Genomic DNA, 72,089 nt, shown 5'->3' with positions numbered 1-72,089 from the left:
TTACCCATCATCCCTCCCTCCTCCCCGCCCCCCAAAGCCACTCTATACCTCTTCTCTGCTACAGTTGAAATTCAGAAGAGGGTGGGACTGGCTTACCCTGGAGGTAACTTCATATTTGAGGAGAGGAAGAATAAATGTGAAGTAAAATAAAAAGGAGGTAGTATTAATTATCTACTACTGAATCTTAATTATGAAGCTTTGAGAGTACCCTATTAAAGCCCACTTCTAGACAATGTAACTATGCAGGAATACTACAGAAAAATCCCCAGGCAAAATAACTTGAGACTGTTATGCACAGAAATTTTTTATTAACAGACCAGAGTAGGAAAGTCCACTGCTGGGCACCTGAAAGAGAAGACAAATTAACATTAACAATATTATTTAACTTTCTTAATTTCTATATTACCATCATGTAGAACTATCAGTTTATCACAGCTGCTGTTACTATATATATAATTTTCAACCACACTGAAAAGACCCGTAGGTGCTAACTATTCAATTTGACTTTACTAGAATCCTATGCAAGTCAAATAGCTCCAACTTCAATACCCAAGTTTCTTATTTGCAATAAAGCACTGTCTTCCAGCTGTAGCTTTAGAACATCTTATGTCTCCTAATATAAGAACATCAATGTGAGGAAAGAAGCAAGTCTACCTTGAATGAAGAGGAAAGCTAGTATTTAAGGCAGAACACAATCAAGTCATAGTCCCTGCTGTTAATGTTGATGCTAAACTTGCATAAAAATGCACTTCAATCCAGCTCCACCTATGTTAAAATTATCAGTCTTGCATCTAAACAAGGGAATTTTAAGCAAAGGCTTAAAGGCACTAATTTCAGCTTTGTGTTAAACACTCAGCTGCACTGGGTCTCCCAACACAAACACTTCTCAAGGTGAGACAATGCTAGCAACAGTAGGAAATATTTAGTAAATCTCCCTAATGTAGACAAAGGGGCAGAGAAGAATACTCATACCGTCACAGGTATGTAAAATTGAAATGAACATTCACCTTCAGGTATACAACCCTTTAGAAGACATTTGCTTACATGGGCATAAGCTCCAATGAACACTATTCCTTATTAAGCTGGGGCCTAGTTTTCACTACATTACTAGCAGACAATTCTCTGCCCTCTCACAAAGTTTTGTAATGAATGAGAAAATTGAATAGTCCTTCCAAAGAGTTACTCATTGTTCATATATTTAAAGAGAATTTGTAAACAACTTCAGTAGATAGTAGTAAAGTAATTGGGATTTTCTGCAGGAAAGAAAATGCAGGGGAATGCAAACAAAGGGGAGAAAGTGTTTACAAGAGCTGTAGACCAATGGAAGGGGTCTATAGGAGTTTTAAAAAATGCTTCACTGATACCTGCAGCCCACATATAACATGGCAAGGGCGTAAGAACAAGGAAGTATGATTAAAAGGAAATGGAAGTGACAAAGCAGTTTGTATTGACCTGTAGAACTAGTATAGAAAGGCCTGAAACCGAACCCAGCTAGTGACAAGGAATGCTCTTGAGGTGGAACACCAATCAAAATCATGACAAGCACCATTTCACTGAACTTGAGCCATCTGTATATGTGAGCACAGAGGCAGCTTAACCGCAGTCCGGGGAAGAAAGGAAAAAGTAGGGCTTAAACTTCCTTCCCACACAAAGCTCCTGGAAGCTTAGGCCACAATGATGTTCCATCATGCTGGGTAAACTTAAAAGCAAAGTTCATTGATGGAAGGAGTGCAGACTGCATACTGATATAGGCTATAGAACAATGTGTGGTCTTAAAGCTGTTGGGATACAACTGAAAAAAAACAGCAATTTATTTAGACAAGAGGGAACTGCCATCCAGTTTGCAGACATCTAACAAAGGCAGTTTTGCTCAATTTTGAATGATTGAAGATTTATTTACTAGAACTTTAGAAGTGTGTTAATCACATTTGTTAAATTTCCAGGCAAGATGTTAAAAGCACTGCGCTATTAACCACCCAGAAAGTTACCCCATCAGAACCAAATAAACAAACTTCTACAAAACTTGTGATCCCTAGACTAGCATAATAGCAATACAATGATTTTATCCCAACTTCCAAGTCTTATTCAGAAGAGCTCCCAAAGATTTCAAAGAATGGTCTACTTCCCCTCTCCCCACCAGCCAATCATCTATTCCTGGGAATACTAACTGCTTACTTAGGAAACATTTAACATTTGTAATTTAGCAGGTGGAGCGAGAAACCAGCACCATGTGACTAGCCAACTACAGAACAAGCTCTTATAACACTTCTGATCCATAGAACTGAAAGCACATAGATAACCAGCAAGTGGTAAGGCCAATTTCAGAGCTCATCACAACCCCCCTGTACTGCTATGAGAAGGTAGTTTCAGAGAAGGCAGCCCATTCACCAAAAGGGAGGAAAACACTCCCCATCTCCAGTCAACCCCAAGTGACTACTGGAAAGAGCAAAACAAACCAAAAATTGGTTTGTGTCAATTGAAACATTATTTCAATTACTTTATTTGAATTGTTGACATTGGGAAGATATCTTCAGAGCCATAAACATTCACCTTTTAAAAATTAAGGCCTTCTCTCCTCCAAGGGCACATAAAAGCAGTTAGGTGTTCATAATCTCTAATGAGCAAGTAATCTGAAGGCTTGCTATTTTGTAGTGTAGTATAGTAAACTCAGTGATGTTGAGCACTTGTTTAATCTAATTTAGGTATCTGGGTTTTTAAAAAAAGGCATGAATAGGGCTCCATGTCTGTCACGGAAGTCAAGAATTCTGTGATTTTTCACCCTCTCCCCCCCAATTTAGTCAGGGATATTTACAGTATAAGTCACGGACAGGTCATCATGGGCAGTGATTTTTGTTTATTGCCCATGACCTGTCCATCACTTTTACTAAAAATGCCCATAACTAGGGCCCTACCAAATTCACAGCCATGAAAAACACATCACGGACCGTGAAATCTGGTCTTCCCCCCATGAAATTTGGTATGTTGTGTGCTTTTACCCTGTACTATACAGATTTCATGGGGGGAGACCAGTGTTTCTCAAATTCGGGGTCCTTCCAAAAGGAAGTTGTGGGGTAAGTCACAAAGTTATTTTAGGGAGGTTGCGGTATTGCCACCCTTACTTCTGCGCTGCCTTCATTGCTAGGAGGCCAAAGAACGGTGGCTAGTTGTCAGGCACCCAGCTCTGAAGGCAGCAACCCACCAGTAGCAGCACAGAAGTAAGGGTGGCAATGCCATACCATGCCATCCTTACTTCTGTACTACTGTCTTCAGAGCTGGGCAGCTGGAGGGTGAAGGCTGCTGACTAAGGGCCCAGCTCTGCAGTCAGCAGCACAGAAGTAAGGGTGTTAATACCATATCATGCCATGCTTACTTCTGCATTGCAGCTGGCAGTGGCTGCGCCTCAGAACTGGGCTCCTGGCCAGCAGCCACCACTCTCCAGCTGCCCAGCTTTGAAGGCAGCAGCAGCAGTTCAGAAATAAGGGTAACAGTACAGCAACGCCCCTCTCCCCCTACAATAACCTTGCGACCTCCCCCACAACTCCTTTTTGGGTCAGGACTCTTACAATTACAACACTGTGAAATTTCAGATTTAAATAGCTGAAATCATGAAACTTACTATTTTAAAAATCCTATGACCATGAAATTGACCAAAATGAACCATGAATTTGGTCCCTAACTATGATTAAACCGTAGCCTTACTAATGCATAATTTCTCTAACAGCATGGGAGTACATATTTCCTTTGTTCTTCTTTAAAGCAGTGCTTTGTGACACCATATTGCTAAAATGGCCCAATAAGTCTTTGTATCCAGTCTATTCTGCTCTGTCAATGCAGCACAAAACAGCCCCAGTGCATCTCTGCAGCTACCATTCAGACTTTAGTCACGCAACAGAAGAAAACTGATAAGACTAACTGCTATTCGGAACCGTGTGGGCAACAGTTAGCTGACAAGAACCAAGTCAGTTTCAGTCCACTGCTGCTTAGGAAAGCTACAAACAGCAACAGAAGGTACAACAACTGAAAAATGTGCCAGAGGACAGAGAACTCTGAAAATGAGAAAAGGGTGGGGGGGAGGATTGAAGTAGCAGAACCCTTCTTATGCTCACAGCAGGAAGGGCAAACTGAATTATGCAATCTTTTCTGCACACAATATTTTAAAATTCTGCATATTTTATTTGTCAAAATAACAATATAATCATGCCAGTTTCAATTATTTTAGTAATTTATTTCAAAATACTTGTCAGCAAGTAGGTCTGTAACAATACAGACAAAAAAAGATACAGGAAATGTTCTTTGACAAGTAATATGCCTAGTAAGGAATCTAATTACAATACAGAAATGTATTTCCAGCACCCCTCACAAGCAGCACAAAAACTTCGGGAGGGAGTCGGGGTAACCGAGGAGGTGAGGGACAGGGAAGCAATTGCTGGGAAGGAGCCTGGGAGTCCCTAATGGGCAAAAGGTGTAACGGCAGTGCCCCCTCCAGCAGAATCTATATTCTGCAGAGGAACAAAAATCTGTGGAGGACATGAGTTCTGCATGTGTGTAGTGGTCAGAATTCTCCCCCGAGCATAGGTGTCAGACTGTCACTAAAGGCTGATACGACAGAGGTCACAAGTACAGCCAAGTGGAAACTGTTTTCCCATCCCACAAAAATTATTCTGAACAATTTCCTGTTCCAAATGGGGACAAAGTCAATCTCAAATTTTCAAACCCCAAATCAAAGAAGATTCCAGTTTAGGTCAACTGAAAGTTTCAGTAATTTAGAATTTTTTTTTAAATTTCAAAACAGTCATTTTGAACCAGAAGCCGAGAATTTTTCAATTCAGACGTCAATGAAATGTTTTGACAATTTTGAAATTTTTAAAAATGAGCTGAAAACTTGTCACAACAGATCCTTTCCTACTAAACAGTTTAGTTTTGCCAAAGTGGCATGTTCCAACAAAAACATTGTCAAAGTTCCTGATGAGCTCTAGTGCCAAGTACGGTCCATGAATAGCACCATTAGAAAGCCCAACATATGTGGGTTAATAAAATGCATCGTAGCATTGTCCATGGAGCACATTGGTGGGCTGACCTTTTTCTGATCAGCCTCTAGACTATGTCAATAATCCATACGAACTTTTTGCTTTATGGTTTCCTTTTGCCTGTTTTTCTGAAATAGTCTATTACTTTGGCCAATATAGGGAACAGAGATGTCCTGTTAATATACACACTCAATTAAAAGTTTAGAAGTGTTTTTATAGTCCATACCTTCCCCTGCCATTTCTATAAGCACATCTGACTTTGCAAAGGCCAAGAGCCAAATTCGAAGAGACCACTTGTACCTAGATTAGTGCTTACAAGAACGAACTCTTGTGGCCAGATGAAGTTAATTGATGGCTAACAGCAAAAGCATGGAGCTTTCTGGGAATGACTTACTTTTGATCCTTTAATGCTAATATATACCCTCTCTTAAAATCAGGCAACTTTTCCTTCCACATCCACTGGACCACATCCTTTACTGCATACTTAATGTAAAATTAAGCAGGTGTAATTTTAAGGTACATTTTCCCTATGACATTAAGTGTCTTACCATTAGTTCATTCTCCTTATGAGCCTGTTAATCTGATCTTCCCTGTTGCCAGCATCTCCACCTTCCACAAAGTGGATAGTTTTCTTTTTCATTCCACCTCGAGGAGAAGATAACTTGAAGGGCCATAGAAAGTTGTTCACTACTTTGAAGTTCTTGCCAACAGTATAGATCTCATGGATCACATCTTCCATGCAGATGATGCCATATTTCTCTGAAATCCAGGAAACAGTAATTATACAGGACTATCAGACTAAAACCCAAGGCCTGTGACATAACTACCTACAAAACACTATCCAAAATTAAAAATTTGTCTCAAGTGTTATGTTCACTAGTAACCAATGCTATCTCAAGTCGTTTGCTTGAGATCAAGTCAAAGTCCACAAATCAGCATGCTCTGTTTTAATGTTTCAAAACAAGTTGTGTACTATATTGCCCCTCAAGGATGTTACTATTGCTAATAAGAAACAAATGATTTGCTTCCCCCTTACATATGAAAAAAGACAGCAAAACACTACAGAAAGCTTGTTTATATAATAATACTAACCAGCAATGACAGGGAAAAGAAAACCGTGATAATCTAATGGAATTTTGGTAAACATTGTTTCATAGTGGTCTTTTAAGAAAAATTAAGTTAAATCAACACTGATTACACACTTGCAACAGTTTGAGATTTAAAAAAAGATGAATTTGTTCGGCGCAAGGATTTAGTGAACAATGAAACAATGGCATTTCTGTATTTAATGCAGTCTTTAAACATCAAGAATTCAGATTTTCCAACACAGCAATTGAGTGTTTCATGTTGTGAAAACCCAATTCTTAGAATTGTAATGTAAAGAATAATAGACTTTCATACCTCAGCAAATTATAAAAGTAGAATATATACTGCTATTTTTAGTGACCCAGGTAAATAAATGAAAAGCAAACAAGAACAATTTGAATTGTGAACAGAAAAACTATTTTGCCATTAAGTCCAGATGAATGGGGAGGATGAGGTTTCACCAACATTCAGTAACATGGAATGTGGAAATTAACTTCCTGCACCACAACGTTACACTAAAATCTTAATCTGATTAGATACAAGATATTGATTACTGCATATTTAGTTAGCAAATGATTTCAAAACAGTTTAGAAATATTTCCGTATTTCCACTCAATGTCTCGCTGATATTTTCATTCTTAAAGGCTCTTGCTTGACCTATCAGTTTTTCCATTAGAAATCAATGCAAATCAAGCTGAGACAATGTTTATAGTTGAATACCCTAGTCAAATTATAAAACTTAGTTCAACTTTAATTTACCTTACATTTTTGAAAATTTTGATTTCCGATAGGAAAAGCTAATACTTTCATTCCTGCTTTGCATCAAGTTGCCAAGATAGTGATTTATTGTCATATTGAAATCTATTTTTAGTGATAGAGGTAGTGTTCAGAATTTTTAAACTCATATTTTTAGCTAAATCACAATCTTAAGCCAAAATCATTGCTAAAAAATTAAGCTGTATTTACCAAGACACCGCTGAATCAGAGAATTGTCAGTCAGAGCAATGCGCTGCCTGTTGATCTTGCCGTAACCACGCTTGTAGATCAGTTCATGCACAGATTTCAGATTGGGGTAACTGAAATACAGAAGTGAGGTAGAAGTGATTGGGATTCTCATTCAATAATGCCAAAAAATGAAGTTCTATATTAAATTATTCGAGCTTAGTATGAGGACAACGCACATACCAACAGTGTTTCCTCTAATTTTTCCAACCCATGTGCAGAAAGTATTTTGTTATGTGCACCAATATAGAGGTGATGCGTGACACATCACCTCCATATTGATGCATATATCAAAATTAATGTGGCGGGGTGGGGCCAAGGGGTTTGGAGTGTGGGAGGGGGCTCAGGGCTGGGACAGAGGGTTGGGGTGCAGTGTGTGTGTGTGGGGGGGCTCTGACTGGGGGTGCAGGCTCTAGGGTGGGGCTGAAGGGTTTGGGTGCAGTGGGGTTTCCTGAGGAGAAAGGACTCCCCTCATCTCTCTCCCCCCCAGCAGCACCTGGGCTGGGTGGGAAAGTGCCTCTCCCCCAGCCACAGCAGCTCCGGGGCGCCTGTCCCCCAGACATGGCAGGTTCAGGGCTGGGACGGGGCACTTGTCCCCTAGCTGCGGCAGGACCCGATTGGGCTGGGTCAGGGCGCCTGTCCCGCTGTTGTGGCAGGTCCGGGGTTTGGGAAGAGGTATCTCTCGCTGCTGCAGCCCTGAGCACCAGTGCAACACTCAATAGGCAGTTGTGTGGCCATGCAGCTTAGAGGGAACTTAGCATGCCAAGGGTAACAATCCAGTGCAACACAATGGATACAAAACACTTCATGTTGCACCAATGGGAATTCATGACTGAGAGTCAGACCAGGTCTTGTGTTTACTTTTTCTGCTACTTATTTCAGTGTTGAGCAATACATCCTGTATTTTACTTTTCAAATTCACTTGATAAAGTTAAATTGAAAACTTTACTTACCCCCAGGCAATGTAGGGTTCAACAATCCGCAGCATGTTAATTGAAGCCTTGTTGAGTTTTACAAATGTGCCATTGAAAATCTGACGCAGGCGAAGGAGCTGCAATACCTTACGGACCTTTGGGCTAACTCCATTGATACTGCAAAGTGCAGAAGTGATATGCTTAGATTTACATTTGTCTGTAATATTCAAATAATTTGATCTACATGGCTATGTAGCTTTGATTCAGTAATCAACTATATGCTTACCAATAATTCAAAGTAACCATTGTAGTGAACTGTATTATGTTTTACCATTTCTATTTTCATTCTCTGAAACGTTCATTCAAAGCAGATCTACTACTTTTAATCTGGAGTCTCTCTTCAACAAGCTAACAAGGGCTTAGTCTGACCTACTCTTGAGCAAAAGCAAAGCAGGAAGGTGATACTCTTGATTCACAGTTCAGTGCCCTCACCAGAAAACAACCAGGAATATAGTTCAACTTCAATGAGTTGAAGGTACACCCTTCTTTAAACAGCCATTTTCCTGGATCACTAGTTGATTTCTCTCTCCTAGTACACCTTTAAACAAGCTATTCGGAAACCCGTGGGGAGAGGTTTCTATGGTGCCTCATTAATAAGTCTGCAGACTTATTCATATTATCCAGTTTACGTTATAAAAGTAACAAATACTAATTTTTTGCAATGTTGCAGGTGTATAATAGAAGAACAAGCATGAGAACAATCTGAATTGATAGACAAACCTGCTATTTTATCATCACTCCAAGATGAAATGTAAATGAGGATAATTCACTCTCCATGCAGTTGCTACTTTGCCTCTTTTACTGACCATGCTAAAACATGGGCTTCATTCCGAATATGCTGGTGGAACTAGACTGACTGAACGAGTCCTCTGATATTACTGTCAATTCACACCTACCTGGACCTACTAGTGGAAGGCTTTTATTACAAATGATATGAACTTTTAAACACTCTATAGTGCTGCTCTATCAAATATGGGAAGGCCAATTTTACCCCACACATCTTAACAAAATGAATCTATTCCTCATGAATTTTAACCATAGTCCAAAATGGTAAATATCTTACCCTCTGATCCTGATCACAAAGGCCAGTTTTGGTTCAGCAGGTACATAGTAATTGCCAGCTTTGCGTGCCATTCGGGCCATACGAATCTCACGTCTATACATTTGCCTGTACTCCTTGTGATAGGCCTGAGCTCTTGCATAGATGAGTTTTCTTTGCGCTTTACGAAGCTGAAATTAGGGATAAAATGTCATCCAAAAGTACACTATGTTCATAAGCATATTAACCTACAACAGCTCAATAGTATCATTCCAAGTGATCAATAAGCTTTACAAAATGTGTATAATAGATAATAACACCATCCTAACATATGAAAGCAGAAAAAAATCAACTTTAACTTTAAAGTGCTGTAGCATCTCCTGTGCATATAACAATTATTTACTGTAACACTTTGGACATAGTTAAGAGAAGCAGATCAGTTTGTTTCCCTTACCTGGTATTTAGAGTAATACTAGTGACATTTTGGACCAAGTTTCTAAAGGCCTTTAACAGCTATGTCATAGTACACTAATACGCAATGTCTTACTGAAGAGGCTATCTTCCTGCCATATACCAATGAACACTAAACTCTCAACTTCAAATTCTAATACTGCCTCTAAGATTACTCTCCTAAAAATTACTGTTCTTTCTGAAGGGTAGTGTGTCTTGAGTCACTTACAGTATTCAGACTGTGTTCTATCTTGATCAATATTCCATGAATAAATTGGTAAAACACCCTGCAAAATGTCTGATTAACAAAACAGCTGTCTACATATCAGATTTAAGATCTAATAAATTCTATGTCCATCTCTATGTATTAGGATTACCTTTGCTGTATAATTAAATAATTCAAACAAGTAAGTTTATTAAAATATTTACCTTCTTTTGAATCACTAGCCTCTTCAGACGCTTGGCCTTTATATCAGCAAAAGCCTTTCGCTTTTTTAAAAGGCTTTCTGGAACAGATGGCACCTTCTTTCCTCTAAATTATAAAAAAAGACTTGAGGATCTATTTATAGATCACTTTCACATGACAAATAATGAAAGATGTATCTGCAAATTTAGTTTAACTAAGAATGATTATAAGCAGCTTCGATATACATAAATCACACATGGAAACAAAAGTGTCCTGAATCAGTTTACAATTACATTTTGCCTCCCTGTATCTTCAATTGTTTAGGGCCTTACTCAGGCCTGAACTCCTGTATAGTATTATAATATGTACTTATAGCCTCTTTCATCCACAGATAAGGAAATTTGTATTGCTGTACACAGCTAAATAGCTGCATCTCACCACAAGGTAACTACCCTTTATTGCTACTTCTAGGTATTCATAAAGCAACCACTTATGTGAATACAGTACTTACAAATTAAAAGCAACAAGCAATTTGAAAGACCATCATCCAACACTTTCCTTTTAGACACCATTTGGGAGTCTAAAAAGTTTTGATTTTTCATTCTACTTAAAAACTATCACTCTGGCTTAAAATTTAGGCAAATTCTCCCAAAAAATGGATCTTACATCTAGCTCTGAATACAAGTCGGTACAGGGACAGTCCAAGAACTACTGACAAACAGCTGCAATGGTGGCTGTAGCAATCCCTGGCTATAGCTTGAATACCAATTAAATTTGATGATACTTCATTATGAAGGAAGTCTAAGGTCATTACCACTATGGCATGCAATTCAACTTTGTTAAGTTTTGTGGGAGTTTGTCTGAAAGACCTTCTAGGAAGTCACTTGTAGTGTTAGAAGAGCAACATCACCGTTTGTAATGGATCATACATTTAGAGCTAAAGAGTGCCCTTGGATACATGGGCACAACTCCCACGCATATAAAGGCAGCACATAGCCCTAAATAATGCTTCATACAGCACATTAACACGGCAGGAAAGGAGAGGAGCGACTGCTGTTACAGGGACTCCTGCCTATGGGCCACGGCCTGGGGAGACTGTACACGCTGTTGGCCCATCCCATCATGATGGTTCCGGAACCGGGACATCTCTCCCCCAGCAACCCCAACCCCAGCCCCGCTCCCGAAGACCCTTCCTCCTCGAGCACAAGGGCCCTACGCGGGCAGGCCGCCGCCGCCGCCGCCCCCAAGAGACTCTCCATCAAGTCCCGCGCGCGCCAGGCGAGGAGAACCAACCCCCCTGCCGCCCCGGCCACACACAGGCCTGGGCGGCCTGAGGTGGGTCCATACGAGCGGCAGCGGGGAGGCAGAGCCCCGGCGGTCGGGCCCGGGGAGCCGGCGGGGGGTAGAGGCCGCCACGCCGCGGATGGAAACGGATTTTCCCGGGGAAGAAGCTGCACTTACTCTACGCCCGCCATGATCCCCACCGGAAAAGAGAGCGCGCGCATGCGCATCACACACTTAAAGAATCGGGTCCGGGAAGGGGCCAACACAAAAGCCCTGGGTATTGCTGTCTAACGCGGTGCCTGAATACAATTTAGGAATAGGGAGGTGACTACGTGAGTGCCTGACCTAATTTTAAGGGGCTCAGAGCTGGATGGGAATGTAGGGGCGCAAAGCGAAGGTTAGATGGCTTATTGAAACACACAGTAAGCTTTTACGGACCAGGAGGAAGAGGCTATAAACACTTTCCTCTTAAAACATTACTAAAGCCCCTCCAGCTTGGCTACAGCTTCAGCATGCTGAGTTGGGAGCAATCCACAGTCCCCACAGTGTTCAGGCCCAGAGGTGTAATTAAAAATTGTAAACACTATTGTTATTACATTAAATAGTTCATTTCCATACTGTGACTGATTCACTTCAGCTCCAAGAGATGTTTTATGGGGCTAAATCCTGAGCCTGAGTATTGGTATTTACTTTAATGGGATCAGGCAGGGTTATTATTTATTTTTATTATTTGCCAAATACTGACAATGTGTTCTGTACACGACACATACGTCAACACAGTTTAGGCCATGAAAGAGGTTAAAAATCTCAAAAAGTTGATAAATAAATTTGCTTATTATTATTATAATCTAACAATGTTTTGTTTATTTGTGGCCCTAACTAGTTTTAATCATGCATTAAATAGATAATCTTGTTAATTTTATTTTGGGTCTCAGACTTAATGGTGAGAAAAAGGGACTGGAAATTGGGCAAAGACCCAGTCTCGCAAACACTTATGCACGAGTTTAACTTAATTTGTGTGAATTGTCTCACGGACTTCAATGTGACTTTAAGTCTTTGCAGCATTAGGCCCTCAGCTTCTTAGGTTCCATTTCCATCGTTGCAGCCAGCTGATTCATTGTGCAATTTGAAAAGTCATTTAAGGCATCACTGCCATAAACAGATGAACTTTAATGGAACTGCATCCACTTGACTAAAATAGTCTGTTCATCTAAGTATTTTTACAATGTCCACTCACTGTGTTCTAGGGCCCCAATCTTGCAAATGCTTACATAGGGATGAAACTTTACTCCAGTTTTCTCATTGATTTCAGTGGAACTGCTTATGGTGTAGTTACACACATGCAGAGCAGTCCTATTTAGGGTGACCAGATGTCCCGATTTTATAGGGACAGTCCTGATTTTTGGGTCTTTTTCTTATATAGGTTCCTATTACTGTTCGGATTTTTCACACTGGCTGTCTGGTCTCCCTAGTCCTATTGAAAACAATGGAACTCTGTGTGTAATGAGGTACCATTCAGTGGAAGTAACGGTTAAGCAGTTTGTCCCAGAATAATCAACAGTGTTACTATCTATTATTTTAATTGATCTGTTTTGTTTGTTTTGCTAGGTGTTAGCTATTTTATTGTAAAATGTTGAATTAATAATAATACATTGGCATTTGAACAGCAGCTATGTTAGTATTATAGATGTACAAACAAATGATAATACTAATTTATACTAGTACAGCACCTTACACTCATGAATCTTATTAAAACTAGAGTAAATAACAAGAGCATTAAAAATACATGCACAAGGAAATGTTCAATTAAATTGTTATATTAGAATAACTATCGTCCTATAGCTAGAATTTGACTAACAATAATATGCTGAACTTTTTTCTCTGTCGAAAACTGCAAACTAGTTCGTACGTCTGCTCACACATCACCCTCAAACAGTGGGCTCGCCCGAGAAGCAATGTGGCCGGTGATGACTACAAGTCCCAGCATACCAAGTACCACCTTGGCCACGGCTCCAGGACGTGTTGGAAGGCTGCAGCCGTATTGCATGCTGGGACATGCAGTCCCTGAAAGTCGCCGGACTCAAGATGGCGTATTACACCCTGGGTCCTGTATGCAGAGGGAGCCGCTTTGCATTCTGGGACATGTAGTCCGTTCCAGTTCCCTCCTCTAGCTAGAGGATTTGGAGGACAGTCAGGACTTGCGTTTCTAACCCAACCGCGAGGTCCCTGCCGTGGAGCGATGCGTCCGGTGCCGCCTGACGGAAAGTGGGACCGAAAGTTCCGCTGAGTGGCGGGGGCTCGGGCACGTATCGCTGTGCGAGGCGCCGTGTGTGTCTCCGGCGGCGGCGGCGGCGGCGAGCGAGCGGCGCTGGGCTGGCCGCGGGGAGGTGGTGGTGGGGGCTGGCACCACTGGGGAGGGAGTTGTTGCTGGGTCTGGGCCCGCGGGGGCGGGGCCTGGCGTGCATGGGCGGATCCCACCGACTCCCCGCCGTGAGTGCGGTGGGGGAGGAGATGGGGTGGGGAGCGCACGGAGAGGGGCTGGCGGGGCAGCCGGGGACCTGGTGGGGCCTGGCGGTGAGGAAGGGGTGGGGCTGTGCCGGCGGGTGGGGGGTGCGGTGGAGGCGGAAATGGGCTGGGGGAAGATCTGGGAATGCAGAGTGGGCTGGGCTGGGGGAGGGCCTGGGAATGGGGTGGGGGGAGGGGACCGGTTTCCCAGCCGTGGGTATATAGCGCGCGGAGCGTGGAGATGCTCCCTTCCAACCAGTGGCGGGGTGCAGAGCGCCGGAGGAGGGAGCTAGGCAGGGGCGAAGGAAAGGGAAACCCGGCGCCTCGTTCCCCGGCTGAGCGCTGGAGGTGGCCCCTCACCCTGCGCTAGTGATCGCTTCTCCTCAGCCAGTGCCAGCGGCGGCGAGGGGGGAGCTAGCCCCGGCTGTCGGCAAACTTAGGGCGGCTCGATTGGGCGACTGAACTCGCTGGTTGGCGTTCGGCGAGGAGCTGCCGCCCTGGGGGAAGGAGATCTGGTAGCGCAGAGGGAGCTTGTTCCACTTTAAAGTCTCCCTGTCCTCAGCCCTGTAGCCAGCGCTGCAGGCACAGCGGCTCCCGAGCAGCCAGAGGAGGCAGCAAGCGCCGCGGTTCCCAGGCAGTAGCAGCCCCAGGTGCCTGCAGGCAGTGCGGAGCCTGGACAGTGCTTAGTGTTGGGGATAGTGGGTCCCTAGGCTGCTTCTCGCCTCCTTTCCTCCTCTGGCTGCCAAGGGGAAGCTTTGCGCGGCCCCTTGGTCTGTAGGCTGAGCGGACTGTGCCACGGTTGCGGGTGTCCCTTAAGTTCATTGGGCTCCGCGCGGCTTTTCTCAGGGGGCTGATCTTTGCTCTTTGGAGAGGGGCTGCGGGACCCGTTGGAGCACAGCAGGCAGGCGCCCCTGTACCAGGGCACCGGAGACGCCCCTTCCCGCGGTAGGCAGCAGGGACTGTAGCTGAGCCCTTGGGGGACAGCGCTGCAAGCATGAACATCCTGCTGGAGTTCTTCGTAGTCACTTTCAAAGTGCTCTGGGCGTTCGTGCTGGCTGCGGCCAAGTGGCTGGTGAGGCCCAAGGAGAAGAGTGTGGCGGGGCAGGTATGCCTCATCACCGGGGCAGGCAGCGGCCTGGGCCGCCTCTTCGCCCTGGAGTTTGCCCGGCGCCGAGCGCCGCTGGTGCTGTGGGACATCAACACCCAGAGCAATGAGGAGACGGCCGGCATGGTGCGCCACATCTACCGGGAGATCTCCGAGGAGGCGGCTGCCGCTGCCCGCCAAGGTAACTGCGCGGCCCGCCTCAGGCAGTGACCTGCTGTGCCCCTGCCTCTACATGCTGATGTATTTTGTGATCGTAACATTAAACATAGATCTAATACATCACGCCCCCCTTCCTTTTTCACCCCTCCCCCAGTAACTGTAGGGACTACGATAACAGCCCAGTGCCTGAGATCCGGGACAGTGTGGATCTGGGATAGCGGACTCTTACTGGGTTAGTCTTCCATGAGGAAGTGGTCCTACCTTACCTGCTAGTCTGTCTTTTGGGGAGGCAGAAGGATGGCACGAGACCTGATGGTGCTCAGCAAGGGATGAGGAGCCTAGGTGCTGGAACTAGGGGTGCTGGGTATGCTGCCACAGCCCCTGGCTTGAAGTGGTTTCCATCATATAGAGGGCTTTACAGTTTGGTTCAAGGGCTCTCAGTACCCACATTATACAAATTGTTCCAGCACCCTTGGTGAGGAGAAAGTACCCAGTTCATAATGTGTGGGCAGTATTTTGTGGCAGGAGGCATTTCTGGAGATGGCTTCTGCAGGGCTCTAGTATTGCCATGCTATTATTTTTGTGCAACTGTGTCCTAACTTCCCATAAAACTATCTTTCACCTGCTTCAGGAAGGATAGCTAAATGATGTGCTTACAAGAAAATCACCTGCATTATCACAGTGGTGGTCCTCCTGCCAAGAAAGGAAAAATGGTAGTTAGAGCTGAACATTCAGAGGGGATATTGTGATTATTTCCTGACCATGCTGCCTGATGGTGACCAGGGGAACGGTTTGTGACTTAAACCAAGTTGGATTTGGCATTGTCTTACAAACCCAGCTGTAAGCAAGGATTTCATCCCCCACCCACAATCACTCTCATCTGACCACCCAGGAAGGAGTGGGGTTTGTGTGCTTGTATCTCTTGCTAGAAAGAGAGATTCATGAGTGGAAGAGCACAGACCATTTTCATCAGTATAACATTTGATTCAGACAGCTGCAAGTAAACCTGGAGCCTCAAATTTACCTTTTTCAGGCAGGAACAGTAAATATAGGGTTTGTTTACTGTGATGATGCCAAAGTAAATAGAACTCTTAAAGTGTAATGGATGAGTGTTTACTCTCTTTCTTCTTTGTGTGACTTTTTACCTGAACGTTGAGATCTAATTGAGAATGTAACCTTTCTATTCTGGATTCCTTAGCAACTGGAGATGGTGAAGAAGAGGTGCTGCCCCACTGCAACTTGCAGGTTTATACATATACCTGTGATGTGAGCAAGAGAGAGAATGTCTACTTGACAGCTGAGCGGGTCCGCCAAGAGGTTGGAGAGGTCTCAGTCCTGGTTAACAATGCTGGTGTGGTCTCTGGGCACCATCTCCTAGAGTGTCCTGATGAGCTTATTGAAAGGACCATGATGGTTAACTGCCATGCACACTTCTGGGTAACTATACATTTGTTTATGCTTCACTTTTGTTCAGTTTATTTTGGGAAGGGTGTTCTGTCACTTTGTATGTATAAGTGCAAATTCATATACAAACTATCTACCACTCTTTTGGATTATTACCCAATAGGGTTGGAGAGTGGCAAGGGAAGAATAAATTTTTGTATCAGCCATTTCATTGTAAAATCAATGTGTTACATGACTTTCAGTATAACATTTTCTGTAGGAACAACTTCTGAATAATCTTGTCTGCTGCTTTCAATTAATACTTTTTGTAGCCTTGTACTGGCATTTTAGCAGCTTTAAGATAACACTTGATGCTATGGTATTGATTCACCGGTTTCTCAAAAGATACTTAAATATTTCTTAAAATTTAATATTATTTCTGAGATGTAGCTAAAATTGGCTATAAGGCAAATTGTAACTTTTGAAGACTTGGCAGGGAGGAGAAGAGAACCTCAAAGGAAAACCAAGCTAGAAAGTCTTTATCAGAAATCTTGCATATTTGTAATTATAACTCATTCTCCAGAGTAAACCATTAGTAGTAAAATAGAGCTACATGGATTCTTGTGTGATGTTGTTTTAGTAACTGAAGAATACTAAATGCTAAATTCTTATTGAATTTTGTTTGGTGGTTTTTTTGTTTTTTTTTGGTATTCATTTCAACGGATTTATATAAAACTAGAATGTTAAAGCAGGGTATGATACACACTGGGCCTGCATTACCTGTCAGTCTAAGTCCACAGCATTAGAATTGTCCTTTGGTCCTTCAAATAAGGTTATGAAATTTACTTCCAAAACAGTCAAAGAATTAAGCAATCTGAAATCTACTTCAGCAGATGCCTGGTAGATTATTCCTGCATGTGTAATATTAAAATCTTGTGAAATACATGGTGTACAGAAACTTCACATGCCTCTTTACTGTAACTTTTTAACATAGAAGTTAAATGCTGTTTCATAACCCTAAAGGAGCCCCTTCAAATCAGCACTGCAAAACACTTAATAGCAGAGCAATCTCTTTTTCCCAAGTATTGTAGAACTTGTCTATAAAGCGTGTTTAAACTTCAGTGCACATCAGATACTGTGTTTGGAGATTTAACTCTGAAAATATGCATTTAAAGGAAACTTGAAAAGTATCTTGTGAACTCTGACAAGAGCCAAAAACGCTGTACAGTCCACTGATAAAATGCAGTAAGTCCAACTGATGCTTACAAAAGCAAGGATGTCCACTAGCTTTAACGAGAGTTCTTGTTGTGCTTTTCAGATATGGTTTAAATACAGAATTTAGACTTCTTGGAAACTCAGTTATGACCTCACTGTACATTAAAATATGGGAGGATCCTAGATTCTCCAGCTGTTCTTCCCTCAGGCATGTAAATCAAGACACTTATTTACAGCATTGTTTCAGAGAACTTGTTTGAAGGCACACATTTTATATTTGCTGAGTTCCTAACAGCTATGGGAAAACCAAGTTAGACTTAAGCTCTTTTTGTGATATTTTTCCATTTAAAAGGAAACTTCTTCCAAACCCTGAAGCAGTCAAACTTTTTGTATTGGAATGCTTGTTTTAAATTGTATTAGCCTAAAGGCAAAAGCTACTGCAAGATCAGTGCTGGGGGTCTCCTGAACTTGGATTCACTAAAAATTTTAAGGAGCTGTCCCTCTTTGTTTAACGGAGGACTTGCTTGTATATACTCCTCTAGATCAAGAGATCAGCTTGTGTCCTACGTTTTTAGCTTTTTTTTGGTGAGGTGAGGGGATGCTTGGCAGTTTTTGGTGTTGGCAGAGCTGTTCTCCTCCCTATCCAGGTCACACAGATGGCTGGTTTTACCAAAAGTGGGTGGACCCTTTTATGTTTTTGTTTTTTAAACTAACTCATAAGGTACCATCTGAAACAGCCAGATTGGGAGGGAGGGTGTGTGTGTGTGTGTGTGTGTGTGTGTGTGTGTGTGTGTGTGTGTGTGTGTGTGTGTGTGTGTGTGTGTTAATGCTGACTTTAACTAGGACAATGTGTCTAGATGTGTGAAGTCAAACTTTTTCATGTCAGCTAAATTGTTGGTACAGCTGCAAAACTTAGTGCTCCAGAGCATTTGTGTAGACTTATGACTATCCTTGGAGGGTGTTTAGTCCCAAAAACTCATGAGTGAATTACAATAAGACACATTCCTTGTCATGTGACTTAAAAATATTGACACAATATTATAAAAGGAAAATTCTTCCCACTTCCTCAAACACTCTGATGTTTCAGTGCACCTGTCTATGAATAACTGAAAAATACGACTTTGGCATTATCCTTCTGAAATTAGTGAAATGGACACACTTTTTTTGGCTGCAAACTGCTAGTAAATTGAACAAATGGTAGCTGCTGATACAAAATGAGAAGGCTGTTTAATTTTTCCAGCATGCGGGGAGTGAAAAGTATGTCATATCTTCTGTTGTGAGCCAGCTAAGGCTGTACCATGTCACAGACTGGCAAGACCTAAAGCTTTGGTGGCATGCCACAGCCAAAATATACCTTTCATTTTGCTGATGTGCATGATTTGCATAGTACTTTCTATGGGAGTTTTATATATCATGTGCCACCGCTGTATCTAACTATTGCAATCTTTACTGAATACAATTATCAATGTGTTCTGAATACATGTAATTCAGTTTTCAGATAATGAGAATGCTTCTGATATTGAAAATCATTAAGGGACACTAAGTATGCTGTTGCATAAACAAAGCTTGCACTTGTTGCATCCCACAGGTGTATAAAACTTCAGCATGTTAATCATAGAATCATAGAATCTCAGGGTTGGAAGGGACCTCAGGAGGTCATCTAGTCCAACCCCCTGCTCAAAGCAGGACCAAACCCGACTAAATCATCCCAGCCAGGGCTTTGTCAAGCCTGACCTTAAAAACCTCTAAGGAAGGAGATTCCACTACCTCCCTAGGTAACCCATTCCAGTTCTTCACCACCCTACTAGTGAAAAAGTTTTTCCTAATATCCAGCCTAAACCTCCCCCTCTGCAACTTGAGACCATTACTCCTTGTTCTGTCATCTTCTACCACTGAGAACAGTCTAGATCCATCCTCTTTGGAACCCCCTTTCAGGTAGTTGAAAGCAGCTATCAAATCCCCCCTCATTCTTCTCTTCTGCAGACTAAACAATCCCAGTTCCCTCAGCCTCTCCTCATAAGTCATGTGCTCCAGCCCCCTAATCATTTTTGTTGCCCTCCGCTGGACTCCGATTTATCCACATCCTTCTTGTAGTGTGGGGCTCAAAACTGGACACAGTACTCCAAATGAGGCCTCACCAGTGCTGAGTAGAGGGGAATGATCACATCCCTCGATCTGCTGGAAATGCCCCTACTTATACAACCCAAAATGCCATTAGCCTTCTTGGCAACAAGGGCACACTGTTGACTCATATTCAGCTTTTCGTCCACTGTAACCCCTAGGTCCTTTTCTGCAGAACTGCTGCCCAGCCATTCGGTCCCTAGTCTGTAGCAGTGCATGGGATTCTTCCGTCCTAAGTGCAGGACTCTGCACTTGTCCTTGTTGAACCTCATCATATTTCTTTTGGCCCAATCCTCTAATTTGTCTAGGTCCCTCTGTATCCTATCCCTACCCTCCAGCGTATCAACCACTCCTCCCAGTTTAGTGTCATCTGCAAACTTGCTAAGGGTGCAGTCCACACCATCCTCCAGATCGTTAATGAAGATATTGAATAAAACCGGCCCCAGCACCGACCCTTGGGGCACTCCACTTGATACCGGCTGCCAACTAGACATGGAACCATTGATCACTACCCGTTGAGCCCGACCATCTAGCCAGTTTTCTATCCAGCTTACCGTCCATTCATCCAGCCCAGACTTCTTTAACTTGCTGGCAAGAATACTGTGGGAGACTGTATCAAAAGCTTTGCTAAAGTCCAGAAATAGTACATCCACTGCTTTCCCCTCATCCACAGAGCCGGTTATCTCGTCATAGAAGGCAATTAGGTTAGTCAGGCATGACTTGCCCTTGGTGAATCCATGCTGACTGTTCCTGATCACTTTCCCCTCCTTTAAGTGGTTCAGGATTGATTCTTGATTTTTTTTCTTGTAACTGTTGACACCTATGCTAAATTTTTCTCATTGAAATAGTCATGTACAAATGTGCCATATTTCAAATCACCTTTATATAAATGTTTATATTTTCTCTGTATAAATAACGTGCACATATATTTAAATATGCAAGTCTGCAAATATTCCTGGCTTCATGTTTTGAGGGCTGTGTACATAGTGATTTATGGCAGATAACATTGAATGTAATGTCTCTTCTCCTTACACTCTCTTACAGTGGTTATGATTTACTTAGTCATCCCTGTTGTTCAGTTCCAGGAATTTACTCCTAAATTCCCCACCAGACTTTTTCTCTCCCAGTGATGATGGGCCAGAACTTCAGTTTGATTACCTTCAGGTCACAATGCAAGACTTATCTGTTTGGTTAGCCCTCCTTAACTGATGACTGGATCATTCCTATTACTTGGTTATTTGTTTTACAATAAAGACCAATACTTGATGAGGCACCCAAGTGCCTAAGCAAAGGGGGACTGTATAAACAACAAAACAAATTGCAGTAAATAGGAATCTTTCTTATTTGTGGTATATCTTTGGTTAAATGTTATTTCATATTGGAACAGTCTTTCAGATTCTTTTGAGACCTTTTTTTCCAAGTACATATATGATTAAGATTATGCTATTTCCACATCAGTAGACATTTGGTGTCTACTAGGAACTTTTTTAGGTCTTGTTGCTAGAATGAAAACTCTTGACAAAATGCTCTAATATAGCAAAATACTAAAATCTGAAGACTAAAAGATCTGTGCTACAGATCTTTAAGACCCAAATCTGAGGGAGATTGGTCTGGTAGCAATTCTGCTGGTTTTTCTGCCACGTATGGATTTTCCAAAACTTTCAGCTTAAACTTACCTCTTCTAAAGGAATAGCATCTTGCCCGTCACAGGAAGATGAGCTTTCTCTTTGACTAACCAAAAGGGGGAAGCAAAAGCATTTAACTCCAGTTCTGGAGTTTTCTCCAGAATTTTTATACAGGATCCTACCTTGGAAAGACTTTCACACATGTTTAACTGTGCTATGAGTACTAAGTGTGTAAGAATATATATAAGTCTTTGTGGAATTGGAGCCTAAATCTTTGACAGACATATTTATATTGATATAGTAGGTAAGATAACCTACTGTCTGAAAAGTTCTCATTAGTTATCTCCTTCCTGAGCAGGGAATTCTTCTCTGTGAAATGCCTAAAGCCTATGATGTTAAATGTTTTGTTCAGGAAATTAAAAGCCAGCCAGTACAAACTGCATAATGTAGTGTTTAATAAATCTAATGCATACTCATGCAGTTGCTCTACCTATAGTACTTTCCAAAGGCTTGTGATGCAGGTGTGTCTTGTAGTTACTGTCAATCTTGTCTTGTTCAATAGTCAGAAACTTTTAGTACTGTTCAGTAAAGTCCATATTTTAGCTATAGAGCTTGCTTTTTTCTTGTAACTGTTGACACCTATGCTAAATTTTTCTCATTGAAATAGTCATGTACAAATGTGCCATATTTCAAATCACCTTTATATAAATGTTTATATTTTCTCTGTATAAATAACGTGCACATATATTTAAATATGCAAGTCTGCAAATATTCCTGGCTTCATGTTTTGAGGGCTGTGTACATAGTGATTTATGGCAGATAACTTTTTTAGATTTTCTTTAGTATTTTTACTATGTATGTTTAACTTTAAATGCCTATGCTAGTCAGTTAAGATGCTAAATAGCTGTTCCACTTGTGTTCAAAATGGTAAATATAGGTAGTCTTAATAGTGCATCTACAGCTCCTAATAACTAATTTTGTCCTCAGAAGTACAAGACTGCAAAAGGGATGCTTACTTAAAAGTACTTGCAGTACTTGCCTGCTTTTAACAGTGAACCAAGTCAAGTTCTGTCCCATCCCAAATGTGTGAGGGAAGAAGTATGATCCAACCTGGCTTCCATCACAATTGACTTTTCTCCCCTTTCCTGCACCTTGGAGTCAGTTGATTAAGGAGTTGACATCTGGTCAAAAGACCCTGTCCCCAGACATGTCCTAACTTGCTAGACTGCTTACATGATGATGGGCTACTGAGCGAACAGTTGTCTTGGTTCTTGACTTTGCTGAATATATTAGTGCTTCTATAGCAACACAAAAAATGTTTCTCTGCAATATAGTAGATCTTTCAGAAGTGGCAACCTTTCAGAAGTGATGTGCCGAGTCTTCATTTATTCACTCTAATTTAAGGTTTTGCATGCCAGTAATACATTTTAGCATTTTTAGAAGGTCTCTTTCTATAAATCTAGAATATATAACTAAACTATTGTTGTATGTAAAGTAAATAAGGTTTTTAAAATGTTTAAGAAGCTTCATTTAAAATTAAATTAAAATGCAGAGCCCCCAAGACCAGTGACCAGGACCCAGGCAGTGTGGGTGCCACTGAAAATCAGCTCGCATGCCGCCTTAGGCACGCATGACATAGGTTGCCTACCCCTGCAGTAGATGTTAGTTTGGAATGCACCTGCTACAATAGGAAAAGTATCCCCTGTGTCCTATGCAAACATCTTGCCCTGTCATGAAAAAGCAAACTATAATAATCTAAGTAGGCCCAAAGAACATCAACAGGCTTATAGAAACTCTTTCTCATGGAAATGCCATCTGAATAGTTCATTGGAGGGATCCATAACAATGTGACAACTTCTTGAGGCTGCAACCGTCATGTTGGGTGGAGAGGACTATGCGAGTGACCAAAATGGGTACATGCAACATGTTCCATGGTTCAGTTGTGTCTGCCCTTGGTAATAAGCATATAACTGCTTTGCCAACAGCACTGTTTAGTAACTTAATTATTGGTTGTCTTTGCCCTCAGTGATTACTATCTTAAGCATTTCTATAGTGTCCGCTTACTATAGTATCCTACTACAGTATCTGAATGATGGCCAGGTAAATTGGGTTACTGCTAACTATGGTGAATTGTGGTGGCTGACTGGTTCAGGTGCTAAGCTAAAATCCTGAAGGTCATTGGTTTGAGTCTCAATCACATGCTGAACAGCCGCCACCACCAGTTTACCCTGCTGCAAAAGGAGTACTTTGTCCATTGGGTTAGGGCAACTAAAGGCAGTTGAACATGATGCTGGCCACATCACTCCCTTATGTACCAGTGGTTATGAAACTGGCGTCCCTTAACTGCATCAGCTCAGTGAGCCATTGGCTATGGGGAACTCTGACTTTGACAAACTAGTGCTCTTTCAAATCTAATGTTTGTCTTGTCACTAACCCAATCTCTCAAAAGGAAATCTGGATTCCAGCAAAGATAGTTGAAAGGATTACGTATTTGCAAGTGTTCCTATGTTCTTTCTGGTCCTTTTGTTGGATATAGTCTTGGAATTCTGCAAACTACAGTCATACAGGACATACATAACCTTCTGCCAGGTGCTGATGGCAGCAAAAAGGGCTGGGTTCAGTTTTCTAGACTGGGGTTTCCTTAAATGCTTAACTAACACCAGCTTGAACCTCCACCCAGAAACCTGGGAATCTATATACACCATCCTAGGTGCCCCTAGTGGGCAATTCTTCCCCACTCACAAGCACTGAGTGCAGAGGTTTACAGCAATGAGAACTTTGGTGTGTGGGGTAGGGGGGGAGGGGAGAGAGACAGAATGAATTGGTCTTAACAGTAATCCCAACCTCAGTCCTCCTTTGGCCGTTGTAAATTGCTAATGTGCTCTGACCACTTCTATCCTCTCCACTCACAGTTAATTGACCTCGGTTGGAGAAGTCCAAGGATTCTAGCAAGTCAGTGCTGCCTTGGCTTCTCTGGGGGTTTTATTACCTAACCCAGCTGGAATGATTTCAGCTTTAATTGTTGGATAGGGAGGTCTGTGCCAGAGTCCATAGGGTAGGCTGCTGCCTTCTTTCTGACTTCAGCCCAAGTTACCTAGCTGTACTGCTGCTCTGTGCTCTCCATCCCTTCTGAGCTGTCCGTTGCCTTGGAGAAGCTGCTTCTGCTTCTGCCAGTCTGCACTGCTGGTCACCTTGCAGCTGCTGCCCCTAATGCTTTGCATTGTCTGGTGTAACCAATTTGCCTCTACTCCCTCAAAGCTGCCATCACTTTGCATTATCCAACAGTCCCAGCTTAGCTGTTAGGGAGGGATCTAGGACACTTGATAGATAACAAGGAGTCTTTTTCCTCTTCCTGTAGCTTAGTCCAGGTTTCCTTACCCAGCACGTTGGACAGCTGTGTTATTTCCCAGCAAGGTCAATTGCATTTAACTGCCCCCAAATGCAAAACTTAACGTTTATCAAAATGCCCCAAACCTTCACATAACTCAAATGCGAATAAGGCCCTGCCCATTCAGTCAACTCTCCTTGCTCTGATCCTGGCAGAGAGCTTCCTTGCCTGTGGAGCTCATGGCCATCTGTATCTATTATGCAGCTGTTGGCAGCTCTTCTCCTACTTCACCAACAGGTGACAGCACTGAGTCCCATTCTCTGTCATTCTTGGGTCTACAGGTCTTACATACACACAATGTATAATGTGCTACTTGGCAACATCTCTAGTGAAGCCCCAGCAAGATTCTCAGGCTTCATCTTCATTATAAACACTGCAGTGGCACAGCTGCAGTTGCCACACTGTAGTGCTTCAGTGTAGATACTACCTATGCTGATGGGAGGTGTTCTCCTGTCACTGTGGTTAATCTACCTCTCTGAGAGGTGATTGCTAGGTCAACAGCAGAATTCTTCCATGAATCTAGCACTGCCTATACTGGGGGTTAGATCATCTTAACACCATCGCTCACCAGGGCGGAGGGGGTGGTGCAGATTTTTCACATCGCTGAGAGCCGTCGTTGGGTTGATCTGCCTTTTTAGTGTAGACCTGACCTTAGCCATAGCAATGGGAGGATTAGAGATTCTGTAAGTACCATTAGTCATTTGTGACTCTCAAGAAAACACTTTTATATAGGGAAATTAATTAAGCTTCGATCTTCTCATCTTCAGGAAATGTAGTTTGGAAAACAACATCCTTCAGAGATGGAAAATAGGACTTAATGAAAACATTTTTTCTTTAGATTGCTGGACATTTATTTCTGGAGCTTGAGTAGCCAATAGAGCTGTCTTGCAGTAAAGCTTTTTTGTTTCAACTGTGTTGTTTTTGCAGTCTGTATGAATCTTGTGTAGTCTTATGCTGAGGACAATCAAATTGTCACCATATAAATTTGCAGGCCTTAACAGGCAGATGTCCACTAGAAACAGTACACAGGATGTCTATTTATCTTGCATTAGTCTTTTTTTAATACTTCTAGACCACAGGCCCCCAGCAATCATCTGCCTTCATGGAGCTGAAGGTCCTTCTGTGTAGTTCTTTAAAAATAAACAAATTTAAAAAACCCTCAGTGCCTATTTATATGCTTAATCCAAGGTTATAGAAGAGCGTGTGTGTGGCAGTGTTCTTGACACAGTCAAGACAAAGATAACTTTTCAGACCATATATCATTTCCCTTGAGAACAGTCAGCAAGCATAGCTAACCAGGTTGAGTGCAAACAAGTCTTAGTTCTATGAAAAAGCCCTTCTAAATGTTGCCTTATATACAGACTATGCAAACTCAAGCATGCATAATTGAATTCCAGAACTGTTATCTACTACTCAACTCTAGCTGTGGTACAGATGTTGCAGAACACTACTCCCTGAAGTCCATTGATGCTGTCTGTTCGGTTGTGGTTTTCTGTTGTCTAGTATCATCAGACCTCTGTGATGATAAACTTGTAGTTGTACATTGAGATGCATAAACAAAATGATCCACAGTAGTTAGCTTCTGTCTTTAGTTAGGAATGCTTCTATCAAGGCAGTTAATAAGTGTTTTGAAAACAGCCTTTGAACATGCTACCACCAAACCTCCTGGTCACAAGCTTTCCCATGTGTACTAGGGCCTTTGCACTGATCCTGCTTTGCAGTAATTAATCCTTTTTTTAATGCAGATGCAGCACTGTTGCTCTTATATCAGAGGCTGAAAATTGCATTGGTCTGGAACTTGCTATACTTAGTCCTGCACTGGGGCAAAACAGTACTGGCAATTGGATGACCACTGTAAACTTTAAGGTTCAATATCTTGTGAATCAGCAGGGCTAGTAACATTCTAGCTTTCTTGTGGTGTAAAACATCTGATTGTAGCTCCAATGAGTTATGACAAATATGAAACTGCCATTCAGATTAATATCTTACTTTTTCCCCACTTCAACTATGACATGACTTCAGCAACTACTATTTCAAACCACAAGTGCTAGAGGCTAATGTTCTACGCAAATTGGAAGAAGTTTGAAGTCTGGCCTATTGACGTGGTAGACGGAAATGATTCTCAAACTGGCTTAGGAACTATTGGTGTCTAAGTACTGGGTTGTGGTCTATGGACAGCTGGTTGATTATTTGGTTTACCCCTGTCTCCAGCTGTTAAATTATATGAAGATGACAAAAATGCATAGTCTGTACTGCTTTTCTAATATTCCATGTAAACAATTGCAAGTGTCTCAGACGAGTTAACAACTGCATATCAAAGGGGAGGTATTCCTGAAACCTATATCTGTTAAGATGTGGTCTGTGACATGCTATTCTGAGAACCTTAGGAATAGAGTATTAATCTAATTTTAGGTTTCAGAGGGGTAGCCGTGTTAGTCTGTATCAGCAAAAACGAGGCGTTCTTGTGGCACCTTAGAGACTAACAAATTTATTTATTTATCTAATGTTAGTGGCTGGTGGCTCTACCAGCTGCTAAAATAAAGCTGGAATTGGAACTGGAGTATGTCATAAGGAAGTAGGAGTCAGACTTTCAGGTCTCCCATGACCTGTCAAGGCCACAAACAGTTTAGCAAATAATATGAATGTTTTTGGGATTTGTAATCTCTTCTTAACCACTGGTCCTGGACGAATGATCAGAGGGAATTTAAATCCCTGTCTCTTATGGAAAGAATCAGCAAAATAAACAATATCTGAACAAAGGCATCAAAGAAATTATAGGATTTGGGGAGTTGAGAATTTGGGGAAGCAGGAGAACCTAAATTACTGTCGTCTTTCCCAGTGAGGTGCCTCATCCTCACTAACAATATATGCAAAAAGAACGATGAAGTGGGTTTGAGCCCAAGTTTATGCCCAGATAAATTTTGTTAGCATCTAAGGTGCCACAAGTACTCCTCGTTCTTTTTGCTGATACAGACTAACACGGCTACCCCTCTGAAACCTAATAATATATGATTAGATTTTTCACTGCTTTAGGGAAACATCTGGTTACAAAGGTAGGATACATGGCTTTCATGTGGCTGGGGAATACATTGTGTCCCAATGAAAGTTTGGAACAGAAGATTTTCATCCACAGGCAGCAGAGGATTAGAAAACAAAACTGGGTTGTCTTTGTGGCAGTGGAGAGTGCTCATGAAGCAGCTACCTGGTTGGTTCTCATGAAACCATGTTTACACATTCACAGACTTGCTGATATCTACTTTCCACTTTAAAATGGTCCCCTAACTTAATTCTTCTTAAGTAGTATCTTTTTATCTGCTTCATTCAGAGGTGAAATGCCATCTCCCATTGCAGAAGAGTGTTGGTAAGGGAAAAGGGGGAAGACTTCCCTTCATTGACATTTCTCTTTCCACTTTGAATTAGCAGAACTTCATTAGATTCGTCAAGCTGAAACTACATATGAAAATTGATTTGATTATTAAGTATATGACTAAACATATTTACCATGTTTTGGGGCTTGTATACTCTTATACTGTGCAACATCATTGAGGTGTGAAATCTCATGTGAGCAAAATTCAGCTACCGTTGGCTGATTGGATCAATGCTGTTTAATGTCTTGATTCTTGGTAATTTAAAAATACACTCCACAACACATCTGGTTTTATTTTACAAATACTTGCGATATCAGATTATTGCTTGATTATAAGCAAATGATCACAGCACACCTCTCTAAAATAAGAGTGGCCTGTTCATGTGCTTTGAGTAAAATTAGATCAATTATGATGTGACTAGGATTATGCCTCACATGATACCAAACATTCTGCACATCAGTGTTTGCTCTCTTTTTAATGTGCTTTAGCCACACCATGTAGTTTACCTCTTTCTTTTATAATTCAGTCTCTCTAGCCCCTCCAGTTACTTCTGTTAAACAAATTCAAGGAATATGGAGGCTGTATTCACCTGCCCAGTCACTTGCATTTTTAGCCCTGCAGATTTAGACAATCCAGTTTTAGAGTCCTTAGGGCATTATTGCTTTCCAGGTTTCTCTATTCCATTCAAAGTTGTGTTTAGAACAACTTTCTTCCATTGACTTCACTTGTATTTTTCAAGTGAATCACTTTGTGGTGGCTTGCAAATTTCTAACCTTTCTAGTCCTTTTGCATGGGAATCAATGACACATGCCTCACTCTTTTTTTTTTTTTTTCTTTCTCCAGTCTCTTCATGTTTCCTTAGAATCATAAAAGATTAGGGTTGGAAGAGACCTCAGGAGGTCATCTAGTCCAACCCCCTGCTTTAAAGCAGGACCAACCCCAACTAAATCATCCCAGCCAGGGCTTTCTCAAGCCAGGCCTTAAAAACCTCTAAGGATGGAGATTCCATCACTTCCTTTGGTAACCCATTCCAGTGCTTCACCACCCTCCTAGTGAAATAGTTTTTCCTAATATTCAACCTAGACCTCCCCCACTGCAGTTTGAGACCATTCTTTCTTGTTATGTCATCTGCCACCACTGAGAACAGTGAGCTCCATCCTCTATGGAACCCCCCTTCAGGTAGTTGAAGGCTGCTATCAAATCCCCCTCACTCTTCTCTTCGGCAGACTAAATAAGCCCAGTTCCCCCAGCTTCTCTTCATAAGTCATGTGCCTCAGCCCCCTAGTCATTTTTGTTGCCCTCCGCTGTACTCTCTCCAATTTGTCTACATCTTTTCTGTAGTGGGGGGCCCAAAACTAAACACAATACTCCAGATGTGGCCTCACCAGTGCCAGCTAGAGGGGAATAATCACTTACCTCGATCTACTGGCAATGCTCCTACTAATACAGCCCAATATGCGGTTAGCCTTCTTGGCAACAAGGACACACTGCTGACTCATATCCAGCTTCTCGTCCACTATAATCCCCAGCTCCTTTTCTGCAGAACTGCCGCTTAGCCAGTCGGTCCTCAGCCTGTAGCAGAGCATAAGATTCTTCCGTCCTATGTGCAGGACTCTGCACTTGTCCTTGTTGAACCTCATTAGATTTCTTTTGGCCCAATCCTCCAATTTGTCTAGGTCACTCTGGACCCTATCCCTACTCTCCAGTGTATCTACCTCTCTCGCCAGCCTAGTGTCATCAGCGAACTTGCTGAGGGTGCAATCCATCCCATCATCCAGATCATAAATGAAGATGGTGAACAAAACCAGCCCCAGGACAGATCCCTGGGACACTCAGCTTGATACTGGCTGCCAACTAGACATCGAGCTATTCATCACTCCCTGTTGAGCCCGACAATCTAGCCAGCTTTCTATTCACCTTGTAGTCCATTCATCCCATCCATACTTTTTTAACTTGCTGGCAAGAATAATGTGGGAGACCATATCAAAAGCTTTGCTTAAGTCAGGCTATATCACGTCCTTCCAAGTTCTAAAATTGGTATAGCTTGCAGATTTCATTAATATGCTGTTGACCTTCTCTTCCAGATAACTTAATAAAGACGGTCTTCCTAAGTGAGCATTCTTCTCTAATGCATTCTTCAGGCTGATAATATGGCTACCACATGTAAAATGGAAAGTGTCCTGCCTTTTGAGAGGCAATTTGGCTAATTCTGCATTTTCATCCTCTGGAATACTTGAGGCTCTGATGCCAAGCTCAGTATGCAAATTTAAGCAGCTGTTATGGTTGTCCTTTGACTGACTATAATCCCAGACACAACCTTTGATATTGCATATCTTGACTTTGTAATTTAGGGATAGCAAGATTTTTGTGTGTATGGGATGGGGGTAGTGTCAGAAGATTTAATTAAACTTCTTTTGACTAGTCTTCTTACCGCTTTTTAAAAAAATGGAGATTGGGCACAATGGGTCAAATTCTGCATCTTATTGTACCACTAACAAGCTATGGGTGTAACTGAGGCCTAAACTTTGCCCTTTGTTTCTAATGTGGTGCAAAACCACATTCTATTTGTATGATTATCTGTTTTGTACTCCTTTCCCTACAGCAGCCTGTCCACATAACTGATCTCCTCTCCTCCCTCCCACTTCTTAAAAAAAAAAAAAAAAAAATTCTTGCTACTTAATTGCAGAACCAAGCTTTTGAGGCTCAATCCATCTCCCATGGAAGATAATGGCAGTCTTTTCACTGACATAAGCAGAAGTTAAATTGGCACTTGATACTGTAAGCTTTTCCTCTGAGCTTCAACATTTTAGTCTGCATAAGGTCTTTCAAAGTGTAGTTACATATGTGTAGATTGTACATCTTTGTAAATATGCGTAGATTGTTGAAGCCTTTCTGAAATTGGGGAAAATGCTTACAGTGAAGAAAATATTAAACATTTTATAAAACAAGTGGATGGGTTCTTAAACTCACAACTTTGCAAAAAATTCTTTCATGAATGTTTTGCCCATGTAAATAATTAAACTTTTTCAGTGAGTGAGAGAAGTGGCACCTTACCAGTAGTTCATAGTGTTAATCAGATAGAGACTCAACACCAGTGAACTGTCACAACTAAAAATGGAAGACTAATAGGCTGAGGAAATTTCCAAGAATACAGGAACAAATGTGTAGTGGAAAAGTGACTATTTTAACACGATCCTTTGAAAATTCAAGTTTGTTTGGCTGTTAAATTCTACACCTAAATTGGTTTGTGAATGAGCATTTGGTTGTTTTTTTTCTTCCATTTGCTGTTTGTTTAAATTTTTATGATAACTTCTCAAATATCCTGCCCATGTCCCTGACTTGGGAAAGCACTGAAGCATGTACTTACCTTTTAAGAATATGCTTAAAGTTAACCACATGCTTAAGAGTTCTATTAAATTCTGGTATTTCCCTGAATAGGGTCTAAATGATCTAAAGAGCTTAATAGTCTTAAACCTTTCCTAGTCATTGCAATCTGCCACCACTTCCCAATAATCTAAATTTAAAAAAACTGCTAAAGATATTGCAAGAGACCAGCAATGCAAAATCGTAGACAACATGTAGAATGATGTTCAGGCCTGCCAAATGTACTAAATACTCAGAGCTGTTATTGAAGCTCTGAGTATATGGAACTAAGTTGCAGTGATGCCGCTGAGAAATTGAAGACCAGGTAATAGTTATATTGTAGCATGTGGGGCACTAGCATAGCCTAGCTGGTCCTCAGACAACCTAAAAATAGAATTGTCCATTTCCCTTTTCTTAAATCACTAAAGAAAACTCTTAAACTGTTGATTGTGTAAGTTAGATGAATGCCTCAGTCAGTAGAATGTTGAACACCTTTATAACAGTGGTCTGTTTAAAATGACAAGAGCCGTGAATTTAACATCCCTTGGCTTGAGGGTGTGAAGTGGAAATCTTATCTTGGTAGAACTCTTACTCTTGGTACAGCCAGCCAGCTAGTGAATCTCTGAAAATGCGTTATTCATTTTTTTCTAAAATCTCCAGTAAACTTTATGTATAAAAATGTTAAGTTATAATTCAATGAGGATTACTCTACAGTAAGTTGGAGCTGCCATCAGTCTTTAGTTATTTCATAGTCAAACACGTTACTGTTCTCAAACCTTCATTCAACTGTAAAATCTCCTGTACTTCTTTTTTTATTACTGATTAAATGCTTACGTACAAAGATAAACATTCTCCTGGCAGTAGGCGTATCCCTCCTGTTGACTGTTTGATGATGGTAAGATCATTCTTTTTATAATAAGGCATTTAACACAAATCAGTGTTTGTATTGCTGAATGTATTGAGCAGGAAGAGCAGGCTGACTGAGAAGTTCCTATTTGCATATAAATACCATGGTAAACAGCAGTCATAGTGAAGAAGTGGCTTTAAGGTATCTAAAACTTAGACAACCTCTGCAGTTTTTAATCTAAAGATTATCTAATTCTTGAAAATGCACAGTCTGTTACATAACACATAATTCAAAGGCCTCATTCACTTTAATATTAATGAATAAGTTTTTCCATAAATTCTATTTTAAAACCCTCACATTTTTAATGAAGAATAAAGCTGTCAGAATATCATGCAGAGTAAAATAAAAAGTTATGCCAAATGTTTGACAAGATGACTAAGCTTTATGGCAAGTTCTGTCTAGGAAAAAATCTGCATTTAAAAGTTAGTCTGCATTCTTATTTGCTGAACAGAGCATTCTGAGCTCACTCTTATCTAAGAAAATAAAACACCCACATAAAATTCCTTTCAGAATAGTTAAGGGAATACGTAAATTGAAGAATCATAATAGTAATTGGAAACTGCTTGACAAAAATTAAGACTTTCCAATATTTGGTGATAGATAAATAAAAATATTTTGCACCCCAGACTGGTTTGGATACTTGCCACAAACATGTATTAATGAGGGTGAGAGACTAATAGCTTCCTCACACAACTGTCAGTGCAGCTTTGCAGTACTTCTGCTAACTGAAGCCCTGGCCTCTAGATTATCTATAAACAATAGTATATTTAGTCACTTGATTTTCAGCCAGGACTTGAACCTAATTTTTATGAAAGAGAGGGAGAGTACCCATTAACTCAGGACAGTACTGAGCCTGTGGAAACTCTTCAAGAACTGAGTTTGACACTTGAATCAATATATGTTCTGTCTTCCTCACTGGCAAATGTATCTAGGTGAAACAGCAACATGGGGGTAGTACACCTCTACCTCGATATAACGTGACCCGATATAACACGAATTCGGATATAACGTAGTAAAGCAGTGCTCCGGGGGGTCTGCACACTCCGGTGGATCAAAGCAAGTTCAGCATAACTCAGTTTCACCTATAACGTGGTAAGAATTTTTGGCTCCCGAGGACAGTGTTATATCGAGGTAGAGGTGTAGTAATAGCTGTTGTGGCAATTAGAGGATTTATCTTCATGTACTTGTGGTGTTTCAACTGTGGTAGAACTCTGTAGTCTAGGCCACATGCATTTAGCCCTTTCTGCTCATTTGAGAACTGTGTGATGAGTGGAATATGGCTCTAAAGGTATGTCTACACTGCAGCTGGGAGCATGCTTCATGGCTTGAGTAGACACCTGTTCCTCTACTTGAACTAGTGTGCTAAAAATAGTCATGTTGCTCGGGGTAGCACAGGTGGTGGCTTCTGTACCCAGGAGGTCTGGGTAAATTTGTACTCGGGCACCTAGCCTGAGCCACTCCACATGTTACCCTGGCCATACCGCTATTTTTAGCGCACTAGCTGGAGGAGAGCTAGTACGTATCTACTTGAGTTGTGAAATATACTCAAGTACAAACCCACCTGAGACCCTCTGGGTACATACTTGGGAGGCTAGCCTGAGGTGCTGCCTATGCTACCCTTTCCCTTACCCACTACATTGCTATCTTTAGCATGCTAGCTTGAACAGAGGTAGAGTGTCTGTCTACTTGAGCTGAGAAGCATGCTACCCATTGCAGTGTGTATATGTATCTGAATCCAATATTAGCTAGATAGTATCAGAGGGGTAGCTGTGTTAGTAGCTAGCTAGCTAGATAATACATTGAAACACACAAGTTATAAACTATTAGTTCAGTAGGGCTGAGGATGAATGGGTGTCTTTGAAATCCTGTGGCCGTCCAAACAAAGCAAGTGAATACAAATAATGTATGTAATGAGTCCTAGTTAAATCCATGATTCTTCTCTCCGCTTTTAAATCCAATCATAGCAAGAAATTGTACTGGCTAATATGCTTGGCAGTTGAGCTGATGTGCTAGACATAAACAGAGGTATCCCCTTTTTTAAACTACAAATTATATTTTTCAGTAAACTGTAACACCTATTCTGGAGGCTGATGCATTGACTAGAATATGCATACCACACTGCAGACTGTTATTGGGCAGTGCAGTGACAAATGTAATCTGATTGTTTGCTCTTTACAGTTTTAGAGTTAATAAGCAATCTTCACTTCATGGCAGTGCAGGCTACTAGGACCCTCTGTAGACCAAGGGTATGTTTACGCTACAGAGTTAGCCTATGCTGTAATGTGGATATTGTCCCTAATCCCTCTCCCATGTGCACACAACAATCTTCAACCCAGGCTTGATGGTATTTTAAACCCGGTTGGCTGGCAGGGCTGGGGGTATAGGTCTGAGGCCAGATTCAGCTTTAACCTGCGGGGGTAATTTCCCCCTCCCCCCGCTGCCTTTTTTTGGGTGGGGGGGAGTGTCGATGCAGGCTAATCAACACTGGTGCCAATAGTCCTTCAGAGTCTTCTCAGAATTCTCTGACCTCTATTTTCTTCCCCTCTACGTACTTGCTACTTCTGCACCACAAGTCATCCTACAAAATTTATGTACGCCAACCTGGTGTACATAATGTACACCTAGCACGCGGCCTGCTACATTATTACTGTTGTGGTTCCATAGCACTTGAACAAAGATGCCAAGAAATTATTCTCTCAGTAAGCTGCCAGTTGGCTGAATGCTGACAACAGTAGGCTAGTGGGCCATTGTTGTGAGGTTGGTAAGACCCAAAATTAAGGGAGATGCAAAAGTACCTATTCAAGAAGCTGGCAGCGGACAGTATTCACTGGAGGCATCTGAGTGCGGGTTAAAGAATCAAATTCCTGAAGTCCAAAGCTGGTCTGTGGGTCCAGCTGCCAGAGGTGGAAGGTGGGGAGTTAGAAGGCAATGTCTCTGGTTGTTCTGTGTGGCTACATCATAGTTCAGCAGGCTGTTGATGTTTGCCTGAGTTTTAGTCAGCGATGCAGGAGAACATTTCATGTAGGAGCAGCTCCAAATGATCTGCCAGGGTTTTAGACAGAGCTAACTTCCCATGCCTTCTTTTGTAGCTTATTAAACTTCTGCAAGCTTTAATATTCACCTCAGTCGCCTGGTGACAAAGGATCTCCAGAGCATAGATGGATGGGTGTGTACCTGGAACAGGTGCTTTCTTCGTTCTAGAATTGTCAGCGAATTGTCACCTTCTAGTGTCACCACTCCCAGAAATGTTAAGACCATCACTAGTAAAAGATCCCTGGCCAGTCCACACACTCTGAACCCAGAAAAAGCCCCCCTCGCCCCTTTTTAAAAAAAAATACTATATATATAATATAAAAACGCAATTGCCATTCTTTTGTCAGGAGAAACAGGGATGTACCAGCTTATGAGCAAAGAAATGGAGGAGGATGCATGCCAACAAGATAAAAGTTGTAACTTTCCCCTTGCTAGTATAGTATAATGAGATGCTCAACTTGTTCTCCCGATCTTCTCTCCTTACCCCCAGAAACGGCTGAAGGTGATGGTCTTTCTCAGTTGGGGGTTTGTGTGTGTGTGAAATGTTAGAGGAAAAACTGGGTTTTATTAAGAGGAGGAAATTCACTGCTATGTTTTCCTGTGGTATTTGTGTGTAAACCCAGGGGAATTGTCTTCTAGAGAGGAAGAAAATAAAAGTGAATAAAGGAAAAGTAGAAAAATGTGATCTAAGACAAATGGGAATCTGAATATATTTACCCCACATAAACATGAGATAATACTCCCCCACACCCTCATCTAAAAAGAATCTCAGGAAGGAAAGAAACTTCTGGAGTCAATTATAGTCTCCACTCAAAGTAGAAAAAATGTAATCATGTATGGAACAGAATATGGCCTAGTTATATTTTATTCAACTAACCATTAGTTTCAGTCTGAGTATTTACCTGCACTTTACCAAAAAGAGAGAGCTGCTTTCCACTGTGTTGCATACATGCCTTGATTTACACAAGATCACAAGAAACTGAGCTCTTTAGATAACGTAAGGGCACCTACGTAACTACATGAATGAGCCCACAATAACACACACATCCTTACATTTTTCTCTGTCTAAACACTTCTAATTTTCCATCCTTTCCTCTAAAACCACCCCGCCTCAAGTAAGCCTTCTAATACAGTGTATAAGAGATTTAATTTAGCCAGACTTTGTGTTCAGCTGTCATAGATATGACACAATTACTCTTATAGTAGGTAAAGAATGGAAAATTGACTAATGGTTGTAGCAAACTAATACCACCAGTTATCTACAATTTGAATAGAACTACTTATCTTATCTCTGCTGTCTCCCCATTGTAAAGAGCTTTGTGGGACTAAGTTTTGATTAAGAAAACTACTTAATTCAGTTTCAGTTTGCTTCTGATACATTGCACATTCGCTTACTGAACACAAGAAAAGCACTGCAGCAGTAGAAATGGTTGTGAATATCAATTATACTCAAAGATCTCAATCTAGAGGAATTTTTGTAATTGATCATTACATGATCACATTAGTTATCTTTAGTATTTAAGAGTGGTGTATTTAGACCTATTTATAACTAAAGATAGTACCAGGGGAAGGGAGGGGGAGGAGTTAATAGTTTGAACCAAACTGTGCTTGTTTGAGACTGTCTACTCCATAGTCTTTTTTTAAATGACTAATCTAATAGTAGTTTGTCAGAAATCTGTTTCATATGGATTTAATCTTGGAGAGACATAACTTTAACACTTGTATCTCAGTTCAGTAGTGTCAGTCACGTTCTGAGCAAATGCTGTAACCCATATTGATGTAGCCATTTTGGGGGCAGTGGGAAGGAAAGAAATGTTAACCCAGTGTCTGTGAAATAATGGTTAACTTCTTAGAACTGTAAATGTTAAAACAAGTAACTTCAAAACAAAATTTCATGCAGAGTTGGAGGAAAATTATTCATATATTTTTGTCTTAAATAAAAATAAAAGCATAGTCTAAGACCAATAGTTTCTATGCTACCACAAATTCTTTTGTTTTCCATCTACTGACCTTTACTTTGTTACCTCCAGCTTCTGAGCCTGGACAAACTTTCTCTATTTTCACCTCATCAGCAAGCATGCTTAATGTTGGTGTGGGGGTGGTGGTGGTTTTGCTTGTTGTCATCATCATAGACTTCTTTTTAAGTTCATCTTGCTCTTTCATGAGCTTCTGGTTGCAAGGCAACTGTAACAATATTACTGTGCATGTATGTTAAGTATTAACTACTGTTGCAGTTCAATATTAAACGAATCCCCATGGTTTCTAAACAGTGGGTTTTTTATGTGAAGGGCAAATGAAGCTTTAGTGAGAAATTGAAGGTTGTACTGCCTGCTAGGAGCTAAATAACTAAGGGACTTCTTTTGAAATAAAACGTTGGATAGTCTAGCTTTTCTGTTGTGAATAGAAGGCCTGTTTCAGACACAAATGAGGGAGATTTCTAGAACAGCTTCCTTTCATATTTTAAAATAGATGCCTATTTTCATGAAGGGCTGGCTTGAGGAAAAAATCACATGTATCTTCTGATGCATCCAGATCCCTGAGAGCGGAAACAATCTATATGTAAATCAGAGAACAGTATAAATTAACTATTTCAGATCAACAAAACCATCCATTCCAAATTGTGGTTCAGAATTAAAAGATTTTTATCAGGCTTAGAATCTAAGATGATCATCACAATAGACTAAACCAAGAAACCGTTTAATTTCCTCAGCCCCTTAAAGTGGTCAAGTTTTTGTGGTGAAGTCTCTCTGATCAAACAGTTCCAGGCAGGTATTGGCACTCCTTGTAAATTGAGTCTTGGATGAAGCTACTGATCTATCGTGCACAGACAGTTTTGCCAGGGAGCTGAAAATTACACTCTTAGCAAATGGAAGCATCAGTTGGAAAGAGTCTAACACACTAAGCAAATTCAGGAATCCATTGCTGTACCTGCCTCCTTGTCCACACTTCATCATAGATCCTGGACCAGGCTCAACAGGCTACTCTCTGGCTAGACAAGGATTGCAGCAGCCTTGCACCAGCTTGGCATCCCTATGCTGTGACTGTGGCGAAATGTCGCAGACAATAACTTATGTGATGGAAAAGCGGTGTGGGTATAAAGATTTGTGGGGGGGCGGGGGGGGAAGAGACTCTAAAACTGTCTGTTTCAACACTATGTACCAGGTTTCTTTTCACGCGACTGCTATTTGGCTGACCTTCTGTTCTACTTTCCTAGCTCTGCTTACTGCTGTTGGTGCCACATTATCTCCCCCAACTCTTGCTCTGTTGTGCACTCTCCAACTCACACAGGTCTGCACACACCTCAGTTTCAGCACAGTTGCCACTCTTATCCTAAAATTTAAACCCCTCTGTAAATATCTTGCTACTAATTAAAAATATTATCTTCTGCGTGTTCAAAAAGATATGTTGATCAGTTATTTGAAAATGTTACAATGTTTTCATAGCTCTCCATACATTAAACTCTTTCATTTGGTCAGTTTGGATTGGAATCTGTTAGGTAAAAAGATTAAAAAAAAAAAAAAATTAAAGCCTTGACTTCTATCAATATATTTCAGTCAAGCTGCAATTTTGGGATGTAGTTTGCTTGCTATGAATAAATAACTTCCCGTGTGTTCTCAACTGTTTTTGGGATGGCTCTGAAATTGTAGTCCAGTAAACGAAGTTGGATTGAAATTACAAAATATATCTAAAGAAGCTGTCTTTTTGAACAAATCATGCTGTAACATCATAGTTGAAAACATTTCCATGTTTCCAATGACAAGCCCACTGATTCTTGTCTTTTTCACATAGTCAGTTTATTCCATAATCGAACGTGTAATACAGAGCTGGTTCAAGAGAATCTGCCTCTGCAGGCTGTGCCTCATCAATTGGGTACTACAGCTGCTAGGCTAGAGATGCATTGTCTCTCTTCACCCTCCGTGGACAGCTGTGTGGGGAGTTGGGGTAGCTCTGTTGAATGGTTGTGCATAGGAAGTATGTCTAGAGATGGTTGTTTGTTCGTAAAGGGAGTTAAGGTGATGGTTTCCTGTTGTGCCTAAGGAGGCTAAAACCTCTGATGTGCCCCAGTCCTCCAGGATCTTTGGTTATTCATTCCAGAGTTCAGTCTACAAGAAGCCGCTTTTACTCTGCACCATGTAGCATTTAAACATGAGTAGCTAACATATCATCTGGTCCTTACTGAGGTGAGGTTCCCTATGGCTCCAGGCTTGGTGGAAATTTCTAAATCAGACCTGTCTTATTAGACTACTTTCAATTCTCAGGTCTGGCTGAGCTGTGCTTAACACGAACTTTGATTCAAAGGAAAGGGCTCCAGCTGAAGATGGAGCCACTCAGTGTCTACTTTAATTTACACTGCTGTCCAATGGGCTATTCTGACCGCTGAGAATAGGTAGGGCTTGTCCACATGGGTAAATTTACTGGCATTACTATACTAATAGAACTATAGCAATATGATTACACAGCTATAGTAATGCCGTAAACTTCCCTGGGTAGACAAGACCCTAGAGTAAAAAGCATGATCATGCTCCTTTCCTCTAACCATTTCCCTTATATGAGGGGGCTGTAAGGAGGGTAGTAGTATGGAACTATTGTGTCACTCAGATTCCCCAACGTAGGGGGAATTCCTGCATAGCTGTAAAGCCAGTTTAACCAGCTCCTTTGTGCTGCCAGAATGGTGCAAAGGGGCTGTTATGCACTTGAAAGAAGAGTCATAAGTTATGAAAACTTCCACTGTATTGTAAAGCCCCTTTCCTAAATTTATATTTGCTGAGCTGGTACAGGCTTTCTTGCTCCTTTTGGATGAAAGCAAGACAATTTTTGTGTACATGGTGTGGCACTGACCTCTTCCCACTTTGCACTTAGCATCCATTGTCCTGAACTTGCATACAGCTAACATTTTGTGATGCTTAACTTGCTACTTTAAAACAGTTTTATTTTTTAATTAAGTTTTGGATTAATTTTCTCAAACATGGTATTTCTTCATATTCTGATTTGTTGTACGTTAGACTAATTTGTTTTGACACTGCAGCTGCACTGCTCTTTGTGTTGCACAATCTTTTGAGTTTTGTTTCATTAAGAGCACCAAGAATGGAACTAAAGAATTTGGGGGAGGGGAGGGAAGAAGTGCTAGACTGTTAGAAGTTAATTTGCCGTAAACCAAAAGATTTGAAAACCGATGACTAAAGCTATGAAGTGACTAAAGCTTGTTCAGTTTCACACATTTGTCTAATAAGTCATTAAAGCTGTGTGCACAGGAAACAAGCATTGATTTTTAGCTTGTAGGGATCGTTCACGCTCTTTCAGTGATGTATTCAGAAGCTATGAGGAAGCTGCTTGGAGAGCAAGATATTGATTTAAAGAATCCATAAAAATTAAAGTTGGGGAAAGAGCTGTTGAGTCAATCCCCCTGCTAATGCTGGGGTGTTCATCATTTCAAGTGAGTGTTTCATCAGCTTCCTTGGTGAACTATTCTACAATCTAGAAAGTTGTCTTAGATTCTTTCTAACTCTCTGTATAAACATGGCTGGTTTAGAACATATTACTGATTGACAGAAATCTTAACTAAAGTTTATTTTTCATAATCACTATCTCAGCATGCCTGCTCTGATCCACCACATCATGCTTAACTTCATTCCATCCACTGTTCTGTGATCATCAGTGGATTCATATTTAGTGTTGGCAAGTCTCATATTTGGTGTGGCTTTTATTAAGAGCACCAGCTCTGAGTCACATGAATATAAGAGAATGGTATTTATTTTTTTTAAAGCTACATTTCTAACCATCCTGGCTGCAAAGGGAAAAAATAGGGGCGGGAGAAGCTCAGAAAAACAGAATGCAATTAAGCCTGAGATCTGTTTGGCTCAAGTCATGTGATTTTAATAATCTTATGGGGTTTTTTTTGTTTGTTTTTTTGTTTTTTCGTTTGCGGGACTTGACTCATGACTTTTGAATGCTTTAGGTTGGCAGTACTGCGAGTCTCCTGTAGCTTAATATTTTGTGGAGAGCTCGCATGTACCACATTTGAAGACCGGTGTGGGCTATACTGTCCATCTAGGTCTCCCAACTTCAGGCACCAGGGCCACCCAAGAGGCACATAACACTCAGTCCCTTGCGCAGCATTTAGGTTTCAGGGACTAGGCAGGAAAAGACTAAGGATCAGTGAGATTAAGGCAGCTGTAGCTCAGCTGGAAACCCGGCCTAGCTGCTTTAGATAACCAACAGGAGTAGGAAACTGGGGACCAAAGCATGGAGGAGGCTGAACTGATCACAGGTGTAGATTGGGCCAGAAGCTTAGTAAGGTCTTTCTTATTTGGGGACTATTCATGGCCCAGGAGGGAATAACTTCATTTGGGGACTCTTTCCCTGTGGCGGGGAGAGGCTGGAAAGACCAATGGGTAGGCCTGTAAGAGCCTATCCTGTGACACACACACTGATTCTAGAAATTTGTGTCCTTCCGATAAGCTGTGATACATGGTTTTAACTAGGTAGGTGCCCAGCTGCTGCAGATGATCAGGACGTGGCAATGTCTGAGAATCTTTTCTCTTTCATCTATGCCTCGCAGCTTACTTCAGGATGCCAACTTTGCAAGTGACATCTGTGCCTTCATTTTGATAAATGATTGTAGTGTACTGTCTCTCAGATACATTCAAAACCTGACTAAGGCACAGTACAAGTGCCACCTTGTTGAACGGACTATTTTAGTCTGAGCATATGACCTTGGTGTTGTAGGATTTGCATGTGTTGCCAAGTAGCTTCAGGATGGTGTTACTTTTGGCTTATAAGGTCCTTAATGGTGTGGGACCTGCTCTTTTAAGAGACCACCTCTCCCTATGTAATGACTTCAGCTCCACTGGTGGAGTGCTTGGTCTCTAGCTGAACAAGTGGAGTTGCATCTCTAACTGTCTGTAATGAGGATTGCAGTGGTGATGGCGGTGTTGTGTCTGTCCCAGGATATTGGAGACAAGGTGGCTGAGAGGTTTTTTGGGTTTTTTTTTTTTAATTGGACTAACTTCTGTTGGTGAGAGACAACCTTTCAAGCTTCTGCAGAGCTCTTCAGTATGTTTCCCAGATCTGAGGAAGAGTTCTGTGTAAGTTTGAAAGCTTGTCACTCACCAACAGAAACTGGTTTAATGAGGATTGTTAGCAAGGTATTCTCTATTTCCTCTTGGTCCAAGATAGGCCAAATCTGACCTTGAGGGTATGCAGCAAAAAATCTATATTCTCAGATTCTGAAGGAAAGTAACATAAGAATGGGCTTTTTGAGGGTGAAAGAACTGTTTTTAGATGTCTAATTGTTAGTTACTTTCCTTGACTATATACTGGTGAAGTCACTGGACATTTTGTATTGAGGCATGCCTTTAATATAATAAAGGTGCGTAGATTTTTTTTTCCCCCAGAGCAATAAATATATATTTCAAACTCTAACATTACTTATGGATACACCCTGATGGTTACACTGGTTTGTTAAACTTTTTGAAAAATCATGTGCAACAGCCAGTCCATTGGAGGAGCCACATCACTGAGTCTTAGGTGGAGTAGAAGATTTGTGGATGTGATCTATCAAACGATACACGCTTTTACTACATTGCATGGTGGGCTACCAAAAAAAAAAAAAGCCAGAAAAGTCCCCCAAAAGGTAAAAGCATGCTGGCTCCAAAGTAAATGCCCTTTTCTTCACCAACCCTTCCACTATATACCAACAGTTCTACTTTCACTCTGCATAGTGAGGCTCTGCAGTTCTATGGGAACATAAGATGGGAGCAGTCTGTCCAGGTCATTTCTGAATTACAGTCCAGACTTCTGAATGAAAGCTGATGGTGGAACCAGCTCTAATGTCCTTGTGGAGGAGGGGTTTGGGGCAGCTCTCCGTGGGGACCATATGGGAGCATGACTCTCATAAGGAAGGGAGTGGAGACTAGGATTTGTGGAAGCACTGAGCCTCGGTGCAGAAATCAAAAGGCATCTGCAGGTTTTTGAAAGGAATAAACCCAGTTTGCAGCAGGGGTAAATTCTGCCCTCTGAAACAACTTAAGAGGAAGGTTTAATGGAAATGAGAAGTCTACATATGATGTGTGTAGCCCAATGGTAGCAGTTATCACTATCCACATAAGCTATTGGGCTCATCTTTTAAAAGGGGACACTACACCAGTTAAAATGTACAACAGGGATATGACAGCATATGACAACTCAAAACATACAAACTACCTAAGCTAACTGTTTCGATGACAGTTAACTCTATTAGCTCAGCTGTTGCATCTGTTTTATTGTATGCAGTGTAGTTGTAGCAGAAGTTGGTCCCATGGAAGATATTACCTCACCACTTTGTGTCTCTATTTTTATTGTAATCTTGGGCCTTCCTTGAGCTGAAAACTTTCAGCTCAGGATTGAGATACACAAGTAGAGCTTTGTTGAGGAAGCAACATGTAGCTATGGCTCTGCTTTCAGCCCATCATAATGAGCCTCTAGTCAATTGATACAATATACAGTTGAACCCTGTTATGTCGCCGGCCTAGGGGTTTGCCAAAAAGCGTCGAGATAACCGATGATCGAGATAAACACCTATCCACCCCCCCACCCCTGAACTCCCCTGCCCTCTCTCCAACACCCCCTCCCTGCCCCCTTACCACGGTGCCTGCACGTGGCTGGATCCGGCGAAGCGGGACGGGGAAGCGGGGCCGGGCGGCCGTGGACGGGGACCCGGAGCCGGGCAGCCAAAGAAGCGGGACCCGGTAAGCGGGGCCGGGCGGCAGGCGAAGCGGGGACCGGGTAAGCGGGGCCGGGCGGGCGGCAGGCGAAGCGGGGACCGGGTAAGCGGGGCCGGGCGGGCGGCAGGCGAAGCGGGGACCGGGTAAGCGGGGCCGGGCGGGCGGCAGGCGAAGCGGGGACCGGGTAAGCGGGGCCGGGCGGGCGGCAGGCGAAGCGGGGACCGGGGAAGCGGGGCCGGGCGGGCGGCAGGCGAAGCGGGCACCGGGGAGGCGGCGCCGGGCGGCCGGGTCCGCGGGGAACCGCGGGGCTGGGGACGCGGGGCTGGGGAGCCGGGGAGCGGGCGGCCGGGGACGTGGGGAGCCGGGCGGCCAGGGACGCGGGGAGCCGGGCGTCTGGGGAACCGCGCGGCTGGGGAGCCGGGGAGCGGGCGGCTGGGGACACGGTGGGTCGGGGACGCGGGGAGCCGGGCGGCTGGGGAACCGCGCGGCTGGGGAGCCGGGGAGCGGGCGGCTGGGGACACGGTGGGTCGGGGACGCGGGGAGCGGGCGGCTGGGGACACGGTGGGTCGGGGACACGGGAAGCCGGGGCCGGGGGGCCGGCGGCTGGGGACGCAGGGCTGGGCGGCCGGTGAGCGGGCAGGCGGGGAGCTGGGCGGCTGGGGCTGGGGAGCCGGGGACGCGGGGAGCCGGGCGGCCGGGGACGCGGGGCCAGGGCAGGAGTCGCGCGGCCGGGGACGCGGGGCCAGGGCAGGAGTCGCGTGGCCGGGGAGGGATGCGGCAGGAGCCGGGCAGGGCCGCCGCCGGAGTTAGTAGTTTGCCGGTAAGTGGCAAATTCGGCGCTCTTCTGTGCTCGAGATATTAGGGTTCGGCGAGATTAAAGAATCGACATAACCGATGAGAAACCGATAAGACAAAGAGGGAGTTTGGCGGTTCCACTTCTAAAACGTCGACTTAATAGGATTGGCAAGTTAACCGAGGTCGAGATAAATGGGTTCGACTGTAGATGGTTTCAAATCTCTGGTGTGTTTCTCTCAGTTCCTATCCACTTCAGCATTGTAAGAGAATGATTTATAGGACACCTCTTCTGATAACTTAGTAGTGTTAGAGGCTGGAACCCACACTAAAAGAACTGTACCCTCAGGGTGTGAAGCCTGTTACACATCAGACCAGACTGCCCTAGAACAAGCGGTTCTGTTGCCATGCAGCATGGGAAGAGAAGTTGGAACTCTGTGTGCCTGGCACAGATAAGTCTGGCAAGTGAACTGAACTCTTGTTTCAAACTCCATAAGAAGTTTACCGTGGCCTGCCATGAGGGGTGGAATAAACAAGAGGGAGCTCAATTCAGACTTTCTGGGGGAAAAATTAATTATATGGTTGAAACAGAATCTAAAAGATATATATGTATATATAGTAATCAACAGAAGAGGCAAGGAGTCGGGGCTGTGTAATCTTCTATCACTTGCCAGCTGTCCACTGAAAATGTTCTTTTGTGTGGAGTTGGATTTGGATTAGTCATTTAACACCTGCAGGCAAAAATGTAGTACAAGAACATGTGAAAATTGTTGAAGCAAAACTGTCCTGACATCTGATTAGAAAATGCAGACAGCGTAAGAATGGAATTAGATGGATCCAGCTGTAGTTTTATACTTTATTAAAGTATGCAGCTGACATCAATTAAATAGCAAATACTTACTGAGGCTCTTATGTGCTTTGAGCCTGGATCTAAGTTTTATTCTGGAAGTTTTGTTTTTGGGGAAGACTAAAGCAATTTTGAAACTGTCCTCAGTGGTATTGACTTGATTAGAGTAATGGCCCTGCTAGAGGTAGTTGGTGTTGAGATCAAGAATTGTTGGTATGATTTTCATTGGACCTGGTTATTAACCAGAAATGTGCTTCTAAAAGTAATAACTTCCTCTGTTCTTAAAACTACCGGAGGTTGCTGTAGTTTAAGAACACTTTGATCCAGCCTATTGTGCTAGAACTTAATGTAAATCATGACTGTAAGACAATATTTTAATAAAAATGATATCAGTAGTCTGTTTTGTTTTTTTGTAACTGCTATTGAACATCTTGCTATTTATTTAATCCCAAGCAATTAAATTGCTTTATCAGCGAGACTTTAAATTTTGATTCTTCTTTCTTTTCAGATTAGAAATGTGTGACTACTTCCAATACAGTTATTGGGTAGTTAAGTCTTTTAACATGTACAGAGTTTACATTATCTTTGGGCTGAATCTCCTATTATGGCCCAGAGTCTGAATCCCTTGACTTATCATGTTAAATCAGATCTCTTAATGTTTTAAGATTGAATAGCATAAGTGCAATAACCTTTGGTAAAATTGAAGTGGGAAAAAATCAAACATGCAAAGTTTCTAGTTTAAGTGAAGTTTTACTACTTAATTTTGAAACTCTTAAGTCTTACAATAAAGACATAGACATGTCTATAAGCATTGTTATAATTAATGATATTATAACAATGCCAATAACCGTGAGATGAGTAGTTGAGATTAACAGGTAGGTAATTTAGTTTACATGTGGAAGGTAATATAATCAAAATACTGGAGGCAAGGTTTTCTGCTCTTGTAAAATGCTCAAGAAGATAATGAGTAAATCAGATAAAAATCACAAGAACCTCCCAACTTACAAAACACCTGGCCAACAGGCAACTTCAGTTGGTAACTTTCACTAGTCTTAACACAGCTATGGTGTAATTAAACACTTTCCTTTCCTTTTTATAAAATTGACTTCATTGTAGGGTCAAACTATCTTTTTTTTTTCCCCCGGGTAACTAGTCTCTTGTAGAAAAATAAACATGTCTAAGTTGAACTGATCCTTTAACCTTAGGATTTCTCAGGCTATATTCCTCTATGCCCCATAGTCTGATGTGAAGAACATAGTATAGTTTTTTCTGTTGGCATTAATTTTGGGAAAAACTCAGAAGTTCAAAATCGTGTGTAATCATCTTGCATCTGATACTGAACTGGAATAGAGGTTTAGAATGACTAATGCTTTATTCTTACAGTAATAGACTTGTGTGCACTCTTTCTTTCATGTTATAGACCACTAAAGCATTCCTTCCCAAGATGCTGGAGATGAATCATGGACACATTGTGACAGTTGCAAGTTCCCTGGGACTGTTCAGTACTGCAGGAGTGGAGGTTTGTTTAACTGTGTAGTAAAGATTACATGTTGCTTTATCACAAATGATAAATACCTTCTGTTGTCAACAATGTAGCATAAGTAGGTTTGGAAAGATTAGATTTTTGTCAGTAAATGTCAATTTCACTGTACACACACAAACTGATGGAAAGGTATTTCCATCAATATTTACCAAAATTTACAAATAGGCAAAGAAAGAAAAACACTGCTTGAGAAATTATTAGTGTATTTAAAGGATATTTACATTGTGTATTTTGACATATGATATTTTATGTTTTAAAGTTAAAGCTTTAACTTTTTTGAAGCTCAACATTTACTGTCATTATATAATTTGTCTGACTGCTGCCACCCAATTTCCTGCAACTGTGAAAATTTAAATCAATGAAACTCACAAAAAATGCTTTAAAGCAAAGCTCAGTATTATCTGTTGAAATTATCAAAACAATAAACACGGAATTATGCCAAACTTAACTTTCATCCAATGAAAAAAATTACATTGACTTTGATTTTTGCCCACTTCAATTTTACCAAATGCATTCAGAAACCAAGAACAAGTCTTTGATGTCTTAGTTGGAAAATAAACAACTTTATTTTGAAAGAACTAGCAGGAGTCTTGCTCAGTGTGAGCCTATACGCAATTTTCACATCTGTGGAGTACCTTCCTTAGAGTGACTATGAGCAGCAACCACTGTCAATGCAGTGCATTATCAATCAGCAAATGCAGTGTTCTAAAACATCATAGTTGGATGGCTACTAGTTTGTGCGTTAGCACAACATATATGCTTGTTGGGTACAACACTACCCTGCAAATGTGGATGAGGGTAAAGCATAAGTGTCTTAATGCTACTCTTGAAGCTTTTAGGCCAAAATTTTCAGAAGTGACTAGTGACTTTTTTTTGGATGCCTACTCTGAGACATCTTAAAGGGACCTAATATTTCAGAAAGTGCTGAGCACCGACCTAGAATCGGAACCCTTTAAGGTATGTCCGATTGGGCACCCAAAACCACTAGTCAGTTCTGAATCTTGGCCTTTTTGCATAACTTGTTAGTGCATCAGAATAGGCAATAAGACTTTGGTGTACTGCAGTTGTGTTGGGAGCCAAGGGACTGGATAGCAACAAGCATGAGCTAAACCCATGCCATTACAATCCATTGCAAATAGTTCTAGTCACTGAAAATTCATCCATGTTGCTGGCAAAACACTGGCAACGCTCTAGTGTTGTTCAAGCTTTTATAGGGCTGGCCCAGTTAATACCTGTGAATTGCAGAAGTCCCTGAATAGAAATAAAATCAGTGGTGCGAGCATGGTGGTAGTCCGGTATGCCGTACCAGTAAGATATTTATAGCTGATACAGAGTACCGGAAAGACACAGGAGGAGTCTGCCTCCAGCCTTCCACGCAGCTGCGTCTCCTGAGTCCTCCTGCCTGGGGGTCTGTACTGCAGAAGTCTCTGGCACAGTGGGAGGAGAACAGAAATTCCCCCCCCCCCCCCAAGGTAACGTGGGATGGATGTGGATCATGGGGAGGGGATGGGGAGTGCACAGGGGCAGGGAGAGAGGAGTCATGGGGAGGAGTCACGTGTCCCTCCCATAGTGCAGCATACCAGTAAGAAATGATTACTACTTGCACCACTGAATAAAATGTAAATTAGCATCGCTCTCAAGACTTTGTAGATTATAGGACCCCGTCTTAGTGTTTCCAGTGGACCTATATGGCCTAGGGAGTATGCTTGTTTGAACTGGTGAGCACTCAAGTATCTCTCTACTGGATTATCCTAATAGAAACTTTAGAATTATAGCTGTGTACTAGGTAACTCTTGGACTTGTATCCACACAACACCTCTGGGATAGGAAAGCTATAGCCATTTTACAGTTGAGAAACTAAGGCAAAACGTAAGTAACTTGCCCAAGGCTCCATAGCAACTTAAGTGACATGTAAAAGCCAGGGTTAAAATACAGTAACTCTCACTTAATGTTGTAGTTATGTTCCAGAAAAATGCTAATTTTAAGTGAAACGATGTTAAGCGAATCCAATTTCCTCATAAGAATGAATGTAAATGCGGGGCTTAGGTTCCAGGGAATATATATATATATTTTTTTGCCATACAGTACAGTACTATAGTTGGGAGGTGCCCCGGCCTTACCCCACACAGGCACAGCCCACTGGCACTGGAGACAATGAGGCAGACAAGGAGGCTGAAGGTGCTGTAGGTCAGGAGAAGCACATTGCGCAGCAGCAATGGCAGCTTCCCCTACTCTGCAAGCACCAGAGGCGGGGGGCTCAACACTCGGCCCGCCCACACCACCCCTTGCCCCAACCCCCCACCCTTAACCCACCTCTTCTTCCCCCTCCTTTACTCCGCATGCCGTGTCCTTGCTCCTCCCCTGCTCCTTCCCATCCCTCCTGCCCGCGGCATTCAGTTGCCTTGCGACATTCAGGCTGGAGGGGGAGCCTGTGTGCCAAGTCCTCACTTCTCCCCTCTTCCTCCCGAACGCCACAAGCCAGCTGATTGCTGCGGGCAGGACGCGGGGGGAGGATGGGGAAGGCGCTGATCCGCGGGGTCTGCTGGCGGGCGGGAGGCACTGTGGGGGGGCCGTAGGGGAGCTGATAGCAGGGTTGCCAGCTGTGGACAAAGCAGGCAGCCAAACAACGTTATAGCGAAGAGAGTAGTTATTAATGGTTCCCAATCCTGCTGGAAAGGTATAACAAGTGGGGTTCCGCAGAGGTCTGTTTTGGGACCGGCTCTGTTCAATATCTTCATCAACAACTTAGATATTGGGATAGAAAGTACACTTATTAAGTTTGCAGATGATACCAAACTGGGAGGGATTGCAACTGCTTTGGAGGATAGGGTCATAATTCAAAATGATCTGGACAAATTGGAGAAATGGTCTGAGGTAAACAGGATGAAGTTTAATAAAGACAAATGCAAAGTGCTCCACTTACGATGGAACAATCGGTTTCACACATACAGAATAGGAAGAGACTGTCTAGGAAGGAGTACGGCAGAAAGGGATCTAGGGGTTATAGTGGACCACAAGCTAAATATGAGTCAACAGTGTGATGCTGTTGCAAAAAAAAGCAAACGTGATTCTGGGATGCATTAACAGGTGTGTTGTGAGCAAGACATGAGAAATCATTCTTCTGCTCTACCCTGCACTAGTTAGGCCTCAACTGGAGTATTGTGTCCAGTTCTGGGCACCGCATTTCAAGAAAGATGTGGAGAAATTGGCGAGGGTCCAGAGAAGAGCAACAAGAATGATTAAAGGTCTAGAGAACATGACCTGTGAAGGAAGGCTGAAAGAATTGGGTTTGTTTAGTTTGGAAAAGAGAAGACTGAGAGGGGACATGATAGCAGTTTTCAGGTATCTAAAAGGGTGTCATAAGGAGGAGGGAGAAAACTTGTTCACCTTAGCCTCTAATGATAGAACAAGAAGCAATGGGCTTAAACTGCAGCAAGGGAGGTTTAGGTTGGACATTAGGAAAAAGTTCCTAACTGTCAGGGTGGTTAAACACTGGAATAAATTGCCTAGGGAGGTTGTGGAATCTCCATCTCTGGAGATATTTAAGAGTAGGTTAGATAAATGTCTATCCGTGATGGTCTAGACAGTATTTGGTCCTGCCATGAGTGCAGGGACTGGACTCAATGACCTCTCGAGGTCCCTTCCAGTCCTAGAATCTATGAAGCATTGCACAACTTTAAATGGAGCATGTTCTGTAATTGAGCCGGGATGCAAGATCGAAACAATGTTAATTGTTAAGAGGACATTAAGTGGGGAGTTACTGTAGTGAGTTTCTGGCTCCAGGACTATGCGCTCTCAGAACTTGACTCTAAAAGTAGTATTACTAGCTACTGTGTCTTTAGTCTTTTGTTCTAACAAACTGCCTTATCTGTATAATTTGCTGAATAAGGCCACTTAAATACACTTCAAAGGTCATCTCCTTGATATTTAACTCAAGTTTGTCTGTTTTCAAGGAGTTCTTGTGTTAACTGCCCTAAACGTAACATGACACTTGGGCTGATGTGGCTGTGTATTCAATGCACATCTTTCATCTTGCCGCTTTGAAAATAGATCTACACAGAACCACATCAAATATGCCTTTCCTTTTAATATTATTTACTCTTTGTTACATCATCACCTTTAACTTTGATTGAAAGGATAAAAGGATAGGCCCATTCAATCTGTTATACTCTTCCTTGTGGCACAGTCTTATTTCTTCTTAATTCATTGCCTACACAGGATTATTGTGCCAGCAAATTTGGAGCTGTGGGTTTCCATGAATCTTTGAGTCATGAATTGAAAGCTGCTGACAAAGATGGCATTAAAACAACCCTGGTCTGCCCTTATCTTGTAGACACAGGAATGTTCAGAGGATGTAGAATCAGGTGAGTAGACCAACTGCATGTTCTTTCTCTCTTTCTCCTGCCCTCCACACCACTGGAACTCTGGTCTTAATCCTCTAATTCTGAGCACTTTTTATTTAAAAGAACCCCCACAAAAACACTGAAGTTTGGGGTTGCAAATTAATAGGAAAGGGAAAAACAGTTAAAATGACACCTGCAGTACCTTTATTCATGTAACTCCTCTCGGTGTGGGGCAGTAAAGATGGGTGTGAGGTGGGGACACGTGCACTTCAGGGTAGGTGCTGGTGAAGCATATGTCCACTGACTGACCACTGATTTGGGGAATCTCTTACTAGTAATGTGTAGAGAAACGTTTTAGTTGTGTAATGTACTCTTGTATTTTTTCCCCCAAATCCTGTATTATGCCTGAAGTAAGATGTTACTCAAAATACATTTATTCCAATACCAATAAAATTCTAGTGATTAAAGGTATTATGGGCAATGGGTCGATATGGCAATAGCTGATTTGCTGTGTGATCCTGGACAAGTTGAATTGCTTCCATCAAATTTAGCTTCTGTTTTTGAAGTAAGAATTATGATACTTGCCCCCCCCCCTTTTTTTTTAAGCACTCTGACATCCTGGGTTGTAGTGCTATACAAATATCCATTATTTTAGCCACAGTAAATGGTGTTAATCTCTTGCGTGCATTTTCTAACAGTAGTCCTGGCAGGGATCTATGCCAGCAAAATATTGAGATTGTTTTTACGTGAAGCAATCTTTCATACATGCCAGCTACACTAAAATTTAATGTTTCCTAATATTGAATTAAAATGGCACTTAATAGAACAACATGTGATCAAATTATATGTATTGTGGGTAGCTTAAATCTATAAGATTATCAATGGTCTTTATAATTAAACAAAGCTAAAATATTAATACAAAATCATTGCAAAATTGCTGCTACTTGAGTATTAAAGAATGTTTTTAAATAATCTAAACAAGTGAGCTAATAAACTCTAGAACTAGACAGACTCTGCTTTAATTGTTAATGAAGTAAACAGATTTTTACCAAAAGTCATCTACTTTTGTCAACCTATTTTAAAAATGAAATCTTTCAGAAAAGAAATTGAGCCTTTCCTTCCACCTCTGAAACCGGACTACTGTGTAAAGCAGGCTATGAGAGCTATCCTTACAGATCAGCCTATGATTTGCACCCCTCGCTTGATGTACATGGTAACCTTCATGAAAAGGTAACTTATGAAATACTAGCTACTAAGCACTTCAGACAAATGTACAGATTTAAATCCAAAAAGCTTAGTTAAAGACCTGTTTCCCTGGAGTTCTGTGCACAGATCTCTCCCTTGGCTCACAAGATCACTTTCCACAACATGAGCTCCATGGATCTAGGGACTTACAGGACGAGTTCCCTTTTCCAGAAAAGCCTGAGGCTCCACTAATTTCCCTGCCATCTTCCACACTGTAGAACCCCATTTATGAGTGAGTCCTGAGGTAGTTGCCAGCAGAAGAATCTGTAGCAGCCAAGCGGAGGCCCTAGGCTCCTGCAGATTCCCTGGGATTTACACAGATATTGTGGGAGAGGGGACAATCTGTAAGTAGAACCTGCTACTCGGTCTGAAAAGGCAGGAGAACAAAAACTTTCCATTCTCCCCACTCAGTTGAGTGTTTTTTTTTCTTTTTTGATATTTTTTTTATTTATTTTTTAAATGGGGGAAATCTGTTCTCTGTAGCTAAGCTGACCATTCCAGCACTGGGGTTTCCTCTCAATATCACAGGCAGAACCAGACCAATTGCTCATAAGGAGTTGACTGGATTCCACACACTTGAACAACATACCATTCATACTGCTTTTTGGCAGCTCCACAGCTGATCTATTCCTAGATTTTTATTCTCCAGTATGCAGTACATAGGAAGAGCATTTAAAACTTGGCAAAATTCTTTTTTCAACCCTTTCTTATTGCCGTCTTGTGAGGAATTTGAGGGTTCTACTCCATTCATAACGCAGCAGCTCCTGATCATGGTGGACAGGCACACCCAAGAGTCCAGGAGGTGTTTTTGTTCCTCAGCATCACGTCAGTCCTTCTCAGGAGGGAGTCTGTGCCTCTTCTGGCAACAAGTTGGAAGCTTTATCGGCAACTCCTTTAGAACTGGCTGGAGCTGCAGCATGCTCAGTGGCTTCTTCAGCCAGTGGCTTTCTCAGAGGCTGCCTCAGTGCTCTTTGCACAGACAGTGCTCCATGCAGCATCAGCAGCCAGATCAAAAGCTCTTCCTGCTGTCTCCCGTTCAGCACTCCAGCTTTCCAACAGGGAGATCAAAGGCCCTCTCAGCAGCTTCTGGGCAATCCATGCCCCAGGCAGCAGCAGTTAGATCAAAGGCCTTCTTCCAGTGTTACTGCACAAGTAGTGCTACCAGCAGCAGCAGAACCTGCATCAGCAACATCTACCTCCCAGTGCTCCAGCAGTGGAGAAGTTGAATTCTAACAGCTCAGATCCTGCTGTGTGCCTCATTGGTCCCAATCCAGCAGCCATTCAGCTTACTTGGCACCTACTGCAGGACTAGGTTTTCTGGTTGCTATGGTAATACAAATATGTTGAGTGGAGAGGGAGGAGTGTGGAAAGCCTGCTTTCCCCATTGGAGTTTCCTTGGAGAAGACTGATGTGAACCTCAGTCCTCCTTGTTCTGGGGTACCTTCTATGGGAGGCCCAAAAGATGGGGATATGGGTGGCGACAGACAGCAAGTGATTAAACTATGGAGTTACTGCACACCTTTATCTCTACAGTTGGGAGTTTTGTGTCTCTTTAAATGTACAATGTCGTCTTTTGCTAATGCTGCTTTGAGGGGAGGCTTAGATTTTAGCAGACCTTTTGTTTTTAAACAAGAAGGTGACAGGCAGCACGGGCTAGGTCACAAAGAGGGTTTAGGGGTTCCATGCTAAAGGCTTGGAAAGGAGTAGGAGACAAAAGAAAGAGTCTACCTGTGTAGTTTGAGCTGACTTGTATTTTTATTCTCTTCATAAATATCCTAGTGAAATGAGAGGCATAAATGTTTTGCCCCTTAGGTAGGCCAGAAATGGCTAAACTCTGTCTCCATAAAAGTGGTCATGATGCACAGTAAGTTTCATTCCACTGCCATATAACAGATTTATAACCTCTCCCCTTTTCTTCAGCATCCTGCCCTTTGAAGCAGTTGTGTGCATGTACCGGTTCTTGGGAGCAGACAAGTGTATGTACCCTTTCATTGCTCAAAGAAAACAGGCTACAAACAACAATGAAGCAAAAAATGGAATTTAACACTGTTTTGTACGGACTGGCATTTGTAGCTGAATATGATCAAAAATGTTACATGACCTGAGTTCTGAAGTGCACTTGCATCTAGCTGATGCAAATGTCAACATTTTACTGTGGCATTCTCTTTGATCTTAAACCTGTGTATTGAACTTAAAAATCAATGGGTTTTTTTTACATGCTGTAAATAAACTGACTATAGAGTACTTGGAAAATGTGATAGGTAAAGTGAATTAAAAATGTAGCTACCACCATTGTCCTTTAGACTGTTACTGTATGTACAGTAAAGCTAGTTATACTACTTTTTGTAGAGATGCACTGTGTGAGATCTTTTTTCCTCAGACTGCCAATGTTTAAACACTGTCTACAACTAGAATATGCAGTGTTTCAGAAATTGCTTTTCCTTTCTCTCTGTATTAAAACAAAATCATGCAATTTAAACTACTCCTACGCATGACCTTTTTAGCAAATTCAAGCACTGATTATGAATGCATCTTTCTACATGTTAACCCAAGCTGTAAAGGACCCATGGCTGACCTGTGGTGTAATTTTTATGTAGTGACTGCATGCCTTCTGTGTTTAAAAAGGAATTTGTAAATCTCCAATTCAAAGGCAAATAGATGTCTTTGGAATATTTTCAGAGCAAAGCTGTATTGGGCATCTTATTTTCTTTTTCCTGAGAAATGCGGTCTGTGGTTTAAACCATCCAACTCTTTCAAGTCACTTGACCTGAACTGTGCTCTGTGTTCTGTCCATCACTCTGGATGGCAGGCTCCTGCCCTTATAAACTACATTTTTTTTCTTCCTTCTTAATCTTCCTTCCATCAGCCCCACTGCACCCGCATCACCACACCCTCTGAGGAAGTTGTATTAAATTTCTGTAGCTGGGCTCTTGCCTAAAATACAAAGCAACTCCAGAGATACAAATTGTTTATGTAAGTCCTGGTTTTGTGCCAACTATTAGCAAAAGAAAAAGAAAATAATGCTTGATGCAACTTTACATGTGGAATATGGAAGGGTGTAAAGACTTTTTTTGAAAGTTGTATTTGCATTGTAGAACAGCAAATGACATTTTTACAGTATTTTTTGTAAAGCAAACAATTTTGTGCCTTGAATTTGGTAATTTGTGTATTAGTGAAACATTGTAAAAGTGAACTTCTACCTCTGTATCTTAATGTATACCATCCACTTGTAAATTACTATCAAACAAATTATGTGATTACTTTTTTAGAATGTCTTGTTAAATAGTGACCAATGTTTGTTTATTAAAGTGAGCCACCTTTTACTTAAACTGTGATTGGGATGTTTCCTTGAATGACTTATTGATGTCACAGTACTAACTTATTGATATCAGTTACATGACCTTTGGCATCAACCTAGTTCAAATAATGAACAGTTACTCATTTCCTGAACTAACTTTCTGCATGTTGTAGAACCTGGTGGTACAACCCTTAAATGAAGATCATGAAAGTCCTGTCTCAGTAAGGACTGCAGGATTAGGCCTCTGGTTACAAGGTTTCAAAGCAATCAAATCACTCTTTCACTAACTAACTGGTTACAGAAGCCACTCAAAATATGTGTTTATGATTTGTCTAACCTAAACAACCTTGGGTTTTGGCAGCACTTTAACTCCATCTGTTCAGAAACTGATAGACAATGCATTGTAACCCCCTAGTGTGCATACAGTTATTCTGTAACAATCTAAAGGGTGTTTGTGTCTATAGCTTATTTCGGTAAACATAATGTAATGCCAATAAGTACCGTTGTTGCAGCATGCATACGAGGGGATTGTACTGCACTGACTATATGCTACTTCAGTTTGTTTAGAAACTAATACACTGTGTGTAGACTAATCTTTGTACCATATCCCCCTATATAAACTACCAGCTTTTTAAAAAATAAGTGCTGTTTTTTCAAGGCTATACTGTCTGGTATATCTAGATGAACTTACCATTACAGAAAATACAAGGTCTCTCAAAGGAGCAAATTTGGTAACAGAAGAGGAAGAAGCTAGCTTGAAGCTGCTTCATTTCCTTCGTTAGACAAGTGCTGTGTTGTTGTAAAAATTATTCTTTATGATAGTGACTTCAAATTGGAACTGGTTTAATAAGCTTTTACTTAGTCCCTGGCAGCCCTGTACAGTTATACCAGAATATTTCTTTTCTAGAATTAAGGGGTTTTTTTAATTGTAGAATCTTCTTGTGTTTTTCCCCTCATTTTCTTGCTATAACATCCTGAGTTTGAAATTAAATAGTTGCTTGCATATTTGGTCTGGAAGTTCTCTGAGAAACCCTCCCCCCGCGCCCCCATATCACTTTTATTCACTTTCTCATCTTAGTGACTACCCAATGGTCATGGCACAATTGGCAGTCCTTTAAAACTTGAGCCATGAAGTGTGCCTGTGCCTGTCTATAGTGATTTGAATACATTCCCTCCCAAAGCAGACCCTCATGAAGAAAATGCTGCATATGAAATAGGTCTCCAAACAGTCATTCAGCTGCTACTTGAGTACAAAAGTACCCAAAGAATGGGAAATAGAATGGGCTGCCACAAAAGTAAAATCAACCTACTCCTTCCTATAAGATGCCCAAAACAAAACAGAATGGGGAAGCAATAGTCAATGGAGGAATCTGATTTAAATTGACTTTGTAATAAAACTCTGAACTCTAAATTCCAGATAGTTAACTAGACTGCCACTCCTTCCTTCCGAAGAAGCTAGAATGATCAATATTTCTGGGACAGTAGGGTCAGTGACATGGTGCTAAATAAACAAAATCCCAATTAGTCTGGTATGCTTCAGCCTGGCTATAAGATGGAGGCAGGGAGAAGCCCATGACTGGTTTTTGCCAGTTTTAAAAAAAAAGTAGATTAAGCAGTGGTTACTGTAGACAGCCCCAAAGACTATAGTACTTTAAGATACGTGCTTCCTTTTTCACTTTGTGCTGACACTACACAATACATCTTTGCCATAAAAAGCTTTCAAACTATAAGATTGAGCACCTAGCTACCAGGTCAAAAGTGGGGATTAATTTAGTAGGGTGTTCGTTTCCCTCTCCTTAGACTGTACTAATTACAATGAATATCAATCCAGGCTATAATATTTCCCCAAATCTCTTTAAAAATCAGGGTCCTATCTAGAAGCCTCACATTATCTTTCAAACAAATTGCCCTGTACTGATTTAAAACCAACTGTGTGCCTGGCCAAGTGTCTATGGGCTTTAGATTACTGCAGGAGTGATACCTGGGCCTAGCTAAAGCCTAGTCATCAGGGCAGCTTGTGGTCTTATCTAAGAAGTCTATGATGAGCTTTCATTGGTGGTGAATTTACAAAGCATACCAAAAACAGACATACTGTACAATTTAGCTGCTGTTTTTTCATCAGTTTATTGGATGTTTACACTAGCCCTTAATCACCAAAGTTCCCACTGTTACTGGTTCAGCTCTGGTGGTGTTAGCAATGTTGAGACCACTAGATGTACGTACAGTAGCAGATGGCTGTAGTTTTTAAGTACAATGCTTGCCTAACTGCTCAGAGCAGGTCTATATATTGGCATTCTTAAAGTGATGGTGGCTGCCAAATTCTTGTCTACACCAATGCTAGGAGAGGTAGGAAATTTGAGAAAAAAGCAGTGTGCAGATGAGACCAAGGCTGCCGACAGAAGGACCACAAACAAGAACAGATCCTAAAAAATGTTGTGAACTTTCTAATCTCCCTAATATCCCCTATCCAAATGACAAATGCCATCTTCTGTCTGCTTGCTGTGGCTTAAAATAAAATCAATTTAGTGATTGGTCTCTGCACTTCATTTCCAGAGTTATAAAAGTGATCCTCTCTGTTAAATAACCACAATCTTATATTAAAGTTTAATTTGTTGTTGACATACATCTTTTAGTATTTGCAATATAAGGCACTTGGTCAGTTCCAGCGACAGCTGGGAATGTCTGAGGAATGCTGCAGAAGTGGGAAGGTGCAGACTGCTCAGTGGTTAGGTAAAGGGTCTCCCTAGAACACTTTTATGGCCCACTAGAGGAAATCGATCAATACAGAGACAAATAAGCAAATGCACTAGTTAGGGCAACAGGTCTACCTTTATTGAAACCTCCAAAGACCATAAAATGTTTGTAACCTTTCTGATGGAAGTAATTTCTAAAAAATAATTTGAAAAGTATTTTAATAAAGGAACCTTATTTATAGTCTGAGGAGTGCTTATCAGCCACAGCTGTTGAGATTGCGGTATTCTCAAGAGAACAAGTCATTTCACCCTCACTTAAAGAGAGAGGCAGTTATTTAAACTGACTAGTTTGAGTCACTGCCTAAGAAAGTCAAACCAGGGGGTCAGAAATGCCAACCCCAAAGCTTCTTCTCAAGACACGGTTTTAATTGAACAATTATGCTAGATTAGGGAGGCAGAGCTTTCCTCCCTCCCATGAATTTTTGATATGTAAATATTTGCAGTCCCATTCGAAGAGTTTCAACTGAAGACCTGGAGTATCTATTGAGAACAGTTGGGTCAGCTAAACCATCCCCTTTTACTGAAGGGGCAAAAAACGCATGCAAATCCGTAACTCATATGCTTGTGAGGCCCAAATCTCTTGTTTTCCAGAAACTGCATTTTTTCCTTTCCCTTTTCTTCTGACGCATGAACAGTCAGATGTGGAGATGCTTTCAGTGTTCCTGGGATCCACCTTGGGAAGCTGAGTCTTTGTTACTAAACATTTGGAATTGGACCTAAAATTATTCTCTCACATGGGACCCATAACACAATCTGCTGCCTTGAAAATTTTTTGACTGAGAGGGCTGGGAAGCAGCGAAACTAATACAGCACTCTGGGCCAGAGGGAATGAGACAGAGCAAAAGCTAAAGCCCCACCGGGAAAATCATTAACCTCAGATTCTACAGCTGCTGTAACTTCCTGTTCCATCATTGCCTGGAGTTCTTCCTCAAGTTGCACTCCCTGAAGATAATTCCAGCAGCACAGTATCATAGAAAGGCAGGGCTGGAAGGACCTTAAGAGGTCAAGTCCCGTCTACTGCACTGAGGCAGGACCTCTGCATCTCTGAGCCCAAGGCAGGCAATTCAGAAAGAGCGAAATGAAGTGAGAGAGGCTATTCTTTTGGCCTTTTCTGACTGGCCTGTACACAGATTTCTAGCCCAATTTCAATTACAGCTACAGAGGGGAGAGGTTGAATCGCTTGTCCTCAGAGCTATTTGGTGGCTTAAAACAAAGGCGTCCCTGACATTAGAAAAATGCAACACCAGCCAGAAGGCACAGCGCACACTTTCTGCTAACTCCCCTCCTCTCCACTCTCCACCTGAAAAAAATGTCTTCCTTTTAGGGGGCATGCATTTGTAGGTGTTTTAAATAATGTTTCAGCAGTAAAAATCTGTGTTGTCCGTCCCCATTCAGGGAGGCAAAAGAGCAGCAATTGTCTCGTTTTATTAAGTCTAGAGCCTAGTAAAAGCTGTAGTTGATACTGACACAGAGGAGCCAAATTACCACAGGAGGAAAAAATGTCATACAGGTTTCATTGATTTAACACACACATTTTATAGGAAGGCTTCTAAATCCCTTCATGTGAAATGATGTGAGCCTATGACATTCCAGATAAAACGGGAGCTAAAGAAAACTGAGACGTGCTCACTACCTATCTCTCTGCTGTGTCACATTTCCCTGCGCTCTCACCAGACACCCACAGCTGGTGCCTTCAGACTTTGCAGAGAGAACGCTTGGGAATTTTGCAGGTAAAAAGCCAGTTTCTGACATCACCATCGGCTGATGAATCACAAATGTGATCCCTCCTGCGTCCTTCTGAACACACCCCAGCCTCTGAAATGTAGAATTAAAATCCTATTATCGTCTGTTACTTGTATTGCACAAAGGTGTGGATCCAAAACAAGTTACACCCATGTAAGCAGGTTTGAACTGATTTTTTAACACGGTCAGCATTCTTAGGGTCTGATCCTGCAAAGTGCTCCATTCAGGCAGATCCCCCATTGAAGTTAATGGGGCTCCTTGCAGGCATTCACTGACCTGGAGCTCATAGGCTGGGCAGGCAATAGTTATTTGGGAAGTTATTAGCAGGAACTGGATGGAATTTTTACGTTCCATTTTATAAATATTAGACTTAATTACTACATGGCCTAGCAGTAGTTTGGACTGGACAAACTATCAATTCTTCATCAAGTGCTGGTCCCTATTTCTATTCCACTGTGGGTGTGTGAATGTTTTCCATGCTCCTGGTGTTGGAGAATTCTTGTAAGCAGTGTCTGTTGGTCCACACATGTGCCCTTGCCTGCCTTGTGGTGTCAATGGAAGGCATAAAGGGCTGAGCAGAGTGGACTAACCGCCTCTCCAGTTCATTCTTACCGATGCCTGGTCTGAGTCAGAGCCTCCACTGTCCAGAGTTTTCCTTCAATTTCTTTGATCTGCAATTATTTCAAAGTTTGCCTTCATGTCTTATTGTATAAAGGTCTTTATAGTTAGTAAGTTTTTAATAGTTTTCTAGTTAGATTTCCTCGCCTTGGGGAACCACCCCCCACCACCTCCCACATACTTCATTATGCGTATTGGACTATGCCCAGAACTCTAGGCTTTAAAAACGGTGTGTCCTGCCCCCTTTCCTTCTTGGTCAGCAACAACCACCAGTGCTGTCTCAGGGAGGCGCATAGCACAGCTAAGTGTAATACCTGCTGTTCTTTCCCTAGCCATACCTGTGAGGTGAGGGAACCATGGCTTAGAAAACACCTCATGGAGAAGGCCATGACGCCACAGTCAGACCCAGGCTGTAGGCCTCCCCGCCTGCCACCCCCAAGCCCCTGTACATCAGCCTGAATCAACACGGAATGCGCCTCTTGCCACGAAGTCTGACTCTGTTGCAGGGGACTCCATATCAACAGACCTCCTGTCGGGGTCTCATCCAGGAGGTAAAGAACACTTGTACAAGCATAAAAGCAGGTCTTCTTCTAAGTCTGCTTTGAAGACATCCAACACAACTCTGCCTAAATCAAGCAAATCTTCTCATTCAATCCCTAAAGACTTAGTACATCTTAATTCCTAGGGCCATGACGCTAAAGTCCATAAACCCAGGTTTCTACTGGAACCAGACTCTGTGCCATTAATACTGTCCAAGTCAAAAACGTCATGATCAGTTGAGTCTGGCATAATCAGAGCTTCTACCATTGATGGCACTGTTGCTGTCTCACACTCCGGCTACAGGGAACCTCCATCCTCTGACCCCATGAGCACAAATGAATGGGACCCCTGGAAGTCCAGGGAGATCAGAAACTTTTATAACACCAGAGGCCATCTTTTCTCTTTCTGAGCTTCAGTTTCCCCCCATCACTAGGACCTTCTCTAAGGAGACTGTGACTCCACCAAAGGATGTTACCTTTGACAGAAGCCTATCTCCTCTTCCATCTACCCTTTCCATCCTCTGTCAGAACTGCCATTGGATATAGACACTCTCTTCTCTTCCTTGGGAGAATCTGATCCTCCAGAGAGTCATCATCTCCCCCAAGAAATGTTAGTCCAGACAGGAGATCCAGAGTCTCTTAGTACCAACCTCTGCTTTGACATTTACCTTAGGACAGTTGGTACCCCATGCTTTGGAGACCCCCACAACCTCTGCCTGAATGAACATACCCGTCATACTGGGGAGCATGGAACCTGTATGCAAAATATACAGAGCCCATGCGTTCTGCCAGGGAGCCTCTGCACCCTTCTTCTCTAAGGGAACAGTCAGAGCCTCCTCCTGAACCCACAGAAGAGGTGGGACATGAACCAGTTCTGCTGGTACCAACAAGAATGTCTTCTTCATCTCCTGATTAAGCAGTAACCTGGCATCTCTGTCCTCTCCAGATGACCAAAAACAGTTTCAGGATTTACTGTGAAGGGATGCAGAAGAACTCCAGATGTCCCTAGAGGAGGTTGAGGACTGTCAACACAAACTCCTGGATTCCTACAAACCACCCGATCCAGTTGAATAGTATTTCCAGCTAATGAAGCTTTTCTGGCCTAAAGGAGTCTGGCCTACACCAGCTACCTCCGCTCTTACCCACAACAGGGCAGATAAATGTTATTTTGTTCCAGCTGAGGGAGCACCCTGCATCAAACTCTCTGGTCATCCAGGCTGCCACAGAGAGAACTAGACAGCAAATCCACTCCTTCTGACCAGGAGGCAAAGTGTTTAGATTTGTTGGTAAGAAAGGTTTTCACATCTATTAGCCTTCAGTTCAGAAGAGCAAACTATCAAGAATTGCTAGTTAAGTACAAGTGTCTCAGCTATTCCAATTTCACAGATTTTGTAGACAACCTACCACAGCAGGACAGATCTCACATACAGGCTTGTATTAAATAAGGTTAGCTCGTGCCCAAAATCACACTTCAATCAGTAGTTGATGCAGCAGACACATCATCAAGGTCAACAGCAGTGGCTGTTGTGATACACCATAAGTCATAGTTGCATGCTTTGGGGTTTTCCAGGGAGGTCCAAAACACCATGGAGGACTTATCCTTGGATGAAACCCATCTTTTCATTGAAAAGGTGGATGAGTCCTTACAGGGCTCCAGGGCCATCCACCACCCCCTGGGAATATGTATACCTGTTCCAAACTGCAAGTATCACTAGCAGTCTTACAAACCTAGACCAGCATCTCAAGAGTTTTATCACCAGCAGTCTTTTGACCCTTCTCTTAAGAGACAGAGAGTACAGAAGTCTCATTTTCCTGTACCTCCCACATCTGCATTGCCATCTCAATCCCATCCCTCAGCAAAAAAATATTTTGGATGGGAGTTTGGGAGCGGCAAACCATTTATGATGCCACCACTAACCAATCCCCACATATTCTTCCGGGGCTGTTTAACACTCTATTTCCACAACTGGAGTACCCTTATAATGCACAAGTGGGGACCTATCAGGGATGGTCCAGATAATATTTAGTCCTGCCTTGAGTGCAAGGACTGGACTAGAAAACCTCTCAAGGTCCCTTTCAGTCCTATGGTTCTATGATTCTATGATTTGATATCATCCATTCTGGCTATGCAATCGAGTTTATTTCCCTACCTCCTCCAAAACCTCCATTCCTGTCCTTCTTCATGGACCATTCTCATGAGGGGATTTTCAGGCAGGAAGTGGAATCTCTCCTGCAGCGAGAAGAAAAACACTGCATGCATCTTCAACACCAAAGGAAGGATTTTTACTCTATGTTATTCCTAGTGCCCAAGAAGACGGGAGGTGGGAGACCCTGTCCTCGATCTTGTCAATCATCTTTATTTGCAAACTGGTCACTTTGGCATCAATAATCCCACTCCTGGAGAAAGACAAGTGGTTTACAGCTCTTGATATGAACAATGCTTACTTTCACATGGAAATTCACCCTGCCCACAGGCATTTTCTCAGATTCATGGTAGGCCCCAACCACTTTCAGTACAGGGTGCTCCCATTCAGTTTCAACACTGTCTCCATGGTCTTTACCAAGGTCTTTCTGATCATAGCAGCTCATATCAGATGGAACAGCTTCACCATTTTCCCATCTTGACAAATGGCTTCTCATTGCCAAGACACGTCAGGAAGCTTATGAGTCGACCTCATCAATGCTTCAACTTCTTTCTTCTCTAGGCATTATTGTGAGCTTGCAAAAGTCTGTCCTCACTCCTGTGCAGACTATAGACTTCATAGGTGCCACCCTAGTTTCAGTCACGGTGAGAGCTTATACACCAAGGGACAAGTTTCACAACATGAGGAACTCGATAGATCAGGTTATACACAACCCTCAAGCTCCAGTCAGAATTTGTTCTTTACCTCCTGGGGCACATGGCTTCAGGTACTTATATTACCCATTTGCCAGACTCCACCTATGTTGCCTTCAGGCATGGCTCCAGACAGTGTATTCACCAACCAAATAGAGAATGAATTCCATGGTAAAAATTATTTCCAGAGTAACATCTTCCCTGATGTGCTGAAAGGATCCCCTCAGGTTTGTGGGCATCGCCTTCCTACCATCCTTCCCAGAAAAGATTATAATTATAGATGGTTCTCTCAGGCTGTGGAGCCTGTGACGTTGCAGTCTATATAATTTTATAAAAATATGCTTATGAGTGAATATAATGTAACTGGAATATGCTTCATGCAAAAGGTCTCTTGTAAGGTATCGTTACAAAGCTTATAATCTACTGAGTGTGGTCATCCTATTTGTATAAATGTACCACTCTTGTATCTGAAACTAGAAATATTAAATATAACTCTGAGGGCCTACTGTAATTATGCAAAGTGTGGGCCATTAATGGTGGTTTAGAATCTTGATGACTCCCATTAACCAGGACAATTGTCTGCAGATGGGTGTGTTTTACCTGTAAGTCTTCCTGTATATGTGTGTGCTGGCAAGTGGGCAATGAAGTCTTGCAGTGACATGTGATCATGTCACCTGAACTGGAATCCATCTTTAACCTGGTGTCTTTCCACTGAGGAGGGGGTGGAAACCCAAAGAGGGACAAAGGATTCCCACCTTATGCAAAAGCTATATAAAGGGGTGGAACAGAACAAAGAGGAGAGAGGAGCCATCATGAAGAATCCCCTAGCTACCACCTGAGCTGGAACAAGAGCTGTACCAGAGGAAAGAATTGTGCCCAGGCTTGGAAGGTGTCCAGTCTGAGGAAAAAATTTACTGAAGCATCTCTGAGGGTGAGATTATCTGTATTCGGTTTGATTAGACATAGATTTGCACATTTTATTTTATTTTGCTTGGTGACTTACTTTGTTCTGTCGGTTACTACTTGGAACCACTTAAATCCTACTTTCTGTATTTAATACAATCACTTTTTACTTATTAATTAACTTAGAGTATGTATTAATACTTGGGGGAGCAAACAACTATGCATATCTCTCTATCAGTGTTATAGAGGGCGAACAATTTATGAGTTTACCCTGTATAAGCTTTATACAGGGTAAAACAGATTTATTTGGGTTTAGACCCCATTGGGAGTTGGGCAGCTGAGTGTTAAAGACAAGCACACTTCTGTTAGCTGCTTTCAGGTAAACTTGCAGCTTTTGGGCAAGTAATTCAGACCCTGGGTCTGTGTTGGAGCAGACGGGAGTGTCTAGCTCAGCAAGACAGGGTGCTGGGGCTCCAAGCTGGCAGGGAAGGCAGGGGTAGAAGTAGTCTTGGAACATCAGGTGGCAGCTCCCAAGGGGGTTTCTGTGATCCAATCCGTCACAGAGCCCACATGGACAGCCATATGACACAGTGCACTTGGACACCATAAGAGACCAAGATGCACATCAACCTTCTAGAACTTCAGGCAGTTTCAGAAGCTTGCAAGGTTTTTCTACAATTCATCCAGTCCCCTTATGTCCTCATAATGTAAGACAACAGGACAACCATCTTTTACATCAACAAATAAGGAGGGGCGAGATCAATCCCCCTGTGTGTAGAAACGGTTATTCTGTGGAACTGGAGTAGGAGGACTCAAATCACCCTGTTGGCAGCTTACCTTCTAGGAACTCAGAATGTGTTGATGGACTCCCTCAGCAGGCATTCTGGTATCTATCACAAGTGGGAATTGCACAATTCAGTAGTAAACAGCATCTTCACTCAATGGGAGACTGCCAACCAGGATCTGTTTTCATCCCAAATGAACAAGAAATGCAACATATATTGTTCCAGAAGAGCTATAGATCTACACTCTCCTTCTCCCCTGGTCAGACCATCTGAGCTATGCTTTTCTTCCCTTAGCATTCCTACCTTGGGTCTTAAGGAAAATTCATCAGAACAGGGCACAAGTCCTCCTCGTTGCCCACACTGGCCCAGATAGTTTTGGTTCCCAAATCTCCAGTGACTGCCATCTCATCCCCCGATCAGCATCCAGCCCGTTTCTGATCTCTTGACCAGGAAAAGTGCAAGATCAAACATCCCAATTCTGAGGCACTTCATCTCATAGCTTGGTTTTTGAATGGGTGTCATCATTAGAACATTCCTGCTCTGTAGCCATACAAACCATAACTAATAATAGCAGGAAGGACTCCACTAAGAAATACTATTCAGCCAAATGCAAGCATTTTTTCCATCTGGGCATAGCAGAAACATGTATCTCCTGAATCAGCAGATATCCCCCATATTTTGGATTATATTCTTTTTCCCAAAACAGCTGGGATCTCCCACAGTTCTTTAGACGTCCACCTGGCAGCAATTAGTGCATGCTCTCCACCAGCAGAGGGTTATTCAATTTTCATTCACCGGTTGACTAGCAGATTCTTAAAGGGTGTAAACAGAACTTGCCTACCAGCAAAGAAACCCAGTCCTCATTGGGACTTAAATCTTGTGCTTTTGGCACTCTGTAATCCTCCCTTCGAACCATTAGCTACCTGTTCCATGTCTCACTTAGCAATGAAAGTTGCATTCCTTGTGGCCATCACTTGAGCCAGAAAAGTGCGTGAGCTGGGAGCTCTAATGGTGGATCTGCAATACACTATATTCCACAAAGACAAAGTCTCTTTACGACCACCTCCAAAATTCACCCCCAAACTAGCATCAGAGTTTCACATAAACCAGTCAATCCACGTACCTGTGTTTTTTTCCCGAAACTGCATGTATCTAAGGAGGAGAGGCGACTTCCCTCCCTTGACATATGAATGTTCTTGCCTTCTAGAAAAGATTGTTTCTAGCTATAGCAGAACGAGCCTGAGGTCAAACTAGATCCTCCCAGAGGATTTCTAAGCAGATCATTCTACAAGAGCACAAGCAACTTCACTGACATTGCTTCAAAAAATATCCTTAGTTGACATTTACAGAGCAGCTACCTAGAATTCCATCCACATATTTGCAAGATATTATGCTTTAGTGCAGAACTCCTCCACTAACGCATCCTTTGGGACAGCAGTTCTCCAAAAGGTTCTGCCATCTACATTTTTTCACCCACCTCCTACTTGTGTATTGCTTATCAGTTACCTACAGTGGAATACCCATAGGGACCTGCACTCAGAGAAGAAAAGGAAGTTACTTACCTTATAGTAACTGGAGGTTCTCCAAGTTGTGTGGTCCATATCTGTATGCCACCAGCTGCCCTCCTTCCCTTCTATTTGGATCTTTACTGGATTTGCAGTAGAGAAGGAACTGGAGAGGTGGTTGGTCCACTCTGCCCTTTACCCCTTTGTTTGAAAGCACATTGAAAGCAAGGGTGCATGCATGGGCCATCGGAAACTGCTTGCAAGAGTTCTCTAACTCAGTTTGCATGGAATGCATGCACACATCCATGATGGATTACAGATAGGAATCACATGACTTGAAGAACCTCCAGTTACAATAAGGTAAGTAACTTCCCCTTTTCAACTGTCATATAAAGGAATCCCTATGGTCCACATACTATTTTACAGCCATGTAGTTTCTTGTACCTAACAGTTGGGATCATTGATATACTATAATACATACTGCATTTACATTTTATAAATGTATGCTTAGCCCAGATAGTTAGGGCTAAGTGTTGGCCAAAGTGAGGGAGAAGGACACTTGGAAGTATGATGGGCTAGGTGTAAAGGTTTGCAAATGACTTTCCATAAAGAGTTTAGGAGTTGTGTTAGGAACTAGCTTAATAAATTAATGCAAACTACATATCTGCCTGAGCATGCCTGAGCATCTGTACAGCAGACTCCTGCTAACAAGCTATTACTTACAAGAGCTCACAAATAATTTAATGAGAACTATTTGTGAACCCTTTTAAATACAGTTGTGTTGTTTACTTTGTTTGCAATTCCATTTTATTTAGGTACTTCTTTCTTACAAGAAACAGAAAACCAGGCTGCCTTTTTAAGTCCACTGTTTAGGTCACCTGGATATTAATACTGATCAAACTCGCAAATCAAAACGTTAGATGTCCAAGTTGCAGATACAATTACTGTAAATAGTAGTGGGGGCAAAAATGCACCCCTAAAGAGAGGCCAACTTTTGAAAATGTGGCCCAAAGCTTGAGAAGTAGAATTGTATAGGCTCTCTTAGAAAACAGGTCCTGTCTTATTTCTTCTACTTTTTTAAACTGGCTTGGAACCAGATGTTTTCACTTGAATTTGATCCCAGGCATTCCTGGTGATGTCAGACTCAGATCCAAAAGGTAATGATGAAGTCAAGAGTTGAAAAATTATCAAGGCCTAATCTTGCAATTTAGTCCCTTGTAAATCATTGGAGTTAGTTATTACAGGGCAGTTCTTACCAGACTAGTTCTCTTGAGAATTTGCATTAACATAGCCACCTGCTTTACTGTCAAAGAGATAAATTTCTTTGAAGAGAATCTTCCACTCTTGATTTTATTTATGGCTGTGGGGGATGGATGGATTGACTGGGAAACTCTTAGATTGTGAGTCTTGGGGTATGCCATTTCAGTGAATGGTGTAATTCATTTAGTTTGCTTGATAATTCACATAAGGTCATAAAATTAAACATATAGCATCAAGCAACTAAAAGCTCATTTGCTGGTGTGAACTTTACACTGATACATATGAAGCTTAGCTGACCTCTTTATTAAAATCTATGATCATTTCAGAGCTATTCTGTAGCCTAATACTACACAGAAACTGCCATTGCATATGCCTGCTCAGTATCTTGATTGCCAGTATATGAATAGTGCATCTATGATTTTGAAAATGTCTCCACTAGGAGATAAAAGGAAATCCAGGATAAGAAAACTAGCTCAATGGGACAGATCCTTCAGCTGTATCCTCATAGGTGCAGGTGCTACCCATGCATTGTAATTTGTAGTATCAGAGCATATGTTTGTGAATGGACAATGCTTTCTCTTGAATCAAAGCAGATACCATTAAAATCTTTGCATACATTTATAAGCCATAAGTTTGTTACAACTTAAAGCCTAAGAGAGCCACACAAACATGTAGCATAACTCAAATAACATTGTTTTTCCTTTCAGGAAATGTCATAGAGTCAAATGAAGAAACGTCACTGAGTGAAATAGAAATTCAAGATGGAAAATATCTGTTAGGTTCAAGTCCATCCCCTACCCATATGAGATTGCTTCTGACTATATTTTCTCAAGTATTTCCTCCAGTTTAGTTTAAAATGCTTTAATTGATGAGGCTTGCACTGCTTCCTTCAGGAGACTATTCCACTGTACACAAGTTTGAGGCTAGGAAGCTTTCCCTTCCCTCAATTTCATCCTATTGTTTCTGGTTAGAATGCCTTTGACCACTTACTCTCCCTCATTGATGTGGATGTCTTTCACAGACAGGCAGTATTTAGCCAACATTTCATAGGCTCTGACTCCTTGGGTGCTCTGGGGCTGGAGCACCCACAGGGAAAAAATGGTGGGTGCTCCCACCCCCCAGCACCTCCTGCCCGCTGGTGGGCCCCAGGGATCAGTGCCTCCCCCTCCCCCCTTGTGCAGCCGCCCACCATGATCAGCCATTTCACGGTATGCAGGAGGCTCATGGAGGGAGGCGGGAGGAGCGAGGAGGCGGTGCTCAGGGGAGGGGGCAGAATGGGGCAGGAAGAGGCAGGGCAGGGGTGGAGCAGGGCGGGGGTGGTGCCTTGGGAGAAGGGGTGGAATGGGGATGGGGCCTGGGGCAGAACCGGGGGTTGAACACCCCCTGGCACATTGGAAAGTCAACACCTGTGCAACATTTATTGTAGAATCATAGAAATGTAGGGCTGGAAGAGACATTGAGAGGGCCTCTAGTTGAGCCCCCATTTCGCTAAGGCAGGGCCAAGTGTATCTAGACCATCTCTGAAAAGTGTTTGTCTAACCTTCCTTGGAAACCTATTCTAGTGCTTAACTATCCTTATACTGTAGTTAGAAAGTTTTTCCTAATATCTAACCTAAATCTCCCTTGCTGCATATTAAGCCCATTACAGTAACTCCTCACTTAAAGTCATCCTGGTTAACGTTATTTCGTTTTACGTTGCTGATCAATGAGAGAACATGCTCGTTTAAAGTTGTGCAAAGCTTCCTTATAACATTGTTTGGCAGCCGCCTGCATTGTCCACTGCTTGCAGAAAGAGCAGCCCATTGAAGCTAGTTGATGGGGGTTTGGAACCAGGGTAGACCAGCAGTCCCCCTATCAGCTCCCACTCCCTTAAGTTCCCTGTGCAGCAGCCGCCCAGCAGGCTATCAATTGCTGGCAGTTCAGCTGTCCCTGCCCCCACTGCCATGTGCTGCTCCTGCCTTCTGCTTTGGAGCTGCTCCTGGGAGCCTCCTGCTTGCTGTGCAGGGGAGAAGAAGAGGGGGGCTAATGTCAGGGTGTCCCCCTCCCCCCTGCTCCTGCCTCAGCTTACCCCATCTCTATAGAGTGGGGGCTGGGGGACACACACGACAGGGCTCAGGACTGAGGGAGCTTGCTGGCAGCAGCTGCTGTCTCAATTTGCTGATCTACTTAAAATGGCAATGTACTTAGAGTGGGTAAGTGTACTTAAAGGGCCAGTGCGCATCTCTCTCTCACACACACACAGGGTGTGTGTCTCTGTCCAGCAGTGGCTCCAGGCACCAGCGCTCCAAGCGCGTGCCTAGGGCAGCAAACCACAGGGAGCGCCCTGCCGGTCCCTGCAAGGGCGGCAGTCAGGCTGCTTTCAGTGGCACGCCTGTGGGAGGTCCGCTGGTCCCGCGGATTTGGTGGCGATTTAGCAGCAGGTACACCGAAGCCACGGGACCGGCGGACCTCCCGCAGGCAAGCCACCGAATCCACGGGACTGGGGACCTCCCGCAGGCGTGCCGCCAAAGGCTGCCTGACTGCCGTGCTTGGGGCGGCAAAAAAGCTAGAGCCACCCCTGTCTCTGTCTGCCATGCTGTCTCCCCTCCCTCCATTTGTGCTGCATTGTAGAGTGTGAGGCTACATTAACAATGTGTTAACCCTTGAGGGATCAGCAGCATGCTAGTTCATCATTTAGCAGTAAGGCATTTCCTGGGAAATATCCCACCCTCTCCCACCCTCTGACTTCACCACCTCAACCAAGCTTCACAATCGTCATTGCTGTATACAGTATTAAATTGTTTGTTTAAAACTTATACTCTGTGTGTGTGTGTGTTTGTGTGTGTGTGTGTATCTTTGGTGAAAAAATTTTCCCTGGAACCTAACCCCCCCTATTTACATTAATTCTTATGGGGAAATTGGATTCACTGAACATCGTAAAGTCACATTTTTCAGGAA

The 72,089-nt window shown here is 42.3% G+C and overlaps 2 protein-coding genes across 2 annotated transcripts; one reads left to right on the top strand and one right to left on the bottom strand.

Moving 5' to 3' along the window:
- Positions 1-291: 291 nt before the first annotated feature.
- RPL7 (ribosomal protein L7) lies at positions 292-11,510 on the bottom strand. The gene is made up of 7 exons (XM_045003705.1): positions 11,446-11,510; positions 10,008-10,110; positions 9,153-9,319; positions 8,069-8,206; positions 7,080-7,189; positions 5,576-5,786; positions 292-345 (listed from the first exon to the last, which is right to left on the bottom strand). Exons 1-6 carry the CDS (start codon positions 11,493-11,495, stop codon positions 5,578-5,580), a joined length of 777 nt encoding a protein of 258 aa, XP_044859640.1. The 5' UTR covers positions 11,496-11,510; the 3' UTR covers positions 292-345; positions 5,576-5,577.
- A 2,471-nt stretch (positions 11,511-13,981) lies between these two features.
- On the top strand, positions 13,982-56,241 carry RDH10 (retinol dehydrogenase 10). Its single transcript, XM_045003703.1, has 6 exons — positions 13,982-15,059; positions 16,236-16,474; positions 47,202-47,300; positions 51,543-51,688; positions 52,766-52,897; positions 54,833-56,241. The coding sequence occupies exons 1-6, from the start codon at positions 14,768-14,770 to the stop codon at positions 54,954-54,956; spliced, it is 1,032 nt and encodes a 343-aa protein (XP_044859638.1). The 5' UTR covers positions 13,982-14,767; the 3' UTR covers positions 54,957-56,241.
- Positions 56,242-72,089: the final 15,848 nt, after the last annotated feature.

The sequence above is a fragment of the Mauremys mutica genome, chromosome 2 (genome assembly GCF_020497125.1).
Source record: "Mauremys mutica isolate MM-2020 ecotype Southern chromosome 2, ASM2049712v1, whole genome shotgun sequence".
In the NCBI taxonomy this organism is placed as follows: Eukaryota; Metazoa; Chordata; order Testudines; family Geoemydidae; genus Mauremys; species Mauremys mutica.
This window is presented reverse-complemented; position numbering and strand designations above follow the sequence as displayed.

Coding starts and splice junctions, on each gene's coding strand:
- RPL7 (XM_045003705.1), bottom strand. CDS start 11,495: ATGCGCATGCGCGCGCTCTCTTTTCCGGTGGGGATCATGGCGGGCGTA. Junction 10,111..11,445: donor GGGATCATGGCGGGCGTAGA/GTAAGTGCAGCT, acceptor TTTATAATTTAG/AGGAAAGAAGGTGCCATCTG. Junction 7,190..8,068: donor GAACCCTACATTGCCTGGGG/GTAAGTAAAGTT, acceptor TCTGTATTTCAG/TTACCCCAATCTGAAATCTG.
- RDH10 (XM_045003703.1), top strand. CDS start 14,768: ATGAACATCCTGCTGGAGTTCTTCGTAGTCACTTTCAAAGTGCTCTGG. Junction 15,060..16,235: donor GGCTGCCGCTGCCCGCCAAG/GTAACTGCGCGG, acceptor TGGATTCCTTAG/CAACTGGAGATGGTGAAGAA. Junction 47,301..51,542: donor TCAGTACTGCAGGAGTGGAG/GTTTGTTTAACT, acceptor TTGCCTACACAG/GATTATTGTGCCAGCAAATT.